This window comes from Chenopodium album, chromosome 26 (genome assembly GCF_948465745.1).
Source record: "Chenopodium album chromosome 26, dcCheAlbu1.1, whole genome shotgun sequence".
Classification (NCBI taxonomy): Eukaryota; Viridiplantae; Streptophyta; class Magnoliopsida; order Caryophyllales; family Amaranthaceae; genus Chenopodium; species Chenopodium album.
Genome location: NC_137859.1, coordinates 36,536,213 through 36,593,259, shown reverse-complemented (window position 1 = coordinate 36,593,259; position 57,047 = coordinate 36,536,213). Strand labels below are relative to the sequence as shown.

Here is a 57,047-nt window from a genome sequence, read left to right as displayed (position 1 = left end):
AGATCCTAAGGGATTCAGCTTGGGGTCATATAATTCCGTTTGAAACCACATATGATCATTATATGTTGTCATAAACGTCCGTGGTAGGCTTGATTTTACGAAATCACTTCAAGTTAAGAAATGGTAAAATGACCGTTTAATGGCTTATTGGATGGTTCCACCAACCCAATTGGACTCTTGGAGGGTATTTGGGACAATGGTAAATATCCTGGTAATTTTAATTTTCGGGCGAAAAAAGATCAAAAAATTACAAAATTGAAGGCGGTATAATCCATAGTTTTTAAGGAATTTTTTAGGGTTCGGAGCCTGGTAGCGAAAAGTGTTGAGACCATAGACAGCAAAAATATTAATTTATTAAAACCAACCTTGCACAGTATTATATGAAAATTCTTGATTGTTCCTTCTTTTTTTTATTTTTATTTTTTTTGGAAGAAATTCTTGATTGTTCCTTTACGTGAGTAATTTTATTAGTAGTATTTGATTGATTTAACACCAAATAATTTAAACATGCAGATTAACAAGGTATATTAATGAATTTATATTTAGTCAAAAAAGTAGTAAAGTCAAATTGAGGCATTTATTTATAAACATGCAGATTAACAAGTAGAAACCATATTCTAATGGATTTAACTTATACTTGTAGTTGGTATATCATATTATCAGGGGTATATTGAAGTGTAGTTCTATGATTTGCACCATAGACGGCAAAAATCTAAGTTTATTAAAACCAACCTTGCACAGTATTAAAGCTACTACAAATCAATTGCATTAAAAAACTAGTACCAAGTCACATCCATAGAGATAAGTAAAGGAACCGCACATGAGAAAATTCTACCATCACATTTAGCCAAATTAGAAGTAATATATCATCAATCAATCTATCAATCAAAGCCTTAATCTCATTAGTTGGATCCGCTATATGAACAAAATTCGATTATTCCGTGTGGAGAAGCAATATATCATCCATTACACAAAATAAGATAAAGTCTAAAGCGTTCTAAGCCTTCATATTTGTTACAACTTATGAGGATCAATAGCTTAAGACAATTTCTCACCCGAGTTGCTTGTGAAATCCATTTGAGTCTCCAACATTTCATACACAAAATTATCCATGCTTGAGTGGAAGGAGTCGGCGGCCTCTCCTCAACATGCTTACCATTCAACTTACTGTAAGAATCAAAGGAACCACAACCACATCATCACGAGTGACCTTGGTAGCATACTAGCATCACATACCTCTTCCCATTAATCTTCTATATATCAAGCAATAAAGGAATCTTTTACCTGAGTAAGTTGTTTTGAGACCATTATGTTCTAATTTTTTGTGGGTTAAACAACTTCCGTGTCCACAACAGCAAAAGTGTATTAGCTGAGTATCCTATCATGGAGCATTTCATGCCTTTAACTTGCTTCTACTGATAGACCACTACTTGACTGCAAGTTACACAAGTCTGCTTAGGCAATTCCTACTTAATACACAGCTATAAGGCAGTAGCAATATCTAATTAAATCGAGAGTAGGTAGGCGGCCTGCAAGCCACACTGCAAACTATACGCAAACAGACATCAATGTTATTGACGTCAAGAGTCTAGCATTTTACAACTTTTTTTTTATATAAAATTTTTTTTTTTTAAAAAAAAAAAAAAAAAAAAAAAAAAACACCAAGTCCCATGGAGACAGTTATATGATTTAATGATAATATCAAAGATTTTATTCATGAAAAAATGAATTCTCCCTTGAAGAAGAAAGTTGCCAGGATTGCAACTCCCAATCTACCCCATATGCATTTAACATAATTTTCAAACACATTTAGAAGATTAGCCTCAAGGAAGTAGCAAATAATAGCATAATTTACTTCGATTTCAATATCTTCAACCTCAACTTAAGCTAAATTATCGTATCCTGTGTTTTCAGAAATTTTATGCAAATTAACATCTAAATTTATATTACCACAACAAATTTCAAATTAGCAAAAACAGGAGAAACAGAGTCGTTACCCATATTATGATCCATCTTCTCAACCTGTCAATGAACTGATTCCATCATCTCTATGTGGCTGGGATATCCATTAAGGCAGAATATTCCACCAATTCAACAGCAAGCCAAAGTCAAAATCATATGTCATAGCTCCCTCACAATCACAAGAGAATCAATTTGCACAATAGTCACTTGGGACAAATAACAATCCCAAGATAAACTCTGCAATCAATAGAAGTATATAGTATCTATACGGTACCAAGGACCAACATTGATTTTAAGCCTTCAAAAGCCTACTTATAATGACTGAGGTCCTGCCACAGTGCAACCAGAAACTCTAAGACATAGATAAGGAAATAAAACAGAATTAATCAAAAAATCATTATGCACAAGAAAACACCGTACTGCAGCCTTCCATGTTTTCCATTTCTCAAAACTACTAAATTAGTTCTGCTACTACAAAGAGTTTCAATATTAGCAGGTTGCCAAAGGTGTTGCCACTAGAAAAAAGAACAAAAGCAGTCTAGGCTTTGCAAGTTGACTATTGCCATTGTCTGCAGTTTCAAGATTTGCTAACCTGACTTTCAAAAATTGAATTGCATTTGAATAGCACAAAAGCATAAAGATGAAAACTACTCTATCTTGTAACATCACAGCACTGTAACTAGTGCAAAGTTTTTCGCTATAAGTTATTACTAGTAGTAGGGAAAAGAGAGAAGTGAATGCAAGATACGTACCTAATCTTAATTATAAATCGACACCAACTTCCACCAAGAAATGTACATCACTCCATCACAGTCCATAGAACACAGTAATCATTTACTGTTAAAATATAGAACCTATTTACATAGGTAATGATCTCAAAGGTTTTGCATAAAGGGGATACATATGGGAAAAACCAAATACAAAGAATTACTAAAGTCCAAACCTTTAAGAACAAAAATCTCTACGAAAGCCATTCAATACTTCCTTTGTTCTTTTACAGTTGTCACGTGCTGAATTTTAACACCATTTACAAACTCTACTTAAACTAACTTTGTGATTTATAGTTATGTGGGGTCTTGTTATAACCATATCAATGTTTGTCTTTATAATATCAACTTTTGAAAAAAATTATTAGTTGATAGTTAGAGATATTAATCATTGAAATTGTACGTTGGCAAACGTGAAAGAAGAAACAATCAACTTAAAAAGAAAGAAGGTAGTATAAAAATGGAGATTAAAGTTAACTTCTACTCATTGCAAAGCATATGGCATTGCAAACCTTCACAATTACAATGTTCCCAACAGGTATGAAGGCCACTCAGGACAAGGAAATGATTTTGCAAGAAATATTAATAACGAAGTTAACATTGCCCTGATACCTTATGCACTGACTAACATCAAGCAGCATTCGAACCTGTAGAGCTCTTTAAGATTGGCTTTTGCATCTTCCTACATTGAGTGTCTCCACTGTAGAACCTGTAAGTTGAGCATAAACTTCATGGACTTCCTCAAATGGCAGAACAAACCTTTTCAAGAACACAGACTCAGACAAGGAAATAGCAGAACAAAGATGATAATCCATCCTTAAAAGCCCTTTCTCCTTCAAAATCTGTAAGACTCGATATCTTGGCAATAATCTCTTCTTCATGCTATAAGTGAATAAAGTAGTCTGCATTGCTAAATAATCGGGCTTGTAACCCATTTGGTCCATCAGATAGCCAAGTCTTTCCCTGATCCCTGCCTCTGAACTAGTGAAACACAAAGGATTTAGCCTGATCAATTTCATGATATCAGATTGAGTCCATCCAAAACTTTTAAACACTTGGCATTTATCCTTGATATTCTTCTCACCAAAGCAAAGCAGAATAGTGACACCATACAAGAACATTGAAGAGTCTCGGGGAATCCCTAACTTAAGTTCAACCTTAATTAAGGTATCTCGAAGCAAATCAGTTTTCACTATAAAAGAATTAGGCTGTCGAAGAATGTGTTTCTGGATTGTGTCAGTAGAAATGCCACAATACTTTTGCAATAGCTCAACATTGGGAATCAAATAATTAGCAGCCCAATTAAAGTTGATCCAATTTGATCGCTTGAGAAGTTTAACAACATTGTCATCATTACCCAAAACAGTCTTAAGAGCATGAATTGCTGGACCCAAACGGTGGCGTAATATCTTAGGATTTGTAACAATAGTTTGAACTAAATCAGACTCAGACATACCCAGGTCCTTAAGAAGCTGAATTTTAGGTTTAAGGGTTTCATGAACCCTAGAAACAAAAAACCTTGGATCACAAATAATGATTTTCTGAATATGAGATTGCTGAAACCCAAGTTGTTTGAAGAATTGAACAACAGAATCAGCTTTTTCAAAGAAATTGAAATCATTAGACTTGTTCGTCTCTCCCGCTTTCCATAATTTATTGAGCTTAGAGGAAAGGGTGAGAGATCGTTGATTGGAGAAACCCAGGTTATCAACTAAGAAATTAGCTAATGAAGAAGAACAAGAACAAGAAGAAGGAGGGTTACCTTGGTTGGTTAGAGAAGTGGATGTTGAGTACAACAATGGAAGGCGCAAGTAGAGGCTTCGGACGCCATAATAGCAGCTCCCAAGCTTCAACATTGGCACATCTTTTGCTTGGGCAGCCTCTCAAATTTTACTCCGTAGTGATTTACTGATTTTCTTCACCAAATAGGCAAATATACCATTGCACTTAAAAAAAAAATAATATTAATTAAAATTAATTTCACTTCAGGAAAAATAAGTTTAGTTTAGTAAAATTCAGTTACTCTGTATCTTAAAGAAAAATTATAATACAAAATCAGTAAAAATAATTTCAGTTCAACAAAAATAATTTCTGTTCAGCAAAATTAATTTAAGTTCAGTAAAAATAATTTAAGTTCAGCAAATATAATTTTGTTTCAGTAAAAATAATTTCAGTTTAGCAAAATTAACGTGAAGTAAACGGGGCATAATACTGTAATTTGTACTCCGCTTGATTTTTTTTTTTTTGAAAGACTGTAATTTGTATGATTACTAACTAAAAGTAAAGCTTGTTCACTTTACATTAAGAAAATACAGTAATATTTAGTAAAAATATTTCAGTTCAAAAAAATCAACAAGTTTATATAAGATATATACCTTAAAATTAGTAAAAAAAAATTCAGATCGGCAAAAATAATTTCAGTTCAGTAAAATTAATTTATGTTTAGTCAAAATAACTGAGTTTAGCTAAAATAATTTTAGTTCAGTAAAAATAAGGTGAACTGAACTAAATATGGCCTTATTTTCGATATTATTTAAGGCGAAGTAAACAAGGCCTAAAACGGGTAATCATAGACAATATAATCTATACTAATCTATACTAATCTATACTAATCTATACTAATATATTAAAAGGCGTTTATAAAAACGTTCATGCGCCACGTAGGCTCTTCCAATTTACGCCACGTCACTTCACTAACAATTCATGACGCCACGTCAACTCACAAGCACTTAATGACGCCACGTCACCTATCCAACATCGATCACAACATGACACATCATCACTAAATATAAAAAAAAATATGTAGATAAGAGGATTCGAACCCCAAACCACTTACAACAAAATTGTCTATTTAGCCATCTAAGCTAATTATCAAACATGTTATAAATATGAAAAATAAATATATATAGCAGTATAATCCACATGGTTTAATTATTTTTTTAAAAACACTTATTCATTTAAAGAAAATTAAATCATAAATTACAATGTATATTAATGATCAATTAGTTTCATGTAATAATCCGGGGCATCGCCCGGGCCCAAAATTTAGTTTACTTTTAAAATAGAACAATTATTCTTAAGAATAGAAAGGCCATATTCACTTCACCTTAAAAAAATAATATTCAGTAAAAATAATTTCAGTTCAATAAAACTAATTTCAGTTCAGTCAATATAAGTTCAATTCAGCAAAAATAATATCAGTTTAGTAAATATAATTTCAGTTCAGTGAAAATCAGTAAACTTAAAGGAAAATATAATAGAAAGTCAGTAAAAATAATTTCAGTTCAACAAATATAATTTCAGTTCAGTAAAATTATTATCAATTTAGTAAAAATAATTTCAGTTCAGCAAAAATAAGGTGAACTGAACGGGGCCTAATTAACAAAACAACTTTTTTGTAGTAATTAACAAATTTTTCTAATAACTAAGGGTCTGTTCACATTTACTAAACTGATCGAGCTGAACTGAACTGATTGGAGTTGAACTGAACTGAACTGAACTGATTGGAGCTGAACTGAACTGAACTGAGCTGAAATGAATATTTTATGAGAGAGGGAAATTAGGAGCTGAACTGAACTGAACTGATTGGAGCTGAATTGAACTGAACTGAACTGAACTGATTGGAGCTGAACTTAACTGAACTTAATTGAAATTAAGTAAATATGAACAGGCCCTAAGTACAAATTCAAACACAAAAGTTTGCCGACTACAAACACCCAAAGCTCAAACAAAATTTAGCATAATGCATCATTACCCAACGAGTAGCTCAATATAGTTTAGCCTAGAAATAGAAAATTAATACTCCCTCTGTCCATAATTTTTTGCCCCATTTGACTTTTCACGGTCTTCAAGACGCGTCTTATAATGTGTGTGTAAAAATTAGAAAAACGTAATATCAATAAACTATACAATGACACAAACAAGAATCACATGATTATATTATCACTTATACATTAACAGATATTTATGGTAAAAGTTTTTAATGTTTGACCCAAAAATAGCAATGGGGCAAAAATAAAGGAACGAATGGGGTACATATCATAGCAAACCTTCAAGGTTATAAGGCCATATTTTTGCCTTTTGAGACATGTGGTTAGGATGTTAAGGACCCGAACACCTAGTTGCAAGAATTTCTGACACAATTTTGTAGAGGACATTATTGAGACTAATTGGCCTAAAATCAACAAGAGACTCATACATATTCTATTTATTGGGAATAAAGAAACTTAAGTCAACTTGAAGGAATAAGTTTCACCACCATTATTCAGAATATTAAGAACTTTATCAATCATATATATACGCCATGTCACAATACCACATCACTATTCAATGTATATGCGCCACCTAAGCTTGCCAGTAAACTTAGAACCTCCGATATATAAAGGTAATACATTTACCATCTCAACCAACTTTAATTAATATTTAAATTTTATATAATATTACATATTTCATTCATTAATTTATTAAGTAAATTAGAGATAATATGATTTATTTTTTTTTCCGCAAGACTTGAATATAAATACATATATGAGGTATATAAAAAAAAAAAAAAGCGACAACCGAGACAATGCTTGAACTACATACTATGTACAAATAGTTGCACATGATTATTAAATTAAGGAAATACACAAACTAATAATCCAGGGCATCGCCCGGGAAACACACTAATTTTTAATATAAATGAGCACACATATCATCCGAGCTTAGGGCTCATCGTGTGCATTTGAGAAAGAGCCTCCAATACTTCATAACTACAATAAGGAGCAAGAAAAAAGTTGATCATTGAGTCCAATAGCATAGGCTTAACCTTCTCAATGACCAGATTTGGTTCTACATTGTTGGAAATCTCCAAGGTCATAACTTATAATGCCACATCATCTTTGCCTTTTGAGACATGTGTTAAGGTAATGCATGTTGTTGCATTTTTAACTCGATTATAGTCCACCTATGAATCGCATTAAAACACATCTCTAATCATAGGTGTTATTTCTTATTTTGAATTTGATGTTAGTTGCAATTTACCCAACAAAGGTAATGAATCCCCTCCTCTCTCTCTCTCTCATTTATATAATTCCCATGCTTACATTATTGTGATGCGTGATGGACCGCTACTAGGTATGAACCATACTAAGGAGCGAAAACAATATAAAGTAAACTATAACAGTATAAAAACAACAATAACATTCAAATACAAAATATTCTCTCTTTCTTCTTTCCCTCTTCCTCCATTGGAATTCTCGTTGGAATAATAACAGTAAAAAATAAAAAATAACGATATAAAATCAACAATAACAGTTTATTAATAATAACAATATAATCAGAAACAAAAACAAAAGAATTTTGGTATGGACTATATCATGTATAATGGGCCTATACTTATGCCATTACTGCATTCAAACTTTTTTATAAAAGGATTCTTTTTACTATTGCCTCTTCAAATCTCGTGTACTTATGGAATGTGTTATGGTTAATTTTCTAGCTCGTCTCATCGCACGACCCGTATGACCAAAGGGACGATGTAACAGCGAGCATGACGTGTATTCCTGAAATCTCGGTTTGACTAAGTCTTGAAGGATATTCCGCTCCAGCAGTTTGTTTCCCCTATTCTTGTGGGATCTTTCCCCAGATAATTCAAAGGCAGCAAAAAGATAATTACGAGACCAAGTCAAGCAACAGTCCCCTATTATCATGGGAGACGTTTGAAGCATCCTCAACGGCTATCTTCCCAGCCTAGTTAACCTAGCATGTTAGAGTATAAATAGTAGAATATTTGTATCAATTAGCATCAACTCACTCGTACTACTTAGCACTTAAAACTCTAAAGCTCTCACAGTATTGTAATCATCCATTTTCCATAGTGAATCGGTGGTCTTGCACCCACCCACAGTTTTTCCCGCATTTGGGTTTTCTGCGTCATCAAATACCTTGTCTTTTATCGCTTTAATTTACGTTTTTTAGAGTCTATTACTCTAGCCGTCGTACGTCCCAGCCTTAGGACGCCCTTTGGCGAAATTTGGCATTAACCGAATGTATCTGTGTAATTGTGTAAACCTTAAGCCAAGAAATAGGTTGAATAGAGTTAACAACCACGAGATGGAAACACAGAGGTCCCAATTCCCAGAAATGGTAAAGAAAAATAAAGAGCAAAAGCTTCTCTTATTCGTCTTATCACTAGCTTCACACTTTCATAGTATTACTAACAAGCTTTCGGAGAGACGGAGAGCTACCCTGATATGCACCAGTGGAGATTACCAATACAAAGCTTGCTTTTACTCCTAACACCAACATGAGTTGAGTTAATGTTACTTAATTCTCGTTAAATCAACCCAGGATCCATAACATGTGAATTCGACATTAAACTCACCTCTGGCTCAAAACAAATAAAAACTTTTCAAGTCATCCACTTCAACTATGCGTCAATAGAGACTTCAGATGCAGGAATTGCTTCGGCTCAGAAAAAGAAAACATCACACAATCGAGATTATGAGCCTTTGTGACTGTGATGAAAATCAGAACAGCTGCAGCACCAATCCCATCTTTAAGAGTGAGGCAAACAGGCAGGCCACCTTTGTAAACAGATACTTAAGTTGGTGCGCTTAGCCGATTAAAATTCAGTCTACAAGCAAACACGCTTCTGCTCCCAAGCTTATTATAGAAATTTTGCAGATAGGAACTGTAAAAGTCATGAGCTGACATTGTTATGATAGTCATTAAGCAGAAAATATGAGGATTGCTGACCTGACATCATTGTTTTGCTTAACAATAGTACTATAAAAGCATACATCTAAGCAAACAATTTTAAATTTCTATCCCCCAACAATACATCACCAACATGATCAAGAATCAAGACGTATCTCAAATTTAACTCCCCTCCCCCCTTTTTCTTAAAATAAAATAAAAATAAAAACTGTTAAAGTTTTACCACACATTCCGGCATTTGTATAGATTCATCAAAATACCAGACTTAGCAATTACCAATTTACCATAACTTTTACAACTACTTTAAAGACCATGTATTACCTCAAATCTTCAACATTAACATCAAATCACAAAGTTAGAACCGATATGCATAGGTCACGATCTCAAAAGATTTGCTTAAAGGATTTACCAATGGGAAAAACCAAATACTACATACAATGAGTTCAAGTCCAAACCTAATGGAAAAAATCACTAAATCCCCTGTTTTAACCATTAAACTTAACCTCTATTGCAAAGCAACAATGTAATGGCATTGCAATGAAACCTTCCCAATCACATTTACCTACAAGTGCTACAATCTTTTCTGGTTCATTTCAAAGGGGCATTTAAGTTCGAGAATATTGAAAATTGTTATGATGAAAATAACAATATTTACATTGCCTGATACCTTATGCACTGACTAATATCAAGCAGCATTAGAATTTGGTGACACTTTTAAGATTGGCTGATACCTCCTACATTGAGTGACCCCACCGTAGAACCTGTCATTTGAGCATAAACTTCATGGACTTCCTCAAATGGCAGAACAAACCTTTTCAAGAACACAAACTCAGAATAGACAATAATGGTAGAAAAACGATAATCCATCCTTAAAAGCCCTTTCTCCTTCAAAATCTGTAAGACTCGATATCTTGGCAATAATCTCTTCTTCATGCTATAAGTGAATAAAGTAGTCTGCATTGCTAAATAATCGGGCTTGTAACCCATTTGGTCCATCAGATAGCCAAGTCTTTCCCTGATCCCTGCCTCTGAACTAGTGAAACACAAAGGATTTAGCCTGATCAATTTCATGATATCAGATTGAGTCCATCCAAAACTTTTAAACACTTGGCATTTATCCTTGATATTCTTCTCACCAAAGCAAAGCAGAATAGTGACACCATACAAGAACATTGAAGAGTCTCGGGGAATCCCTAACTTAAGTTCAACCTTAATTAAGGTATCTCGAAGCAAATCAGTTTTCACTATAAAAGTATAAGGCTGCCGAAGAATGTGTTTCTGGATTGTGTCAGTAGAAATTCCACAATACTTTTGCAATAGTTCAACATTGGGAATCAAATAATTAGCAACGCGATGAAAGTTGAACCAACCTGATTGCTTGAGAAATGTGACAACATTGTCATCACTACCCAAAACAGTCTTCAGAGCATAAATTGCAGGACCCAAACGGTAGCGTAATATCATAGGATTTTTAACAATAGTTTGAACTATATCAGAGTCAGACATACCCAGGTCATTAAGAAGCTGAATTTTGGGTTTAAGGGTTTCATGAACCCTAGAAACTAAAATCCGGGGTTCATATCTAACGATTTTCTGAATATGAGATTGTTGAAACCCAAGTTGTTTGAAGAATTGAATAAAGGAATCAGCATTTTCAAAGAAATCGAATTCAGTAGTATCTCCCGCTTTCCATGATTTAGTGAACTTAGCGGAAATGGAGAGAGATTGTTGATTGGAGAAACACAGATTATCAACTAAGAATTTAGCTAATGAAGAAGAAGAAGAAGAAGAAGAAGAAGGAGGGTTACCTTGATTGGTTAGAGAAGTTGAAGTTGAATAAAACAATGGATGGCGCAGGAAGAAGCAGAGGCTTCGGACGCCATTGGAGCAGCTCCCAAGCTTCAACATTGGGAAATCTTTTGGTTGGACAGCCTCAAAGGGTGTGTTGTTTTTTTTGAGTAAAGTGTATATGGTATATACGAAGTATGTATATTGTATATTTAGAAAGGAAAAAAAAAAAAAAAAAAAAACATTGTAGCCTGTAGGAGTCTAGGAGATGTGGAAGAAGTTATAAAAAAAAAAAAATAAATAAAAAAAATAAAAAAAATTGGAGAAGGGAAATTTATCTAATGGACTGTTATAGGTGTAAATATATGTTAATTTTTAAATTACTCGTATCACCCAAAAATGTAATTGTTTTCGAACTAATCACGCGTTTAATTTTTTATTTAAAATTATCATCTCTTAAATTAATAAATGATCATATTACCAACCATTTCAAAAATCTAGTGGATTTTTCGTCTGTGGGCCCCACCAAACGCTTATTTTGACCCGTTTGACTGATTTTTTTTCCTCGATTTTCTCTTTGAAAACGGTCTACTAACTTCAAATCACATTTTCTTCACCAAATTCTACCAAATTTCACTACAATTGGGGTAAATAGGTAGATTTGGGAATTAGGGTTCATGGAATCAAATCGAATTGGGGTTGAAATTGGGGCTTTGAATTCAAATCGAATTGGGGCTGAAATTGGGGCTTTGAATTTACGAGCTTCCTCGGAAACAATGGAATTTCATCAGAGTTAATTTTGTGGTATGAACTCTATGAAGTGTTATAGAGGATTCGCTTATTTGGTAGGCCCTATTCGATCCTCGCAACAACAATTGAGAGGGGACTGGAGCCTAAATACCCAAAACTGATCTCCAAATCCGAATTAGGCCAAAAGATGAACCGGGTGGAACACCAAAAAAAATAGAGGATTCGCTTATTTGGAAGAATTTAGGAGGCGATTCAATAATACATTTACAATTTCCTTCTCTGCTACTCTCTCCTCTTTCAAGATTACTAATTCAAGAGCTGATACCAGTCAATTATCAAAATTGAAACATAATTCACCAATTCCCTTCATTTAGAGGTCATACAAACATTGTCCATAACACTTTCAGATTCAAACATAATAACTCTCAAAATTCAGCTAATTGTCGGACAATCATATTTCCTAATCTCTCAACTTTAAATGATTTCAAGTAATTAAACACAAAAATTAGTTTACAACATCATTCTCTGCTACTCTTTCCCATTTCAAGATTACTGATTCAAGAGCTGATACCAGTCAATTACAGCTTCAAATTAAAAACACATATACAATTCACCAATTACCTCATTTTAGAGGTCATACAAACATCTTCTATAACACTCCTGATTCAAACATAATAACTCCCTAATTGTCAGACAATCATACTTCCTAATCTCTCAACTTCAAATGAGTTCAAGTAATAAAACACAAAAATTAATATAATAATTTGAACACCAAGTCCGTCTGCATGCAAACTGATCTTTGACATAGACTTGGCTGCTTTCTCCATCTTGGCATTCTACCTCATTTCAATGTGCTTTTTTTCCTGTCTAAGAGAATCCTCCAACAGTACGACTTTCGATTTATCTTTCACCCTAACAATATCCAAAAAATTCCTTCCAATCTCTTTCCTCATCTTTGTAATACACTTTTATATCTTGATGATGCAACCCAATTGGCGCTGCCACCAATAAGAGAAAATTAACCTTAATCATGTCATTCATATGAAAGCTTTAGCTGAATGCAACATTTAAAATCCATATTAAAATAACCACTTGGAATTTAAGTTAGCATGGGTATAGATTATAACTATTACTACTTCTTTCAGAAACTGAAAGGGAAAGCAAACAAACACGTACTCTAGACAACCAAAAGGAACATATCGAGCACATTGAGCACATCTTTAGACAGCACAAACACGTATAACGATCCTATCAAGCACATGAATCACACCTTACCTCTTTTCCAGAATGTGTTGCATTCCCAAACAGATACTTCTTTGTCACATTCCTACTTTAATCTCCCACTTAAATCTTATGGGAAAAACAGAAAGCTTCAGGTTAATTATTAGAGGAATCATAGGGAAAACAGAAAGCTTCAGGTTAAACAACAATCTAATACAATAGAGAAACCCCAAATCCATCAATTTCACAAAATTAAGCTAAGCAACAAAAAATAATTAGGGGAATATGGAAAGCTTCAGGTTAAATAAGAATAAAAAATAATAAATAAATTAAATAAAAATGTCTAAAATATTACACCAATTAAAAAATACTTCTATCAACATTCGTGATCCTAGAAATTATTTCGGCATTATTAATTTCTAAATAGATTTAAATTCAAATGAATCTCTTCTCTTTTCCACACCAACATAGCATCATTTCGAATAATTTACTCTCCTAAATGGCTAATATCAAAACTAACAAAATTGATACCTTAATTTTCTCAAAAAGCAGCCTTAGAAAGGATCTTCTTGATTAGAAGCATAATTAAGCTTAGCATGCATTTCAGCCAATTGATAAACAGAAGCAAGGCTAGCATAAAACTCAATGCCACACATAATAATTGAACAACAAAAATCATGTTTATCATCTAAAAAACCAGCCTTTTTAACTATAATCTTCATCAATAACATATAATTGACCACAACATTTCACCATGGAGACATATATTGAAGATTTAATTCATAAATAAAATATTAATTCTCTCTTGAAAGAAGAAAGTTGCCAGGATTGCAACTCCCCATCTTGGGTCAATTTCCTTACTTTACCTACCAATCCTTGAACCATTGTCCTTTTGCAACCAAGTAAATGATTATGCCAACAAGAGTTACAAGACACAAGTAAATGATTGCAACTCCCCATCTACCCATATGCATTTAAAAGTAATTTTCAAACACATTTAGAGGATTAGCCTCAAGGAAGTAGCAGATAACAGTAGAATTTACTTCCTTATCAATATCTTCAACCTCAACTTTAGCTAAATTATCTTATCCAGTGTTCTCAGAAATTTTATACAAGTGAACATCTACACTCATATTACCACAACAATTTTCGAATCAGCAAAAACAGGAGAAACAGAGTTATGATCCATCTTATCAACCTGTCAATGAACTGATTCCGTCATCTTTATCTGGCCGGGATAGCCATTAAGGCAGCATATTCCACCAATTCGACAGCAAGCCATAGTCGAAATCATAAGGCATACCTCCTTCACAATCATAAGAGAATCTATTTACACAATAGTTACTTGGGACTAATACAAATCCCAAGATAAATTCTGCAATCAAAAGAACTATATAGCATCTATGTGGTACCAACATTGTTTTTAAGTCTTCAAATGCCTACTAATAATGATTGAGGTGCTGCTACGGTGCTACCAGAAACTCTAAGACATAGATAGGAAATAAAACAGAATTGGTCACAAGATCATTATGCACAAGAAGACACCGTACTGCAGCCTTCCATGTTATCCAATTGTCAAAACTACTAAATTAATTCTGCTCACAGAGTTTCAATATTAGCAAGAAGCCAAAGGTGTTGCCACTAGAAAAAAGAACAGAAGCGGTCTAGGCTTTGAAAGTTGATTATTGCCTTTCTCTGCAGTTTCAAGATTTGCTAACCTTACTTTCAAAAATTGAATTGCATTTGAATAGCAAAAAAGCATTAAGAAGAAAACTAATCATTCTTGTAACATCACAGCACTGTAACTAGTGCAAAGTTTTTCGCTATAAGTTATAATACTAGTAGAAGGGAAAAGAGAGCAGTGAATGAGAGATACGTAGCTCGTCTTAATTATAAATCAACACCAATTGACTTCCACCAAAAAATGTCCATCACAGTCCATAGAACATAGTAATCATTTACTGTTAAAATATAGAACCTATTTACATAGGTAATGATCTCAAAAGTTTTGCATAAAGGGGATACATATGGGAAAAACCAAATACAAAGAATTCCTTAAGTCCAAACCTTTAAGAACAAAAAATCTCTAAGAAAGCCATCTAATACTTCCTTTGTTCTTTTAAAGTTGACACGTGTTGAATTTTAACACCATTTACAAACTCTACATAAAATAACTTTGTGATTTATAGTTATGTGGGGTCTTGCTATAACCATCTCAATGTTTGTCTTTATAATATCAACTTTTAAAAAAATTTATTAGTTGATAGTTAGAGATATTAATCATTGAAATTGTACGTTGGCAAACATGAAAGAAGAAACAGTCAACTTAAAAAGAAAGAAGGAAGTAAAAAAATATGGAGATTAAATTAAACTTCTACTTATTGCAAAGCAACTAAAATATGGCATTGCAAACCTTTGCAATTACAATGGTTTACAACCTTTCCTGGTTCATTCCCAACAGGTATGAAGGCCACTCAGGACAAGGAAATGATATTGCAAGAATATTAATAACGAAGTTAACATTGCCTGATACCTTATGCACTGCCTAACATCAAGCAGCATTCGAACCTGTAGAGCTCTTTAAGATTGGCTTTTGCATCTTCCTACATTGAGTGTCTCCACTGTAGAACCTGTAAGTTGAGCATAAACTTCATGGACTTCCTCAAATGGCAGAACAAACCTTTTCAAGAACACAGACTCAGACAAGGAAATAGCAGAACAAAGATGATAATCCATCCTTAAAAGCCCTTTCTCCTTCAAAATCTGTAAGACTCGATGTCTTGGCAATAATCTCTTCTCCAAGCTACATATGAATAATTTAGTCTGCGTTGCTAAATAATCAGGCTTGTAACCCATTTGGTTCATCAGAAAGCCTAGTCTTTCCTTGATCCTGGCCTCTGAACTAGTGAAACACATAGGATTTCGCCGGATCAATTTCATAATATCAGATTGAGCCCATCCAAAACTCATAAATACTTTGCATTTATCCTTGAAATTCTTCTCACTACGAACATTCAGCAAATTGACGCCATACAAGAACATTGAAGAGTCTGGAGGAATCCCTAACTTAAGTTCAACCTTAATTAAGGTATCTCGAAGCAAATCAGTTTTCACTATAAAACAATTAGGCTGTCGAAGAATGTGTTTCTGGATTGTGTCACTAGAAATTCCACAATACTTTTGCAATAGCTCAACATTGGGAATCAAATAGTCAGTATAGCAGTGAAAGTTCCGACCTGATTTCTTGAGAATTCTAACGACATTCTCATCACTACCCAAAACATTCTTAAGAGCATGAATTACAGGACCCAATCTTAGGCGCAATATCCGAGGATTTCTTACAATAGTTTGAACTACATCAGACTCAGACATACCCAGGTCATTAAGAAGCTCAATTTTGGGTTTTAGGGTTTCATGAACCCTAGAAACTAAAACCCGGGGATCATAAATAATGATTTTTCGAATATGAGATTGCTGAAGCCCGATTTGTTTAAAGAATTGAATAACAGAATCAACATTTTCAATGAAATGGAATTCAGTAGTATCTCTCGCTTTCCATAATTTAGTGAACTTGGCGGAAAAGGAGAGAGATTGTTGATTGGAGAAACCCAGATTATTAACTAAGAAATTAGCTAATGAGGTACAGAATGAAGAAGAAGAAGAAGAAGAAGGAGGGTTACCTTGATTGGTTAGAGAAGTTGAAGTTGAGTAAAAAAATGGATGGCGCAGGAAGAAGCAGAGGCTTCGGACGCCATAGGAGCAGCTCCCAAGCTTCAACATTTGCTTGGTTGGGCGCAGGAAGAAGAAGAAGCCGAGAAGGGTTACCAAATTCTAGTGCACTGACAGAGTGACAGGTAGGGATGGCAATCTAGTCCAGCTCCGATCCTACTCTGCCCCGATCCGTGCTAAAATATCCGCTCCGAGTTCGAGTCCGTCAAAATAATCCGAGTCCGAGTCGGAGGAGGGTCAGAGTCGGATCCTACAAAAAATCCGAGAAAAAAATCCAACTCCGACAAATGTCCGACTTTAACGGATTATCCGACTCCGACTCCAATAGATAGTGTATTATTGTGTGGGTCATGGTGGCATTGGGTGTGGCCTGTGGGTTGTAAAGGCCCAAATAGCCCAACATCTCAAAGTATATTGAATAATGAAAAAAAAAACTCGGAGTCGGGTCGGATCGGAGTCGGAGTCGGAGGTCGGATATTGAAGTCGGAGTTGGAGTCGGATGTCGGAGTCGGATTTAACCTCCGACTTCCTGTCGGGTCGGAGTTGGATTTAGCATAATCCACTCCGAGTCCGACCCGTTGCCATCCCTACCGACAAGTTCTCTTCAACTTATTTCTTATTCCTAAATAAATTTAAATCAGATAAGATTAAAAACATTTAGATCAGACCAAATTAAAACTTTTAATTTTAATTACTTATTGTTAAATATCGTTAATTAGCGTATTACAAAAAATTATAAAATTACATATTTGAAAAGTTCATAATGAGACGAATCTAACAAGATTCTTTTGATAATGTCTTGTTTTTTTTTTTTATAGATTATTATTATTATGCGGTCAAAGTTTAGTCAAATTATTAAATCAGATCGGATTATAAAAATTCTACCAGATCAGACCTTATGAAAATCAGATCAAATCTCCCATTTTCACGTGAAGAGAATAAGTCCTTAACAAAGAAAAGAGAATAATTACTTTTTTTTTAGGGGAAAAAGAGAATAATTACTTTGTACTCCCTCAGTCCCTCCGTCCCCGAAAGAATGACCCATTCGTCCTAATTTTAGTCCCAAAAAGAATGAACCATTTGCATTAAAATCCCCACCAATTTGCAATAATATTTGTGCAAAATTAGCTTCCTATATAAAATTTTGTCTCTCTATGTACTTTTATTACTTTCTCTCTCTACGTTTTTACAAACTCCATGTAAATTTATCTTTCCAATATGCTTTTATTTCTTTTTATTTAACTTTCTTAATACCCGCGAAATCAACCCAAATGGGTCGTTCTTTCGGGGACGGAGGGAGTAGAATAATAACTAAAAAAAAAAACCTTGTCAATTACTTTCTCTGTTCTTTTTTACTTAACCTGTTTTTTTAATCACGCTTATCAATGCAAAACTTTAACAGTCAATAACTTTGATTCTCCATATTTAAAAAATATAAAAGTTATATATTATAATATTACTTATTGAGACGAATTCAAAATGATCCAATATAAATATGTTTTTCCTTACATATTATTCATAAAACACGGTCAAAGGAGGGGTGGTGAATAGTGTAAAAGTCAAAGCGGATCAAGTAAAAAAGAACGGAGGAAGTACTATTCTTTAAAAGAAATGTATGAATTAGGTTTGTACGGAGTACTATAATTAATTTGTATGATTAAGGTTTTATTATTATTATTTTTTTTAGAAAATCATGACGAATGGTGAAAATCGATTACTTGAGTTATCCCTCTCTCTCATAAATTAGAACCTCTAGCTATTTTCTAACAATAAGTGATTGTCACAACTCACAAGTTAGTTGAAATCTAGCCAGTAAAGGTATTGGAAGTACAAAAACTTTTGCATGCCCCCAGTTTACAATAACTTTATTGTACATCGAACATTTTGCGAAAAGTGACCCTTTTTTCTTACAAAAGTGACCCTTTTTTTTTTTTTTTTACAAAAGTGACCCATATTTTCACAAAAGTGACCTTTTTTTTCCACAAACGTTACCTTTTTTTCCATAAAAGTAATCTTTTTTTCACAAAATTGGCCCTTTTTTCACAAAAGTGACCTTATTTTTCCAATAAAGTGACCCTTTTTGTTCACAAAAGTGACCTTTTTTTTTCATAAAAGTGACCCTTTTTCAGAATAGAATTAAGCTACATATGCAAAACATAGTATCAAAATCAACAAAAAAAAAACACACAAAATTAACAATAGTCATGAAAAAACAGTACAATCACTCAAACAAATCAAAATAATAAAGATCGACACCACATGAACTGAAACGCTAATTGACTGAAGCTAATGATGCTGTCGAAACACGGAAGAAACCTCCAACAGATAATGGTCCAAAGGTGGTTGGTGAAGGTCTTGTCATAGATGAAAGGGTGCGTTCATGTCTCCTCAGATTTGTTTGATGCTCCTTTCCCCACTAAAGAATGAAATAAGTGTTATATTAGCAAATAACAACTTCGCATGCAAGTGAAAGACGAGATAATCGCTGGTTGAGAGGTTGAAGAGAGAGAAAATTGAAGTTCTCATAGAGAAAATTGGCAGTTGAGAAAGAAAGAAGAGAGAGAAAGAGGTTGCTGAGTAAATAAGGAAGAGAGAGAAAATTTTAGAAGTTAATGTTTGTGTTGAAATTGATTGGTTGCTGAGCCCGATTTACACTAATTTAGTGTAAATCGGATGTTTTTGAATATTTGTGTTGGAAGTATTGGCTCTCACTCTTGTTTTTTAATTCCCATACTTACATTACATAATGTATATTGCATTTCAAGTTTCTTTATAGAAGGGATTATTACTATTATCTTCTCAACTCTCGTGCAATTGAGGAATGGGTAATGAATAAATTTGTAAGGAATGAATTGTATAAACCTTAAACAAAGAAGGTTGAATAGAGTTAACAACCACGAGATGGAAAGACGGAGGTCCCAATTCCCAAACATGGTAAAGAAAACAAAAGGCAAGTTCATTTCAACTAGAAGCTTCTCTTTATTCTTCTTATCACTAGCTTCTCATACTTTCATAGCATTTTTTAGAGAAAACCCACATAGGGAAAGCTCAATTAATTAAATCAGAGGAAGCAAGCTTCAACACGCGAGTCGGGATCTCACATTGTGCCACATTCTTTGGCCAACCACCCATGGTTGAAAACTTGAAAGTGTGCCAAATGATATGCAATTTTATTCCCTCCCTCGTTTCACAAAAGAGCAATGAACATTAAAAAAAACTATTACAAAAAGCTAAGATATCATCACTGATCAAGTGGAAAGACCCTGAGCCTGTCAACCTGTCACGCAAAGCTTGAACAACGAGCAAGCAGTTCCAAGTTTTCAACATCACAACCATTGCATCTGCAGTATTTGGCTCCCAAGTATCAAGATATTGAGCTGCCAAACACGCACAAACAGCACCATGTACATCCCTCAGCACTGCATCCAAACCAGTCCACTAATGATGCATAAAACCTGCAGCAACATTCACTTTAATGCATCCTGTAGCAGGGGGACTCCACGTCTCTGGCAGAGGAACCGAAGCAGCATTCAACCTCATTGAAGCTCCACTGAACTCGTCACAAATTTCAACACAAACTTTCATAGAATAGCTCACTGTGTTCTCTGGATTGGAGGTCTCACCTTTCATGACACGTGCGTTACAAGCACTCCAAATAGCCCAGCAGAGAGTGACAATGCTAGCAGCCCAAACCTTATCAAATTCGGGTAGACACCTTTCCCACCAATCAGCAACTCAGTCTGTTCGTGATTAGACAACTTGGGCAAATCTGCTCCTACTCCAGACTTCCTTTGGGAGCTTACAGTAATACAGTATTACAGTCCCTGAGAGCGTGGATAGTAGTTTGAAAATCCCTTTGACAGATGCAACAATCCGGATCATACTCTCTGACTCGATAATGTATATTATGTCGAGTTGGAAGGGCGTTCTGCAGAGCTCTCCAGGCGAATATTTTTTACTCGGGGTAGAACTTAAAGCTGCCTAAGTCTTTTCCAGATCGAGCAAGAAGCACATGGGGCAACATTACTATTAGTAACAAGCTTTCGGAGAGCAACCCTGATAAACACCAGCAGAGATGACCAAAACAAAGCTTTCTTTTACTGCTAAGCACCAACAGAGTTAAGAGTCAGAGTTATTTAATTCTAGTTAAATCACCCCATAATCCATAACATGTAAATTGGTCATTAAACACACCTCTGGCTCAAAACAATAAAGCTTATCAAGTCATCCACTTCAACTGTGCATCTGTATCAACTTCAAATGCTTGCTTCGGCTCAGAAAAAAAGAAAATATCACACAATCGAGATTAGAGGCCTTTGTGGCTGTGATGGAAATCAGAATAGCTGCAGAACCAAATCTGTCTTTAAAACTAAGGCAAACAAGCAGGCCCACCTTCATAAAGCGATACTCAAGTTGGTGAGCTCAGCCCCAGTCCACAATAAAGCACACCTCTGCTCCCAACTTATGATAAAAATTTTGCAGATAGGAATCGTAAAAGTCTTGAGCTGACGTTGGTATGATAGTCATTAAGCACAAATTATGCGGATTGCTGACCTGACTTAAATATTTTGCTTAAACATAGTACATCTAAGAATAATTTGCACCTTCATAAAATATTACTACAGAAGCATAAATCTAAGCAAACAATTTTAAATTTCTATCCCCCAACAATACATCACTGACATGATCAAGAATCAAGATTTACAACCTTAACTACCAACCCCCCCCCCCCCCCCCCCCCCCCCCCCACATAATAAAAGAATAAAAAGTTTTTCCAGACATTCAAGAATAATTTGCACATCTACTAGATATGAATATAGATTCACCAGACATTCCAGAATCTCACAAATATGAAGATATAAAAGGAAATAATTCCAATACTTTTTTATTTAATTGCAATCAATCTATCATAGACAATCTTACAATAATGATTCAAAGACTAGCATTAGTAACACAAAGGTCCATAATAAAACTATAAAGTATCTCATATTATACAGATTGTAACATTCAAACCAGTTTAGATTTGTTGGATAGCAAGGGGTTGTAGGATAGCATGGGGTGGGGTGGAAATTCATATTACCCCCACCCCACTTTTTCACACACACACAAACACAACCTATGTGCCCCATTGACTTCCCTACCCAAGAAATTGGGAAGGACTATACTAGTCACAATAACAAATCGCGAGACGAACGATGCAACCAATAGGACCTAAATATACTTCCTCTGTTTTTTTTTTTTTTTTTTTTTTTTTTATTTGACACCTTTCTATTATCACACTTGTCAACGCATGTTTTTAACGATTAATATCTCTAATTATTAACATTGTAAAAATATAAAAAGTGGATATTAATAAAATATACATTGAAACGATTCAAACAAGATCCCAAATGAATATTTTTATCGTATCTATAAACCATAAAAGCGAGTCAAAGTGTTTTGTGTGAATAGTGTAAAAGTCAAACGGTGTAAACTTAAAAAAAACGGAGGAAATATATGGTACTATCATTCATTCGGGTTCCATTTGTTTTGGTGGGAAAATGATTTACCTTCATCACTCCATTTTCCTTTGTTTTGTCAAGGGTGGAAAACAGTTCTCCAAGTGGTGAAAAGTTAGTTCTTGGGATAAGGAAACCATTTTTCTTTATAAAGAAGGTATGCTACATTTTTTTACTCCATACTTCACTATTTTTCTCTCCTCCATTCCTCTTATCCCATTTTCTCTCCTCCATTCCTCTTATCCCATTTTCTCTCCTCCATTCCTCTTATCCCATTTTCTCTCCTCCATTCCTCTTATCCCATTTTCTCTCCTTTTATCTTTTAGGAAAACTTTTTTTACAATCATATTGTCCATTGAAAATTGGTATTTTACAAAAATGATCTTTAATTAAAAATGTTTCCCATCAAAACAGACGGAGGCATAGAGTCTTCAAAAGCCTACATGTAAAGACTACGCTACTGCAACAAGAAACTCCAAGATATAAATAGCAATTAAAACAGAGTTGGTCACAACATCATTATGTACAAGAAGTCAAGAAGACACCATACTGCAGTGCAGCCTGCCAGGTTTCCATTTCTTAGAACCAATTAATTCAGCTACTTCACAGAGTTTCAATATTGACAGGAAGTCAAAGGTGCTGCAACTAGAAAGAGAACAAAAGCAATGTAGGCTTAACAAGTTGATGAATGCCATTGTCCGCGATTTCGAGATTTGCTAAGCCAATACACAAATTATGAATTGCATTTAAATCACACAAAAGTATCTAGAAGAAAGCTACTATTTCTTGTAACATCATAGCACTGCAACAAGTGCAAAGTTTTTTGCTAAAAGGTATAATACTAGTAGGGAAAAGAGTATTAATAATAAATCAACACCAACTTCCAACTTAAGAAATACCCATCACAGTCCACATAATATGATATCAAAGAATTTTTTTTTTTGAAACCATGATATGGGAATACGAAAACATGAAACTTTAGTTCTATTCATTGCAAAAAGTAATGGCATTGCAATTAAACCTTCCCAAAGACAATGGCATACAACCTTTCCTATTACGTTAATAAAAGGTACTTTGTATTACATTTACATCAGAGTATCAGACAAGGAAATGATTTTACGAGAATAATGAAAGTTGTTTTGATGAACATAACAAAATTCACATATTATAATAATCATCTATTGTTGAAAGTTAGAACCGATATGCATAGGTCATGATCTCAAAAGATTCCTTAGAGAGGTTACCAATGAGAAAAACCAAATACAAAGAGCTCCTAAGTCCAAACCTTTAAGAAAAAATCTCTAGATCCCCCCCCCCCCTTTTCCCCAAATACATTACACTTAACTTCTACTTAATGCAGAGCAACAAAGTAATGGCATTGCAATGAAACATTCCCAATCACAATGACCTACAAGTGCTACAACCTTTTCTGGTTCATTTCAAAGGGGCATAAAAGTTTGAGAATATTGAAAATTGTTATGATGAAAATAACAGTATTAACATTGCCTGATACCTTATGCACTGACTAAGATCAAGCAGCATTAGATTGGCTTTTGCATCTTCCAACATTGACCGACTCCACTGTAGAACCTGTCAGTTGAGCATAAACTTCATGGACTTCCTCAAATGGCAGAACAAACCTTTTCAAGAACACAGACTCGGACAAGGAAATAGCAGAAGTAAGAAGATAATCCATTCTTAAAAGCCCTTTCTCCTTCAAAATCTGTAAGACTCGATGTCTTGGCAATAATCTCTTCTCCATGCTACATGTGAAGAATTTAGTCTGCATTGCTAAATAATCAGGCTTGTAAGTTGTAACCCATTTGGTTCATCAGAAAGCCTAGTCTTTCCTTGATCCTGGCCTTTGATCTAGTGAAACACATAGGATTTCGCCGGATCAATTTCATAACATCAGATTGAGTCCATCCAAAACTCATAAATACTTTGCATTTATCCTTGATATTCTTCTCACCATAGAAAAGCAGAAAATTGACACCATACAAGAACATTGAAGAGTCTGGAGGAATCCCTAACTTAAGTTCAACCTTAATTAAGGTTTCTCGAAGCAAATCAGTTTTCACTATAAAACAGTTAGGCAGCCGAAGAACCTGTTCCTGGATTGTGTCACTAGAAATGCCACAATACTTTTGCAATAGCTCAACATTGGGAATCACATAATTAGCGGCGCAATTAAAGTTGATCCAACCTGTTCGCTTGAGAAATGTAACAACATTGTCATCACTACCCAAAACAGTCTTAAGAGCATGAATTACAGGACCCAAACGGCGGCGCAATATTGAAGGATTTCTAACAATAAGTTGAACTACATCAGATTCAGACATACCCAGGTCATTAAGAAGCTGAATTTTGGGTTTAAGGGTTTGATGAACCCTAGAAACTAAAAACCGGGGTTCAAAAATAATGATTTTCAGAATATGAGATTGCTTAAACCCAAGTTGTTTAAAGAATTGAATAACAGAATTAGCATGTTCAACATTGATATCACTCACAGCTCCGTGATACTTAGCGGAAATGGAGAGAGATTGGTGATTGGAGAAACCCAAATGATTAACCAAGAAATTCGCTAATGAAGAGGAAGAACTAGGGTTACCTTTAGTGGTTGATGTTGATGAAGTTGAAATTCGACGAAAATTAGGGAGGAAGATGTAGAAGCGTCTGATGCCATTGAAGCTGCACCCAAAGTTCATCATTTGGTAAGGGCTTCCTCTGCTTCAATTATCTCTCAACTATCAACTTTATGTAAAACCACAATTGATACCGGATGTAAGGTACTCCCCGGGCCGAGAGTATATAACAATCTCTCGTGCTCCCTTTCCATGCCTATTTTCAAAAATTGATTTTGGCATATGTATTATAAGCAAGAAATTTGTGCTCTCATACCTATCATTATGAGAGTTTATAAATAACTTTTTGTGTGTCAAAAACAATTCCCTTGACCATTCAAATATCAATTATGCCCTTTAAACTGGATACATTTAGAGCATTATAATTACGAAAAAAAAAAGTATGTAGTATATAAAAAAATAAAAATCAGATTATTTCAAGTATTAAGCTACTCCCTCCATTTTTATTCAAGTGTTGCAGTTTGAATTTTACACTATTCATATGATGTACCATTTTCTCTCTCCACACTCTAGTTTTCTCTCTCCTTTCTCTAAATTCTCTCTCTAAAAAATTGAAAATCCATGGCAAGCAAGCTTCAACCATCTCCGAAAAAAAGGGTAAGTTCGAAAATTAACATAATTTATGTTGAATTTCTCTAGTTTTCTCTCTCCAATTCTATGAATATTGTTCATATTTTTTAGAGTTTACATTTTAAGTTAATTTTTGTTATTTTTGTCGAAAATTATGAAGTATTTGTTCGTTTTTTTAATTAAATAGAAAACCCAAAGAAGATACAAGTAGTTCAGATGATGAAGATCATGCGTAAGAATCGAAATTCATTGTTATAATTGAAATATTCATTGTTATATTGTTGGTTATATGAATTTTAATTTTGCACTAAAAACCCTAAATTTATTAAACAGAACTCTTTCTCAATTGTTTGGAAAGAAAAGGAAGCAAGGGGTAAAAAGTCCAATTGTAGATCAAAAAATCTTAAAGGACTTGGAAAAAGAAGTTCGAACTGAGGATGAAAACAGTACAAATGCCAAGTATGTTCGTTTTGTTACAGTAAAAATATTCATATTAATTGTACTTAAGTTCATTTTTATTATTCTTATATTCACTATATGCAATAGAAATATGATTATTGTACATTACAATTTATGACAGAGAAAATGAACAACGTTCAAATCCTTCTGAACAAACAAAAGAAATTTCTGAACAGCAAACTTTTGGAACTTGTAACACTAATATTGTAGAAATTTCGGACCCCCTCAATGAAGAAGGGTATGCAATTTCCTTAACTTTTGTTAAAATTCATTTTTGTTCACTTCTTGTTCGTTTTTACATAGTTTTTTTTTTTGATTTTATGATATAGATTTTAGTAATTGTGTATTCCAATTTATATACAGAGAAAAAGATGTTGGATAGCCTACTAAAGAAGATAGTGTTGATCAACCTTCTGTTGAAACTAGCAAACAAGTGTAATTAAACATTTTATTTAATATTTGATAAATTTCATTTATGTTTTGTTGATATTCATTTTTTAATAGATGTTGTTCAGTTTTCAAAATAGAATGTTCAATTTGCACTCCCCATTCAATTATGTATTACCTTAAACTTGTGCAATTTTAAAAATTATAAATTCATTATGTTTATTTTTTTTTTTTTTTGAAAGGGAATTCATTATGTTTATTTTGTTGTGCATATTTTAATCTTTTATGTGCACTATTTTAGACTTGTAAAGCAATAGTATATATACTAACTAGTTTATAATTGAACACAATAAAAATATACCTTCTGAACGTGGTACAAAAACATCTGAACGTAGACCAGACAATAGAACTGAAGCGTACTATTTCTGAACATGATGATAATCAAGGTTTTGAAGAATTAGAAAATTCTGCTACAAAACATGCTGAACAAGAAACAGAGTAAATAAAATATTATTAGACAATGTTCATATTAATATAAAGTTTATTCATTTTATTTGTTTTGATATTCATTCTTAGATCCACAGAATTATGCCTCAAAATCGACTTGCAGAACTTGCTATTGCTTCTGAACATGAACCTCTTTCAATCATTGTTGTTGCTAAGTAAGAAAATCTTCAATTCTGGTCTATATTCATTAATTGGTTATTTTAACAGTCTTAATCATAATTATAAGTTTATTCATTTGTTTTTTTATCAATGTTCAAAACCTGTAATACTATGTTCATTTTTGTGAAATCAGATTGATCAAATCCGGAAGCTCAGGGTGAAATATTATGCAGAAATTATTCTAAGTACCACCAATCGAGAAGGGTATAGAGTGAAGATGGCTGCAAGAAGAAGAATTGAAGAAAATTAAGGATAATGTGAATATTTTATATTGAAAAACTGTGGTTTTATTTAAGTGTGTTTGAATGTTTAGTTTCAAAGACAAATGTTATTAAATTTGAGATTGAAATTTTATGTTGAATTTGTAGCAACTGTACTGTTTACGTTAAGCTTATGTTCAAAAATGCAAGTCTAAATGTTCAATATTTTTGTTAATTTGTAAAAATTATACAGAACAATAATAATAAATTGAAAAAAAAATGAAAAAATAGATCTATATATTGAAAAGTAATTAGAATTTGTATATTATTACAATTATTTCAATAAAAAAAAGCAATAAATCTATGAATGACTTGTCTTGTCAAACATTGATAACATTTTATCATAATAAGAAACATTAGCTCAACTAGAGCACCACAAACATCTTTCTTAGAATCATCCTTCAAATCAGCATTTGAACATACACATTTCCTACTTCGCCATATGTTAGTGTTATAAATTTTTCGTACATTGCCCCTCCTTATACTAAAACCCATCTTAAAGGCATAATCATTGTACAAATCAAATGCTTGCTGCTCACTTTCAACTTCTTTCAACATTTATTCAGATACTTCGGCTTCCTTAAACACAACTGCATTTGTATTCTCTGAAATAATAAAGATAACAAAGTGTTCATAATCTGCACAATAAATGTTCATAAAATGGACAAAAAATGTTCACAATGATTATACATAGTGAATAACAGTTTTCATTGTCTGGTGATTGTACATTGCTCACTTCTGGAGAATGAATGTTCATAGTATAGAAATAGAATGTTCATATTAAATATACATATGTTCAAAATGTAAATGATAAACGTATACATCAATGTTAAATGTTCATTTTATATGTATTAAATGTTCTTTTTTAGTGTACTAAATGTTCATTTGGTACTAAATGTTCCATTTTATAGTACTACGTGTTCATTTTTTTTTCCCAAAAAAACAACAACTCAAAAAATAAAATAAAATCATAATAACAAAAAAGTTCATAACAAATGCAGCAATTCAATAATTTATCACAAATTCAGAAATTCAATCGAAATTAATCAAATTCATTGCTAATATCAGTAACTCATCAATTAAATCAATATTTATAACAAATTCAAAAATTCAATTGAGGATAGTCTAACTCATCAAATGTATCAAAAATATCAATTGAAATCCATCCAGTAAAAAATCACAAAATCAATTTCAATTTTAGCCAAATTATAACATAATTAAACTAATTAATTATAAACAACACAAAAACTAACCTCCATTGATGATTTCATGAGGAATAACAACCACCTCCATTATTAAGTAAAGAACGGAGGAGAGAGAAAATCTTGATTAAAAGAGAAGAAGAGGAGAGAGAAAATATCAAATGGAATAAAAGAAAATGGAGAGAGAAAATTGCAATCAAATTTGTAATTTGAATGAAGAAAGGAATCAAACCATGTACAAAGTAAATGAAATAAGGAAAGGGGGATATTCAGTAAAATTCTAGCAAGAAGAAGGGAAAGTGAAGAAGAAAATAACAAATTGCGTTTCATTAATAAAGACTAGCGTTTTGGCTTGTTGCATCCATCTTGGCTGCATTAGAATGCAGCCAAGAATTTGCAAAATTGAGTAACCGAAAATAAACTTGCTGCCGGATCGGATCGAAGTTGTAGTTGGAGGCCGATTATTGAAGTCAAATCGAAATTGAGTCTTGGAGTCGGATTTTGAGTCAGATTTAGCCTTCGACTTGTTGTAGATAAGGAGTCGAATTTTGCATAATCCGCCCCGTAACACTTTTTTTTTTTTTTTTTTGAGGAAACGCTCCGTAACACTTAACTTGCACACATATCAATACACAACATTGATAATCAATATTTGTAATTTTGAAATGGAGGGAGTATTCAGGGTTCCAAATTTCCAACCATTATTTAGGTCCTTTTCTTTTCACCTTAAAAAAATAATATTAAGTAAAAATAATTTCAGTGCAGTAAAAATAATTTAATTGCAGTAAAAATAATTTCAGTTCAGTAAAATTAAATTCAGTTCAGTAAAAATAAGTTCAGTTCAGTAAAAATAATTTCAGTTCAGCAAAACTAAGGTGAATCAAACAGGGCCTTAGTGTATTTTTCTCGATTTACTAGGTCAATCAAAGCAGTGCACCTAAAAAGAAGAAGAAAGTAATACTACCTCCGTTAATTATTATGTGCAACAAAGGAATATTTTATATCTCACAAATAATACGCCTTTGTTGCACATAATAATTAACGGAGGTAGTATATTTTTTTAAGGGGAAGACGAGAGTAATATTTACTACTCCCTCCAATCAGTTCAGTTCAGCTCCTAATTTCCTTCTCTCATAAAATATTCATTTTAGCTCTATTCAGTTCAACTCCTAATTTCCTTCTCTCGTAAAATATTTATATCAACTCTATTCAGTTCAGTACATGTGAACAGACCTTAAGTTCAAACAAAATTTAGCCTAATGCCCAAAATTTTAATTTAGGTAGCTTAATATAATTTACCCTAGAAATAGACAAGAGAAAAATAATACTAGTACTTACTACACATAGTAGCAAACCTCCAAGGTTATAATAGAGTTAACAGCCACAAGATGGAAAGACGGAAGTCCCAATTGCCAAACATGGTAAAGAAAAACAAAGAGCAAATTTCATTTCAACTTTAAGCTTCTGTTTTTCTTCTTATCACTAACTTCACACCTTCATAGTACGTAGTATTAATTACTAGCTTTGCTCCAAAAAAAAAAAAAAAAAAAAAAAAAATTACTAGCTTTTGGAGAGCTGCCCTGACAAGCACCAGTAGAGATGACCGATAAAATTAGTGTGACTCAATCCCGGCTAAATCACCCTAGAATCCTTAACATGTGAATTGGTCATCACATACACCTCTAGCTCAAACAAAAAAGCTTTTAAAGTCATCCTCTTCAACCGTGAACCTGTATCATCAACTTCAGATGCAGGACTTGCTTTAGCTCACAAAAAGAAAACATAACACAATCAAGAGATCATGAGCCATAGTGGCTGTGATGAAAATCAGAACAGCTACAGCACCAAATCCCATCTTTAAGAGTGAGGCAAACAGGCAGTCCACCTTCGTAAAATTATATTCAAGTTGGTGCGCATAGCCTATTAAAAACGAGTCCACAATCAAACACACCCTGCTGCCAAGCTTATGACAAAAATTTTGCAGATAGGAACAACCGAACAATTATAGTCTTTAAGACGTACAGTAAAATTCTTCCCAACAGAGAGAGAGAGGATGAAAAAAACACCATTAAAGTATTAATTACCAATTACCATAATTTGCACATCTACTGAAATTTAACATAGATTCACCATAATATTCCAGAATCTCACAAAAATGAAGATATGAAATGAACAAATTCCAACATTTTTTATTTAACTGCCATCATTGTATCATAGCGATCTTACAATACACATCACTTTAGTTCCATAATTATACTATAAGTACTTCACTATATTTTTTCCTAAAACAAAGCATACTATACAGAATGTTGCATTCAGACTAATTTAGATTTGTAAGATAGCATGGGATGGGGTGGGAATTCATATTACCCCACCCTCTACCCTCAACACAGGCACACACACATGACCTACGAGCCCCGTTGGCTTTCCTAACCAAATTATTATAAAAAATAAATAAATAAATAAATAAAATAATTTTTTTTTAAAAAAGTGATGGTCAAACTTTTGAAAAAGGTTGCAAACCCTAAAAACAAGCTTGCTATAATCTTCAACTATACATCACTAAAATGACCGAGTCAAGACAGCAAACTGATGGAAGGACAGCATTAAGCTGTAGAAAGAGAAGCTTCATAGATTGGAAAGACACCTTGCATTTCTTCACCATCCAAAAGCTTAATGAATAGGTTGCCCCCAGAAAACAATACGCCAAATTATCAACCTCCTCCTTCGTCTTAGGTTCAGCATCTTGGACAAGAGCAGCTACTTGGCCTATTTCCAACAGCCAAAAGAAATAAAATGCCTAACTCAACCAAAAGGGCTGCATCATTGTTTAAATTTCAGATACTAAAGGCATCTGATAGAGTGATCTATCAGCAAAAGCAACCCAATCCAAAGTTTTTATTATTGTCTTTGGCCTCTTTGCAATTATAAGATCAGTGCATTCATTTTAATAGTAAATAAGTTTCAGAAATCCAACACTGCCTTTATTACACCAGTTCATATGCAACTCCAAAAGGCTGGATTCGAATTCAGTATTGCAAAATTCAAACTATTAATAGTGAAATACATAAATTATCCTTTTACAGAAGAAAAAAAAAGACTAAAAAATAACTGCTTATCCAACTTTACAAATCTACAAAAATAAAAATTTAGTCACTTCAGAACCCTCAAATTCATCTTTAACAAATGTCCTATTTAACTACTAATCATATACTCTATAATCCATATGATGCTGCCAGTCTTGTGACCACCCTGTTAGAAATGTCCAGAGTAAGCCTAAATTTTCGATAAACTTAGCAAATGAATTTTACTAAAAACCTCTTACTTTAAAAAGACCCAAAAAAAAAAAGGTTTATCATGCCCTTGACTTATTAAGTGACACTTATATCTACTGCTTAGTAGTAGTAATGACCCAGTATTATACATAATAAATTTGTGCACATTATACTGGAATGTAACAACATAAAGGTGATTGAGTGTTCTTGATTCTATTGAATAATAAAACTAGTTGCATAACCTTTAAGTAAAAACATGACAAATTGTTAATACTCAGTATTTTATTTTAAGAAGCTTTCCCCCTATGACATCGTGATGGTTGTGAAACGAGTCGATAACTATTGATTACATGACAAATTGTTAATACTCAGTAATTATTATTGATTTTAAGTCTCTAAGAGCCTAGACGATAAAACATATAGAAAAAATAACAAGGGTGGTAACAAGACTCAAAACAGCATTTAATAAGAGAAGAAACCGACACTGCTGCTTACCCTGTTTTAGCAGTTTTGAATATAGATAGGCATCTACAAAAAAGCGACTCTGTATTTTAAAACAATGGTAAGAAATATTATTTGAGACAAGAAAAAAAAACAAATTAAAGCTACACATTATTTAAAAATTTATCATACATTCCATATTTAGTCCACAGTAACACAATACATCCCATTCATATCAAAATTTACAAACTTAATTAAGGCACTTAAAGATCATCACTGCAAGGGCAGAAAAATTATGCAATGATCAAACCAAAAGTTTCTGCAAAATTTACAGTCTAAATCCTATGACATAGCTATCCTACAATCATAAGAGAACCAACTGCACTATAGAACTAATCAAGATCAACACTACTAAAAAGATGAGTACTGCATTCAATAGACTATATAAGATATAATTCATATCGTACTATTGCTGACTTAAAGTATTCAAAAGCCTAAATACAAGGACTGCACTACTGCTGCCAGGAACTCAAAGATGATAGACATAATAATAAAATCAGAGATGATCGCAACATCATTATGTATATGAACAATAATTTCGTACAATAACAGGCCCATTGCAATGTTTTCAAATCCCGTAAAACTACTTAACTATTTAGGCTACTTGGACAGAGTTTCAATGTAAAGAGGACGTCAAAGACTTAGAGGTGCTGCCACTAGAAAAAGAATAGAAGCAGTATACTTATGCACCAATTAATATCAAGCAACACTAGAATTAGATAAAACCTTTAAGATTGGCTTTTGGACATTCTCACATTGAGCAACTCCACTGAAGAACCAGTCAGTTGAGCATAAACATCATGGACTTCCTCAAATGGCAGAACAAACCTTTTCAAGAACACAGCCTCAGACAAAGCAAGAGCAGAAGTAAGAAGATAATCCATCCTTAAAAGTCCTTTCTCCTTCAAAATCTGTAAGACTCGGTGTCTTGGCAATAATCTCTTCTTCATGCTACACGCGAATAATATAGGCTGCATTGCTAAATAATCAGGCTTGTAACCCAGTTGGTTCATCAGATAGCCTAGTCTTTCCTTGATCCTCGCCTCTGAACAAGTTAAACACATAGGATTTCGCCTGATCAATTCCATGATGCTAGACTGAGTCCATCCAAAACTCTTAAATACTTCGCATTTATCCTTGATTTTCTTCTCACCAAAGCAAAGCAGAAAATTAACACCATACAAGAACATTGAAGAGTCTCGAGGAATCCCTAACTGCAGTTCAACCTTAATTAAGGTATCTCGAAGCACATCAGTTTTCACTATAAAAGTATAAGGCTGCCGAAGAATGTGTGTCTGGATAGTGTCACTAGAAATACCACAATACTGTTGCAGTAGTTCAACATTGGGAATCAAACAACTAGCAGTACAGTAAAAGTTCCGATTAGATTTCTTGAGAATTCTAACAACATTCTCATCACTACCCAAAACAGTCTTAAGAGCATGAATTGCAGGACCCAAACGTTGGTGCAATATCTTAGGATTTCTTGCAATAGTTTGAATTACATCAGACTCAGACATACCCAGATCATTAAAAAGCTGAATTTTGGGTTTAAAGGTTTTATGAACCCTAGAAACTAAAAACCGGGGTTCACAAATAATGATTTTCTGAATATGAGATTGCTGAAACCCAAGTTGTTTAAAGAATTGAATAACAGAATCAACATTTTCAAAGAAATTGAATACAGTAGTATCTCCCGCTTTCCATGATTTAGTGAACTTAGTGGAAATGGAGAGAGATTGTTGATTGGAGAAACCAAGATTATCAACTAAGAAATTAGCTAATGAGGAAGAGAATGAACAAGAAGAAGAAGAAGGAGGATTACCTTGAATGGTTAGAGAAGTTGATGTTGAGTACAACAATGGATGGCGCAGAAAGAAGTTAAGGCTTCGGATGCCATAAGAGCAGCTCCCAAGCTTCAACATTTTCTTGGTTTGGCAGCCTTTCAAATTTCTAGAACGTAGAGTGCGTTTTTTTCACTTTAAATAGGGTGGTCCGAATATTTTTAGAAAAAATGCTCTCATTAATTTGAACTTTGTCTCTTCCGCCCAAATTAATCACTACTTTTGATTATTCTCCATCACTTTCAACTACAGGGGTATTAATTTATATTGCACCCAAATGACTTGCAACCGGTCAATCAGGTAAATATTTGTGAATTAGTTTTTTTTGCACGCGTGTCAATATTTAATTGGTTGGAAAAAATAGACAAAATAAAAATAAAAAACCCAACAGCCCTCCCCTTCCACCACTGCCACCTCCCCTTAGCTTTTCTCTGCCCCAACCACTAGCAGCGAAACTCAGCCACCTTACCAACACCTCAAGAACCCCTGGCCTACCTCAACGCCGGATGCACCCCAGAAACGGCCAAAAACGACCACCAGAAATGGCCACCAGAAACGCACCCCCATTTCTCCCTGAAAAAGACCACCAGAAATAGCTGAAATCGGGCGAATTTCGGGCCGAATGGTTGGTTTAAACCTTAAATCGGCCGATTTTCGACCGTTCGTGGCTAATTTCGTGGCCTCCTTGTTCGGGATTTTGGGGACTATCGCTGGTTCGCGTGGTGATCGAAGGGGAAAAGGAAGGTGGTCGGGGCAGTACCGGCAACGGGGTGGGGGAAGGGGGAATGGTCGGTGATCGGCGCTCCGGGGGGAAGGGTTGGTTAGGGGGAGGGGTTTTCAGGGGTGGGGGAAGGGAAGGGGAGGCAGGGCGGCGATTTCCGGCAGCGAGGGAGGGGTTTTCGGGGAAGGGGCCGATTTTCTGGCGGGTTGGGGGTGGGGTGTGGTGTTTTTCGGGCTGGGCATGGGTGGTTTGTGGGTTTTTTTTTAGCCAATTATAGGTTGACATGTGTCTTGTAACCTGTAATATTAGGTTGGATGACCGGTTGGGTGCAATAGAAATTAATACCCCCTAAAGTTGGGAGTGATGGGGAATAATCCAAAGTAGGGATTAATTTAGGCGGACAAAAGTTCAAATTAATGGGAGAAATTTTTAATGTCTGGTTTGAAACTTTGAATCTATCTAATTTGTCTAAATGTGTCAAGGGTTGTTTGATTCACCTTATTTTTGCGTATCTAAATTTTTCTGGTCTATTCTGATCTGATCTGGTTTGATCTATCTGATCTGAATGTCAGATTTGACTAAATTTTGTCCTTAAATATATGATAATTTATACGTGAAAAAATATATCAAATGAGGTGTTGTTAGATTCGTAATAATGTGTATTTTATTAATACGAGTTTTCATAATTTTTTTCATTACGAAAATTAAAGAAATTTAGCAATAAAAACTGCACATAAAATGATGATTTGATTCGAACTTATTTTTTCAGATCTGATCTGATATAAAGTTTTTTTTTCTAATCAGATCTGAACTAATTGTTTTCTAAATTAAGTAAAGATAAGGTGAATTAGGGCCTATTAACTTCAACTTAATTTCAGTTCAGTTAAGCTCCAATCAGTTTTGTTCAGTTCAGTTCAGCTCCTAATTTCTTTCTCTCATAAAATATTCATTTCAACTCTATTTAGTTTAGTTCAGTTCAGCTCCAATCTGATATGAACTTATTTTTTCTGAATTGAGTAAAAATAGGATGAACTAAACAAAACCTAAATCTGATTTGAATTTTTTCAATCATTATTTAATAAGCTTATCTAATTTATTCAGAATATTTCTAATCTAATCTAATCTTATTAGTGTTGATCTGGACAAATTTGTTAATAATTTGTATGAATTAGTACCTCTAGATATTTTTCGAAAATAAGTGACGTCATAATAAGACTAAGGGCCTGTTCATATTTACTTAATTTCAGTTCAGTTCAGCTCCAATCAGTTTAGTTCAATTCAGTTCAGCTCCTAATTTCTTCTCTCATAAAATATTCATTTCAGCTTAATTCAGATCAGTTCAGCTCCAATCAGTGCAGTTCAATTCAGTTCATCTCCAATCAGTTCAGTTCAGTTCAGCTCAATTCAGTAAATGTAAACAGGCCCTAATTCATTAAAAAATGGTTGACATTGGTTATAATTAATACCATATTTTACTTTCTAAAACATAAATTAACAATTTTTTTTAGAGTAGTTAGTAATCAACAAAATACCTTTTTTTTTTTTCCTTTTATAGTAATTGACAAAATCTTCTAATAATTAAGTATAAGTTCAAACACATGTTTTTTTGACTAGCCGATTACAAACCCTCTAAGTTCAAACAAAATTTAGCCTAATGCATAATTTCCCAAAATTTTGATTTTTTTTTGATTTTTTTATTTATTATTTTTTTTTGAAGCACCCAAAATTTTAATTTATGTAGCTTAATATAGTTTACCCTAGAAATAGATACGAAAATTAATACTTAGGGCTTTTTCTCATTGACTGAACTCAGCTGAACTGAACTGAACTAAGCTAAGTTGAGCTGAACTGAACTGAATTGAACTAAACTGAACTGAAATGAATAAATTATAAGAGAAGGAAATTAGGAGCTGAACTGAATTGAACTGAGCTGAGCTAAGCTGAACTGAACTAAATTGAATTTCAACATAAGAGAACAGGGCCTTAGTACAAATAATAGCAAACCTCCAAGGTTATAAGGCCACATCTTTGCCACGAGGATTGAATAGAGTTAACAGCCACATGATGGAAAGACAGAGGTCCCAATTGCCAAACATGGTGCAATTATCCTAATGAAGTTTCGTTATGCATGTAAAAATGCAGACAAGGGGCAAGGGTGTAATTACACGTAAATACATATTCTAAATTTAGAGTAGTACTATTGGGTGGTTTTTGCTACCATTGGATGATCAAAGAGTGCTATTGAATATCTAGTGGTACAATATCTACATGCTATGGTACTATATATGCATTCAGTGGTACTAACTATGGGTAGAAATAGTATCACTAAATAGACAATGGTATTACATAAGCTTTTAGTGGCACATTTAAAAATAGTCCTAGTTACCTATCTCTCTCCTCATTTCTCTCTCTTCCATGTACTTTTTAATATTTTTATATTTGTTATGCATTTACAAATACATAAAATAACTGCATTGGTACTTCGTCAACATGGTAAAGGAAAACAAAGAGCAAAGTTCATTTCAACTACTAGTATAAGCTTCTCTTTTTCTTCTTATCACTAGCTTCACACTTTCATAGTATTATTTACAAGCTTTTGGAGAGCTGCCCTGATAAGCACTAGTAGAGATGACCAATACAAGCTCACTTTTACTGCTAAGCACCAACATGAGTTAAAATTAGTGTTACTTAATTCCCTCTAAATCAACCTAGAATCTATAACATGTAAATTGGTCATCAAACACACCTCTGGCTCAAAACAAAAAGGCTTTTCAAGTCACCCATTTCAACTGTGCGTCTGTATCAACTTCAGATGCAGGACTTGCTTCGGCTCAGAAAAAGACAATATCACACATTCAAGATTATGAGCATAAAATTATACTCATGTCGGCAAAAATCAGAACAGCTGCAGCACCAAATCCCATATTAAAAAGTGAGGCAAACAGGCAGGATATCTTCATAAAATTATACTCAAGTCGGTGCGCTTAGCCAATTAAAATCAAGTCCACAATTAAGCACACCTCTGCTCCCAAGCTTATGATAGAAATTCTGCAGATAGGAACCGTAAAAGTCTTGAGCTGACATTGGCATGACAGTCATTAAGCAGAAAATATGCAGATTGCTGACCTGACATCAATGTTTTGCTTAACAATAGTACTACAGAAGCATACATCTAAGAAAACAATTCTAAATTTCTATCCCCTAACAGTACATCACTGACATGATCAAGAATCAAGACTTGCAACAAACTTAACTCCCAACACACACACACACACACACAAAATAAAAAAGCAATTAAAGTTTTGCCATACATTCCAGAATTTACATAAATTCACCAATTATCATAATTTGCACATATGATGAAAACTAATATAGATTCACCAGACATATTCCAGAATCTAACAGAAATGAAGATACAAAACAAAATGATTCCAATATTTTCTATTTATTTTCAATCAATAGATCATGGACAATCTTACAAAGCAGTTTCCACAACTAACATCAGTAACACAAAGTTCCATAATTAAACTATAGGGTACTTCATATATAAATTCATTTAAATCAAACCAATTTACAAAGAATGCTATAGAATGGGATAGTGTGGAAGTTATATTTCCCCACCCCCCTTTTTCACACACACACACATGACCTATGTGCCCCATTGACTTCCCTACAAGATACTAGGGAGGACTAATACTAGTCACAAATCACGAGACGAATGATGCAACCAATAGGACCTAATTATATATATGGTACAATCGTTCATTAAGGTTCCGTTTGTTTTGGTGGAAACCATTTTTCTTCTATAAAGAACGTATGCTACATTTTTTTTACTCCATACTTCACTAATTTTCTCTCCTCCATTCCTTCCATCCCATTTACTCTCCTTTTATTTTTTAGGAAATTTTTCACAATCATATTTTCCGTTGAAAATTGTTTTCTGTAAAAAATGTTCCCCATTAAAACAAACAGAGGCTTTAAGTCTTCAAAAGCCTACATGTAAAGACTAAGCTACTGCAACCAGAAACTCCAAGATATAAATAGCAAATAAAACAGAGTTGGTCACAACATCATTATGTACAAGAAGACACCATACTGCAGTGCAGCATGCCATGTTTCCATTTCTTAAAACTAACTAATCTAGCTACTTCACAAAGTTTCAATAATGACCTACTTCACAGAATTTCAATATTGACAGGAGATAAAGGTGCTGCCACTAGAAAGAGAACAAAAGCAGTATAGGATTCACAAGTTGATAAATGCCATTGTCCGAGCTTTGCTAAGCTGATAGACAAATTTTGAATTGGACTCAAATCACACAAAAGTATCTAGAAGAAAGCTATGTTACTCTTTCTTGTAACATCATAACACTGCAACTAGAACAAAGTTTTCGATTAAAGGTACATACTAGTAGGGAAAAGAGAACGGAAAATAAGAAATGTCAAATATGTAACTAGTATTAATAATAAACCGACACAAACTTCCACCAAGAAATACCCATCACAGTCCACATATCATGATATCAAAGAAATTGCTTATAGGGTATACATATGGGAATACCAAATACAAAGAATTTTGTAGTCCAAACCTTCAAAAAATAATCACTGAATCAAACCATGTTTTTTTAACAACTTGAAACTTTACTTCTACTCGTTGCAAAGCAACAAAGTATTGAAAGTAACAGCATTGCAATCAAACCTTCCCAATCATAATGGCCTACAACCTTTCCTAGTTCGTTTCCAAAAGGTATTACATTTACTTCAAACAAGGAAATGATTTTGCGAGAATAATGAAAGTTAATTTGATGAATATAACAAAATTGACATTGCCTAATACCTTATGGCTTATGCACTGACTATCATCAAGCAGCATTCGAATTCAGTGACACCTTTAAGATTGGCTTTTGGATCTTCCTACATTGAGCGAGTCCAATTTAGAACCTATCAGTTGGGCATAAACTTCATGGACTTCCTCAAATGGCAGAACAAACCTTTGCAAGAACACAGACTCAGAGAAGGAAACAGCAGAAGAAAGAAGATAATCCATCCTTATAAGACCTTTTTCCTTCAAAATCTGTAAAACTCGATGTCTTGGCAATAATCTCTTCTCTATGCTACACGTGAATAATATAGGCTGCACTGCTAAATAATCAGGCTTGTAACCCATTTGGTTCATCAGATAGCCTAGTCTTTCCTTGATCCTCGCCTCTGAACTAGTGAAACACATAGGATTTAGCCTGATCAATTTCATGATATCGGACTGAGTCCATCCAAAACTCTTAAATACTTCGCATTTATCCTTGATATTCTTCTCACCAAAGCGAAGCAGAAAACTGACGCCATACAAGAACATTGGAGAGTCTGGAGGAATCCCTAACTTTAGTTCAGCCTTAATTAAGGTATCTCGAAGCACATCAGTTTTCACTAAAAAACAATTAGGCTGCCGAACAATGTGTTTCTGGATCATTTCAATGGAAATGCCACAATACTTTTGCAATAATTCAACATTGGGAATAACATAATTAGCAGCGGAATTAAAGTTGTACCAATTTGGTTTCTTGAGGATTTTAACAACATTCTCATCACTACCAATTGCAGGACCCAAACGTTGGCGCAATATCACAGGATTTCTAACAATAGTTTGAATTACATCAGACTCAGACATACCCAGATCATTAAAAAGCTGAACTTTAGGTTTTAGGGTTTTATGAGCCCTAGAAACTAAAAACCGGGGTTCACAAATAATGATTTCTGAATATGAGATTGCTGAAACCCAAGTTGTTTAAAGAATTGAATAACAGAATCAACATTTTCAAAGAAATTGAATTCAGTAGTATTCCCCGCTTTATATGATTTAGTGAACTTAGCGGAAATGGAGAGAGATTGTTGATTGGAGAAACCCAGATTATCAACTAAGAATTTAGCTAATGAAGAAGAAGAAGAAGAAGAAGAAGAAGAAGAAGAAGGAGGGTTACCTTGATTGGTTAGAGAAGTTGAAGTTGAATAAAACAATGGATGGCGCAGGAAGAAGCAGAGGCTTCGGACGCCATATGAGCAGCTCCCAAGCTTCAACATTTGCACGTGTTGCCCCTCAAATTGTAATACTGTAATACGGAGTATTGGGGTAAGGTCGTAAGGGTGTGTTTATCTCGATTTATTATGCCGGTCAAAGAAGTGCACTTAAAAAAAGTTCAAAAAACAAGTAGAGTATTACGTATAAGTTCAAAATCAAATACTATACCAACAACCTAAACTTGTAATTTAAGAAGTTTAATAGAGCTTAGACTAGAAGTATATTAGAGGAAATCAATACATATCATAGCAAATCTCCAAGGTTGTAAGGCCATATATTTGCCCACATATGCTAAGTTAAGGTAATGTACTAATGCATGGCATTCTCAAATCTCAACTCGGTTAAAGTCAACCTTTGCATTGAAACACATCTCTAATTCAAATTATCATTTTAAAAGGGATTAATTACTATTCTCCTCTCAAATCTCGTGCATTTGAGAAGTGGATAATGAGAATAAATCTATACGAAATCAGTAAATTTTTAAGGAATGTACTTTGTATTATGTAAACACTTTATTTGGTAATACCTGCTAACCCTCCCTTTTTTCTATCAATAAATTTTTATAATCATCCATCTCCGCTTTAGCTTTTTATATTGGTGACTATGAACATTTATCAAGAATTCACAAGTTTTAGATAAGATTACATTTTCATAATTGTGATGATATTTAGAAAAAATCACACTCGAAATTATACTTATAAAGTTATAAGTTATAATTGCTATTATCATGTCCTATCAAATGGGATAAATTTCTTTCTCAAAAATGAAGTATTGGAAATAATCTAAAGTCTAGGAAGGTCATTTGTCTTCATGCTTTTGGGCACACTTCAATACTAGGAAGTCTCTCTAAAGCAATTGCCCAATTTAAGCACAAAGAAGGTTTAGATGAATTGACTATTAGATGGAGTACCCAGAAACAACAATGCATATCAAAGACTAGGACCTTCAAAGATTTATCAAGAATCTATAAAACTCGACCATGCTGAGAATTAACCCGGAGTCGACTTAAGCAAAGACAGAGGTTGAATAGAGTTAACAGCCACAAGATGGAAAGACGGAGGTCCCAATTGCCAAACATGGTAAAGAAAAATAAAGAGCAAAGTTCATTTCGGATATAAGCTTACTTTTCTTTTTCTTCTTAACACTAGTTTCACACTTTAATACTAATTATTAATAACAAGTTTTTGGAGAGTTTCCTTGATAAGCACTAGTAGAGATGACCAATACAAGCTCACTTTTACTGCTAAGCACCAACATGAGTTAAATTTAGTGTTAATTCCCACTAAATCACCCTAGAATCCATAACATGTGCATTGGTCATCGAACACACCTCAAGCTAGAAACAAAAAAGCTTTTCAAGTGATCCTCTTCAACTGTTAACCTGTATCATCAACTTCAGATGCAGGATTGGCTTCGGCTCACAAAAAGAAAACATAACACAATCAAGAGATCATGAGCTTTGTGGCTGTGATGAAAATCAGAACAGCTGCAGCACCAAATCCCATCTTTAAGAGTGAGGCAAACAGGCAGTCCACCTTCGTAAAACTATATTCAAGTTGGTGCGCTTAGTAGCCTATAAAAATTGAGCCCATAATCAAACACACCTCTGCTGCCAAGCTTCAGACAGAAAATTTGCAGATAGGAACAATATTAGTCTTGAGCTGACATTGGTATATGACAGTCATTAAACAGAAAATATGTAGATTGCTGACCTGACACCTATACTTTGCTAATTAATAGGAATACAACAGCATACATCCAAGTAAACAATTCAAAATTCCTGTCCCCCAACAAATACATCACTTACATTATCAAGAATCAAGACATACAATAAAAGTAACTCCCAAGAGAGAGAGGAAAAAAAACACCATTAACACTTTGTTTGGATAGAAAAAAATGGAAGGAAAAGAAGGAAAGAGAAAGGAAGGGGGCCGAACTCTCTTGTTTAGGTAAAGGATTGGGGGAAGGAAGGGAAAGGATAGGGATGGATCCATTTTCCCTCTCCCTTTAATAAACATAATCCCTCCAAAATTGGAGAGATTTGGAGGGAAATTGGAATTCACCTCCCCCCTCCCTTTCTCCCCCTTCCTCCTATTTCCCTCCCCTTCCTTATTTGTTATCCAAACAAAGCGTAAATCATTACTTACCAATTACCATTATTAGCACATCTACTGAAAATTAACATAGATTCACCATACATATTCCAGGATTTCACAAAAAATGAAGATTAAAATGAACAAATTCCAACATATTTTATTTAATTGCCATCATCGTATCATAGACCATCTTACCATATAGATTTCAAATTTACATCCACTTTAGTTCCGTAATTATTCTTTTAAGTCTTCAATATAGTTTCTCCAAAAACAATCATATTATACAGAATGTTCCATTCAGACTAATTAAGATTTGTAGGATAGCATGGGATGGGGTAGGAAATTGGGAATTCATATTACCCCACCCTAGTCCACACACACGACCTACGTACCCCATTGACTTCCCTAACCAAATTATTTAAAATAAGTGATTGGAAATTCATTTATTTTCATTCTTGTAAAATAGATGTTAGGCATCAATGCACAGTTTACAGAAACCCTTGAGTTGCTCATTGCTTGGGTGAGGTTCAAAATCTTCAGTGCCTTAACTTTGTGATCAGAAATTTATGGTATGAATTAATGCAACACAAAACTTTCCATATGTTTTGGCAAGTTTTAAAAAAAAAAATTAGCATCTTGAGTGTTTGACACTTAGGTATCTAAATTCCGAAACATAATGTCTTATAGTGTTAGTTGAAATTTGTATTGAATTAACTATTTTCCAAATTCCAAGTGAGAAGATTGATATGAACAGAGAAATGAGTCATATTAGACATTACCAAACAATGATCGACAAACTTTTGAAAAAAGGTTGCAAACCCTAAAAACAAGTTTACTATAATTTTCAACTATACATCACTAACAAAGACAGCAAACTGATGTAAGGACAGGAATAAGCTGAAGAAAGAGAAGCTTCATAGATTGGAAACACACCTTGCATTTCTTCACCCTCCAAAAGCTTAATGAATAGGTTGCCCCCAGAAAGCAATACACCAAATTATCAACCTCCTCTTTCGTCTTAGGTTTCAGCATCTTGGGCAAGAGCAGCTACTTGGCCTACTTCCAACAGCCAGGTCAAGGGAAATTGCCTAACACAACCGAAAAGGCTGCATCTATGTTTAAATTTAAGATATTAAAGGCACATATCTGATAGAGTAATCTTTCTGCATAAGCAATTCAAACCAAAGTTTTTTATTCTTGTCAATTATAAAATTTTAAGATCACTACATTCATTTTCAACAACAAATAAGTTTCAGAAATTTGGCAGTGTCTTTGTTTATATACACTAGTTCATAACTTCATAAGCAACTCCAAAAGGCTGGACTCGTTTCAAAATTCAAACTATTAATAGTTAAGTTCATGAATTATTATCTATTTACAAATTAAAATTGACTCATAAAAATTTTAATCACTTATCCAAATTTGCAAATCTGCAAAAATTTGGAATGTAGGGCCTATTCAGCTCAGCCCAGCCCAGCCCAGCCCAACTCACTTTTTTTACTTCAGAATCCCAAAAATTCAATTTTAAAGAATGTCATATTTAACTACTAATCATATACTCCATAATACATATACTCCATATGTTGTGAGTATTGTGACCACCTTGTTAGCATTGTCCAGAGTAACAAATAAAAAATTTTAATAAACTTTGCAAATGGATTTTACAAAAACCTCACTTACAAAAATAAAAATTAAAAAAAAAACAATTTATCATGTCCATGACTTCTTACAGACACTTATATCTACTGCTTAGTAGTAGTAATGACCAAGTATTATATAGAATGGATTTGAGAAGATATTATACTGGAATGTAGCAACTTAAAGGTGATTGAGTGTTTTTGATTCTATTGAATAATCAAACCAGTTGCATGACCAAATGGTAAAAAGTAAAAACCATGAACGTGTTTTATTTTGACCAAATAATAATTGTAAAATGAGTCGATAATTATTAATTACATGACAACTTATTAATACTCAGTAATTATTATTGATTTTAAGTCTTCAAGAGCTAGATGATAAAATGTATAGAAAATATAACAAGGGGGGTCACAAGAGCCACAACACCATTTAGGAAGAGAAGAGGCCAACAATGCAGCTTACCATATTTTTGTAGTTTTGAATATAAATAGGCATCTACAAGAAAGCGACTCTGTACTTTTAAGACAATGGTATAATATTATAAGAATATAAGGGACAAAAAAAAAAAACAAATTAAAGCTACACATTATTTAATAATTTCTCAAACATTTCATATCACAATACATCCCATTCATATAAAAAATTACAAAAGGCAACGAATGTTTTAAGATCATCACTCCAAGGGCAGAAAATTATGTAATGATCAAACTAAAAGTTTCTGCAAAATTCACATAGTCTAAATCCTATGACATAGCTATCCTACAATCATAAGAGAACCAAATTGCACTATAGAGTCCCTCAAGATAAACATTATTCAAAAGATGAGCACTACAATTAGTAGACTATATAATATCTAATGCATATCGTACTATTGTTGACTTAAAGTAATCAAAAACCTAAATATAATGACTGCGCTACTGCTGGCAGAAACTCAAAGATGATATATACAACAATAAAATCAGAGAAGAAAGCAACATCATTATGTACAAGAACAGGCTATACTTGTAGCTTGCAATGTTCTCAATTTCCGTAAAACTACTTAACTTGAAACTTGACAGAGTTTCAATGTAAACAGAAAGTCAAAGTGCTGCCACTAGAAAAAGAACAGAAGCAGTATAGGCCTTACCTATTGATAAAAATTACTGTCTGCAGTTTCAAAATTACTGAAGTCAATTACTCTTTCTTATAATTAAGAGTTGTAACATCAGAGCACTACAATTAGATCATTTCCAGCAGGAATGCATGGTGAATATATCACAGTTTTCTAATACCTTGCACTCTTATTTAGAAGCAACGGAATTCGATGTCTCTTTGGAATTCCTCCAACAGTGAGCGACCCTACTGTAGAACCTGTCAGCTGAGCGTAAACTTCATGAACTTCCTCAAATGGAAGAACAAACCTTTTCAAGAACACAGACTCCCTCAAGGTGCCAGCATATCCAAGAGAGTAATTCATTTGTATAAGACCTTTCTCCTTCAAAACCTGTAAGACTCTATACCTAGGCAATAACCTTTTCTCAATGCTACAAGTGAATAAACACATATGGGACAACAAGTAGTCTGGCTTAAACGCAGCTGGTTCATCAAAAAATCCAATCTTGCCTTGATCTTTGCCTCTGCCGCTGTCAAGCACATAGGATTTTGTCTGATCAATTTCATAACATCAGATTGGGTCCATCCAAAGCTTTTATATACTTCACATTTATCCTCAATATTCTTGTCACTAAAGCTAGATATCGATCGGAGGCCATACAAGAACATCACAGAGCCTCGAGGAATCCCAAATTTTTCTTTAACACGAAACAAGTTACCTTGAAACAAATCAGTCCTCACTAAATAAGGTCTAAGCTCACGACAAATTTCTTTCCGGATTTTGTCAATTGGAATGCTGCAATAATTTTGCAACAATTCAAAATTGGGAATCAAATACTTAGCAGCCAATCCGAAATAGATTCCAGTGGATCGCTTGAGAACACTAATAACATTATCATCACTACCCAGAACAATTCTAAAAGCGTGAATTGCAGGACCCAATTGTGTGTACAAAATTGATGGGTTTTTAACAATGGTTTGAACAAGATCAGACCCAGAAATACCAATGTCATTAAGAAGCTTAATTCTGGGATTTAGGGTTTTCCCAAGCCTAGAAACTAAAATCCGCGGATCATGACAAACAATTTTCCTAATATCAGATTGTTGAAACCCAAGTTGATTGAAGAATTGAATCATAGAATTAGCATTTTCAGCAATATTAGCAGTTCCTGAAACTTGCCGCAACACTTCGAGCTTAGTTAAAGTAGAGAGAGATTGTTGGGGAGAAAAACCCAGAGAATTGACCAATAAAGTGGGCAATGTAGAAGAGAGAGAAGGGTTACCTTCCTTGGTTGATGTTGAGTACAACAATGGAAGGTGCCAGAAACCAGGCAGGTAGGATTACATCCCTCGGACGCCATTGTTGATGCTACTGCAGCTGAACCCAAATTTTATCATTTTACAGTATTTTTCTACTACTGAAATTTACGGAAAGTTAATTGGTTTTATACCGACTAGTCGAGTTGTAGTATTGATTTGCTTTGAAATAACTTGACTCGGGTCGAATTTTGGGTCAATAGCAGATCGAGCTGAATTCGGGTTTTAAACGAGGAATGTGTTTTTCTTATGTTGAGCCTTGAGCGTGTGTATTTTTTTATTTTTTTTGACGGATGTTGAGTGTGTGCTTGATATAGGTACTCGTAAGTAAATCTTAAGTCGATTTGCATGTCAAGTGATTTTGGTCGAATCAAGTCACTTTTGTGTTTTTTTGTTTTGTTTTCTTTTGGTTGGTTCGAGAACAGTCCTATCGGGCTTGAACCTCTCATAGAAGTAAGAGGGAAAGGATGAGGGCTGCAAGTTTTAAGGTGCATCATGGTGCACCTACGCCTATACTTTAGAACATTTAGTTAAAAAATCTGAACAATCGCAAATTTGAATCAGTAGTAAAAACATCTGAACATCACAAATTTTGAACATTTAATTAAAAAATCTGAACCATCGCACTGCATCACACCTGTACTTTTGAACATTTAGTGAAAAAATTTGAACAATCATGAATTTTGAACATTTAGTAAAAAATTTAAACATAGCAAATTTTGAACATTTAGTGAAAAAATTTGAACAATCGCAATGCACCACACCTATACTTTTGAACATTTAGTACAAAAATATGAACAATAACAACTTTTGAACATTTAGTAGAAAATCTGAACAATCGCAAATTTTGAATTATTACGAGTCTTGTCTAACTCGTAATAATTCAATAGTTTTGTAACATTAAATGAGCATTTCTTTTTAAATATGAACATTAAAATTGCATGTTTATGTTCAGTTTTTGTGACGTGTTCATATTTTTTTTACTAAATGTTCAAAAGTATATACGTGGTACACCTATTTCTAGGTGCACCATGGCGCATATAATAATAATTGGATAAGGGCTAGGCGCTTTGGAAGACAGTTTGGTCTTTTGGTAACCATTTTTATTAGGTTGGTTTTAATCTAGAGTCAATTAAAACCAACTATTCACAGTATTAAGCCTACAACAAATCAGTTCATTGAAAAACTAATAACATCCATTGAAAGAACAGAAGGATCCGAGCATTAGAAAATTCTAACATCATGATAACCGAATTAGAATGCGCCATCTTCACCTTTGTAACAGCTTACAAGGACCAAAAGCTTAAGAAAATTTCTTATTACGCAAGTAGGCTGAGTAGTTTATAAAAGCCATTGAGTCTAGCATTTCATACACAAATATTTTACGTGCTAAGACGGAGGAGTCGGCCTCTCCTCGACATACTTATCATTTACCTCACTATAAGAACCAAAGGGAACCATGTCCACATCATCATGCATTCACAAGTAACCTTAGTAGCATCACATACATCTTTCCCACTAGTCTAATCTCATCATCCAAAGCAATAAAGGAATTTGTTACCTGAATAAGTTGTTCTGCGACTATTACCTGCTTTAATTCTTAGTAGGTTAAAAGCCTGCCTTGTTTACTACAGCAATAATATAGTACTTAGGCCTAAAGAATCCTAAATACCTTTTTTGAGGAGCTCAATAGTTATCAGCTGAGTATCCTATTATAAAGCAGTTCATGCCTTTGACCGGCTTCCTTGATAGACCGCTAATTGACTGCAAATTACACAATATATCTGTTCAAACACTGCATACTTAATACTTCGTACAGCTTACAAGGCAGTAGCAATATTTAACCGTAACAGTTCACGGATTTTCACCAAGCAAAGCTTGGTCTAGTGGTTGTGAGATGCAAACTTTGCCACTAGAGGAACTTTGGGGTGGGGATTCCCTTACCACCCCCCCCCCCCAACTTCCAAAGTGCCTAGCCCGCTAACCTGGGGCCAAGAGAACCTATGAGCATTCTCCTTACCAACCAAAAAAATAAAAGTTCACCGACTCCCCTCACAATCTTAGTCTAGGATCACCGCCCCTGCTCCCTAGCAACGGAAATTAAGTTTAGGTAATTATACCCCAACAAGCACAAAACAGACATCAAGGCTATTGATATCAAAGTCGATAGTCTAGTGTTTTACAACTTGGCTCCATAATTTTTTTTTTTTTTGAGGGGGAGCAAACTCATTTATTAAATAGCCAAAGCATCCATGATTACAAACGGATTAACATTGGGAGGCACACAATTTTCCCAAATTTGCTCAACATTAAATGGAATAAAACAAGCAAGGTGATGCGCTACTTCATTTGCTTCTCGTCTGACGTGGCTCCACTGTAAGCTGTTGTAATGATAGCCCTGTGCCATATCAAAATCGAGTCCATATCAGTGAGGTAGTTCGCCCCTTTTGATAGCCTGGTTACAGCTACTTGACAATCTGTTTCAATTATCACATTTTCACATCCAAACCTATGACCCATTCGGACTGCCAATTCGATTGCCTTTGCCTCTGCTACTTCGGGCTGCCACCACGCTTTAATCCTTCTGACCATTGCGAAAAGAACCTCACCAGTCGAGTCACGAGCCACCACGCCAAGACTAACCCAGACTTCATCTGAAAGTGATGCATCAGCATTTATTTTTGTCATTCCAGGAGAGTGGGGGGGGGGGGGGGGGGGGGGGGCACTTGGCTCCATAAATTATAAAATAAGAAGGAAAAAAAATATGTCAGAGAAAAAAAAGGTCCCATGGAGAGTTTTATCTCTAATTTCACATACAATTGGATGATTCGCCCCAAGGACATAACAAATAGCAGAGAGCTAGAAATTAACTTCCTTTTCAATATCCTCAACCTCAACTTTGGCTAAATTATCTAATCCTGTGATTGTGTTATCAGAAATTTTATGCAAGTTAACATCTACATGCATATTACCACATCAAATTTCAAATCAGAAAAAACAGGGGAATCAAAGTTGTTACCCCTCTCGTGATTCATCTTTTCGCCTCATCAATGAACTGATTCCACCATCTTTATCTGGGAAAGCCATTCAGTCAGCACATTCCACAAATTGGACAGCAAGCCATAGTCACAAACATATGGCATAGCTCCTTCACAGTCACGAGAGAACCAATTTGCACAACGGTCACTTGGGACTAATACCAATCACAAGATCAATACTGCAATCAAAAGGATTATATAGTATCTATATGGTACTGACATGGACCTTAAGCCTTCAAAAGCTTAAATGTAACCAGAAACCCTAAGACATATAACAAATAAAACAGAGTTTGTCATGTCATTATGTAATGCAAAGAAGACACCATGTTTTGCATTTCTCAAAACTAATAAACTAATTTTGCTACGTCACAGAGTTTCAATAATAACAGGAAGTCAAAGGTGCTTTCACTGGAAACAGAACAGAAGCAGTATAGGTTTCACAAGTTAACAAATGCCATTGCCAGCAACTTCAAGATTTGCTAAGCCAATACTTTTAAATTGAATCTAAATCACACAAAAGCTAGAAGTAACATAATAGCACTGCAACTAGTGCCCAGGGAAAAGAAAACAGTGTATAAGAGATACATGTAACTCATATCAATAATAAATCAACACCAACTTCCATCAAGAATCACAGTCCACAAACCATAATAATTATCTGTTATTTATACTTAGAACCCATTGCTTAGAGTTCCTAAGTCCAAACCTTAAAGAAAAAATCTCTAATCAAGCTAATAATTTAAAGCAATAAGCATACATTACACTTAACTTCTACTAATTGCAAAACAACAAAAAATGGCATTGCAATGAACCTTTCTCAAATATAGTGGTTTACAGCTTTTCCTGATTCATTTCCAACAGATATGAAGGCTACTCAGGACAAGGAAACGATATTGCAAGAAGATAGAAAGTTATTCTTATGAAGATAACAAGAGTATCATTGCCTGATGTCATATGCACTGACTAACATACAGCAGCACTAGAATTATATGACACCTTTAAGATTGGCTTTTAAATGTTACCACATTGAGAGACCCTACTGTAGAACTTGTCAGCTGAGCATAAACTTCATTGACTTCCTCAAATAGAAGAACAAGCCTTTTCAAAAACACAGACTCATTCAAGACGGCAGCACTAGGAAGAGAGTAATTCATTTGTATAAGACCTTTCTGTAGTCTGAAGATTACTGAAATCAATACTCTTTCTTATAATTAAGAGTTGTACATCAGAGCACTGCAATCAGTTCATTTCCAGCAAGAATGCGTGGTATATATATCAAAATTAAATATCACCTAATACCTTGCACTCTTATCTAGAAGCAATGGGATTCGATGTCATCTTTGGAAATCCTCTTCCAGTGAGTGACCCTACTGAAGAACCTGTCATCAGAGCGTAAACTTCATGCACTTCCTCAAATGGAAGAACAAGCCTTTTCAAGAACAGAGACTCGTTCAATTTGGCAGCACTTGAAAGAGAGTAATTCATTTGTATAAGACCTTTTTCCTTCAAAACCTGTAAGACTCTATGCCTAGGCAATAACCTCTTCTCAATGCTACAAGTGAATAAACAAATATTGGACACCAGAAAGTCGGGCTTAAAACCCAGCTGGTTCATCAAAAAATCCAATCTTGCCTTGATCTTTGCCTCAGACGCTGTCAAGCACATAGGATTTCGTCTGATCAATGTATTAACATCAGATTGAGTCCATCCAAAGCTCTTAAATATTTCACATTTATCCTCAATTCTCTTATCACTTAAGCCACTTATCAATTGGAGGCCATAATTGAACATCGAAGAGTCTCGAGAAATCCCAATTTTTTCAACCCGAGTCAAGTTCTCTTGAAACAAATCAGTCCTCATCAAATAAGGTCTAGGGTGACGACAAATTTCTTTCCGGATTTTGTCAATAGGAATGCTGCAATAATTTTGCAACAATTCAACATTGGGAATCAAATACTTAGCAGAGATTCCAAAAAAGGCTGCATTGCATCGCTTGAGAATAGTAATTACATTATCATCACTACCCAAAACAGTCCTAAAAGCATGAATTGCAGGACCAACCTGTGTGCTCAAAATTGATGGGTTTATAACAATGGTTTGAACAAGATCAGACCCAGAAATACCAAAATCATTAAGAAGCTTAATTTTGGGAATTAGGGTTTTCCCAACCCTAGCAACTAAAATCCGTGGAAATCGACAAACAATTTTCCTAATATCAGATTGTTGAAACCCAAGTTGATTTAAGAAGTTAATTACAGAAATAGCATTTCCAACAGTATCAAATTCACTCACCTTCGTCGCCCCTACAGCTTGCCGCGCCAATGCGAGCTTAGCGGAAGTAGAGTGAGATTGTTGGGGAGAAAAACCCAGAGAATTGACCAATAAAGTGGGCAATGTAGAAGAGAGAGAAGGGTTACCTTCCTTGGTTGATGTTGAGTACAACAATGGAAGGTGCCAGAAACCAGGCAGGTAGAAGTACAACCCTCGGACGCCATTGTTGATTCTTCTGCAACTGCACCCAATTTTTATCATTTGAAGAGTATTTTGTGGGAATTTGCTTTGAAATACAACTCGGGGTTGAATAATACTCCGTATGATATTGTGTGGGTCAAATGGTCAATAGCAAATGGAGTCGAATTCGGGTTTCATTGAGTTAAATTAGGATCATGTTTCTCATGTCGAGTGTTTGCTCGATATAGTATGGGTCTGTTCTCATTTATTGAACTAAATTGAACAAAATTGTTTATGAGAGAAAGAAATTAAGAACTGAACTATTGAATTGAATTTAAGCTCAAGAGAACGGGCTCTAAGTACTTGGGTGTTGAAATGCGTCTGTGTACCTTGTACATAATTGCTAGTACTCTTAGATTAGATATGTCCTTTTTTCTCTATTTTTCGAGTTTTTATTAGCAATTTTAATTCTATAATGTTTTAGGGTCTGTTTTCATACGTTGAAATTCAGTTCAGTTTAATTCAGTTCCTAATTTCCTTCTCTTATAAAATATTCAGTTCAGTTCAGTTCAATTCAATTCAGTCAATGAGAACAGACCCTTAATCTTATACCCTCTTACAATCTCTTTATTATACACTAGCTTTATTATATTTGTTAGATGTGTGATGTCTTGATAATTATACTAAGCCATATAAACACCTCTTGGGATGGGAAAGATGACTTGATAGTGATACAAAGGTAGACACATAAATAAACACCTTGTGGGATGAGATATACTTACCACTGTCAAAAACTTTCTTTTGACATCATAGATGGCTATCAAATATTAGCCTGTGCTTTCGTATGATCCTCCGTTAGATGTTCAAGTTATTGTTGTCAGTGAAATGGGAGCTTGACATGTTTGCACTACGAATGTTCTAGGGGAGAGTGTGAAGGAGGTCGTTGACGAGGTGTTTTAGAATGGCTCCCCTTCTAGTAGTTTCAGGATCAGGTCAGTCATTGGGACAATCCAAAATGAGAATGGGGCATTTCTGGAGGTGGCTCAAGGATGAAAAAATGATGATTGTTTTGCAAAGAATAAGATTCTTCTTATGGATGGCGATTAAAGACCAATGACAATAGTTTTGTTTGATCTCTTACCGATGATCCAATATGCCTTATCTCTGGAGAGGCTGAGTAAAATGTCGAGCATATACTAAGGGTCTGTTCTTATTGAATGAAATGAGCTGAATTGAACTGAACTTATTAGAGTTGAACTGAACTGAACTGAACTGAATATTTTATAAGAGAAGGAAATTAGGAGCTGAACTCAACTTATTAGAGCTGAACTAAACTGAAAATAATCGTATGAGAACAGGCCCTAAGAGTGTGTTCAATTAAATGCATTGTGGTAGAAGATGAGCCTAGCTTCTAGTCGTCTCGTGAAGCTTATATCGTTTAAACATTAGATTCTCTCGAATATTGATGAGCTATAACCCACATTAGGGGATGAATGACCTCAAGTATTTGTTGTTCTTAGCTTTGGAGATGACGCAATGAGCGTTGCTTCAATACAAATTTGACAATGTTGCTGCTTCAATACAAATTTGACAATGTTGCTTGATCAAATGAGCTTCATTTTTTCTTGTGTTGGAGCTATACAAAAACAAAAGTAACATTTCAGTCTTTGCTCAACATCTTTAATGTGTAAATAGAATATCTTTACCAATCTATTAAGCTGATTGGATTGTGTTTTACTACATAAAAATAAAAATGGCTTTGGGTCAAGCTAGACAGTGTCATGGCTTAGCCCACAAGCTTTAATTTATGATTGTTTAAGCATGCATGGATCATAGTCAAGCCCACCTCTAATGGGTCAAGCTCTATTTTGATAAATAAGGTCCAAGCATGTTTAGTTACATAGGCCTAAATGGATAGGTTGGGCTGACTCAAGTTAGGATTTTCTCTCTTTTCTCTCTCAAAACCGTAACGCCGATCCTATCCTAGTCGTCCACCTTTACTTTAGGCCAGCCTCATTCATCAACCACCATGGCTTTGTTATGATGCCGGTAAGATTTAATTTGCATCTAACAACTATATATGAGGTTTTGGGATCAAACTTATATTGTTGGGATAACCCTTCCCCACCCCCACCACTTCCCAAGGGCCTAGCCTATAAACTCGAGCGGGGTAGGCGTGTGAAAGGTTTTAGGCCTATAAAGCCTTTCTTTATACATAAGACCAATAAATCATCTATGTTAACAATCATTAACAACTCTATAAGTACAAGAGTTAGGCTAAGCCTAGGATTTATGGAATGTAAACTAGCCAACTTGATGTGCTAGCTTGGCTCAAGGGCCAAGGATGTGCTCAAATAAAACTAAAAAAACAGGGTATAGAAGACGTTGGGCTAGGCCTACACCAAAAAAAACAGTGGTCCTTGGGGGATAGGATTGGCATGCGACCAACCCTAGTGAAGGTTGGACGATATTTTAGTGTGGGTTAAGTTTAGTCGGGCTTACGGTCTGGGCTTGGTTGGCGGCGGGGTAGCCTAGCCCAACTCAAAACCATCTTTATATAAAACCATGTCAAAGCTACATAGTAATTAATTCGTAAAGAAAAGGGGAATAGGGGATGCATCAAACGATGCTTGTATTTTACTTAATACCAACGTTCCTATTTATAATTATTATGACTTTAATACCCATATTTATTTTCTAGTAATTTCTTACTCTCAACAAGGTTGCCACCAACCCACCACCTCATCTCTTGGGCAGCCATTAACCACCACCATCCTAATAATGTAAATTAGTGGCCAAGTCAAAATTTTGTCCAACTTAATCTCACTTGTCGATTTAGGGTTGTTCTTTTTGCTTGACATTATCTGAAGTAAGTTTATTAAAAATATGATTAGCACAATTTTTTTTTCTTATGGTTACATCTTAGCCTGACCTAATCAATCTTAAAAAGACATTCATATTTAATTTGAATAGTCTTAAAACTGTATTCTTAACTCTTAAAGTGCACATAAGAATATCAATAAGTTGATATGATGCATGTGTTCTGTTTAGGGTAAAAATACCCCAGGTACGTGGCCCAATCTCATAGTGACACGTGGCCCAGTAAAAAGGCGACACGTGGCCCTATGAGAGTGAGACACGTGTCCACCTGTCAGGGTAACACATGTCAGCCATATCTAAACGCCCTAATACAACATCAGAAAGAGAAAAAGGCCCTGATGACCTCAGGCCCAAATCCCGAGAAACCCTTGAAAGCCGTAAAACGGCGCCCCCCATGACACGTGGCGACCTCTGATTGCGCATCCAATCATGTCACGAGATTCTAGGGCATAAACCCTAGAGGGGCACATGTTCCCACCCCTATAAATACCCCAATCATTTATGATGGGGGAGGGGTTGATTGTGACATAACATAAATATAGAGCATTAAAGAGCTCCAACTTCTCTCTACTTTCTCTCTCTAGATTTTCCGATTTCTGATCTCTAACTTGATCGTCGGAGGCGAATATTCCGATAGACGGAATATTCGTTGTTTTGCAGGTGTCCACGTCTCGTTGCCAGGAGAACGTGACCAGTATCCGAGGAGTTCACAAAAAACCCCGAAACATTTGGCGTCGTCTGTGGGGATACTCGTTCGTTATGGCAATAGATGGTCAGACACCTAATACTGGTCCTTGCACAGGCGAGGACGGATATGTAGAAGACATACGTACTACCATACATTCAAGCAATCCTTTGACTGCCTCATTTGAAGAGGCCGAACAACCTCCTGTTACCCCAGCTACCCTAATGGCCGAGCTGACTAAGCTCCGCAAGGAGTTGGCGGCTACCCAGCGAAAGGGGGGAGGAGGCACTTCCAAGAAAGCCAACAACAAGACCAACGCAACTGATGCTGGTAACACCCCATTCCATGGTCCGCATGGAAGGTCTCCCCGAGTCCCAGGGACCAACCTCTCTAGCCTATTGGCGAAAACACAGTCGGCTGGGGGGAGGGGCAGACAACCGACAAGAGTTGAGACTGAGCCGTCACAGCGTTTCAAAGACGCAAGGAATTACATTCGGCACAGGCAAAGGGAGAGGGCCGCATATTCTGACACGACCTCTACCCCAACCATGCCGGATGAAGTCTCCAACCAATCTTTCTCCCAATACACCAACACGGCCGTTTCCAGCAGGAGTCAAGCTGCTCATACTATCACTCCCGTTCCAGTTCAGCCATCACAATATCAGCCCCCTCAAGTACTCAATGAGTTGATACACCCAACTCCCCAAGTCTTTGGGCAATATGGGCCGTATGGTCAGATGTTCGACCAAGCTCCCTACCTGGCTGGAACGTCCGCTCAGCCTCAGCCCATCGATTGGCAAATGCGTTTGTTGAATTTGGGAGATAAGCCGCCTC

At 34.7% G+C, this 57,047-nt stretch overlaps 6 protein-coding genes and 1 long non-coding RNA gene across 9 annotated transcripts; all 7 read right to left on the bottom strand.

Annotated features, from left to right (window-relative positions):
- Window positions 1-913: 913 nt before the first annotated feature.
- LOC145617156 (uncharacterized) lies at window positions 914-4,585 on the bottom strand. The gene is made up of 2 exons (XM_081671839.1): window positions 1,998-4,585; window positions 914-1,434 (listed from the first exon to the last, which is right to left on the bottom strand). The coding sequence occupies exon 1, from the start codon at window positions 4,583-4,585 to the stop codon at window positions 3,389-3,391; it is 1,197 nt and encodes a 398-aa protein (XP_081527965.1). The 3' UTR covers window positions 914-1,434; window positions 1,998-3,388.
- A 5,557-nt stretch (window positions 4,586-10,142) lies between these two features.
- LOC145617155 (transcription termination factor MTEF18, mitochondrial-like) lies at window positions 10,143-11,336 on the bottom strand. Its single transcript, XM_081671838.1, has one exon. It carries the CDS (start codon window positions 11,334-11,336, stop codon window positions 10,143-10,145), a length of 1,194 nt encoding a protein of 397 aa, XP_081527964.1.
- A 1,141-nt stretch (window positions 11,337-12,477) lies between these two features.
- LOC145617354 (uncharacterized) lies at window positions 12,478-17,026 on the bottom strand. Its single transcript, XM_081672046.1, has 2 exons — window positions 15,721-17,026; window positions 12,478-12,964 (listed from the first exon to the last, which is right to left on the bottom strand). The coding sequence occupies exon 1, from the start codon at window positions 16,965-16,967 to the stop codon at window positions 15,768-15,770; it is 1,200 nt and encodes a 399-aa protein (XP_081528172.1). The 5' UTR covers window positions 16,968-17,026; the 3' UTR covers window positions 12,478-12,964; window positions 15,721-15,767.
- A 2,870-nt stretch (window positions 17,027-19,896) lies between these two features.
- LOC145618311 (uncharacterized) lies at window positions 19,897-25,429 on the bottom strand. Of its 3 annotated transcripts, none has more exons than XM_081673088.1 (3): window positions 23,928-25,429; window positions 21,111-21,421; window positions 19,897-21,019 (listed from the first exon to the last, which is right to left on the bottom strand). In XM_081673088.1, the coding sequence occupies exon 1, from the start codon at window positions 25,123-25,125 to the stop codon at window positions 24,214-24,216; it is 912 nt and encodes a 303-aa protein (XP_081529214.1). In that variant the 5' UTR covers window positions 25,126-25,429; the 3' UTR covers window positions 19,897-21,019; window positions 21,111-21,421; window positions 23,928-24,213. The 3 variants fall into 3 exon arrangements, with proteins under 3 accessions (XP_081529214.1, XP_081529212.1, XP_081529213.1); XM_081673086.1 differs by having other exon boundaries at window positions 19,897-21,016; XM_081673087.1 differs by having other exon boundaries at window positions 19,897-21,016; window positions 21,111-21,377.
- A 7,283-nt stretch (window positions 25,430-32,712) lies between these two features.
- On the bottom strand, window positions 32,713-34,310 carry LOC145617814 (uncharacterized). Its single transcript, XM_081672566.1, has one exon. The coding sequence runs from the start codon at window positions 34,302-34,304 to the stop codon at window positions 33,108-33,110; it is 1,197 nt and encodes a 398-aa protein (XP_081528692.1). The 5' UTR covers window positions 34,305-34,310; the 3' UTR covers window positions 32,713-33,107.
- Window positions 34,311-37,460: 3,150 nt separating this feature from the next.
- Window positions 37,461-41,047, bottom strand: LOC145617995 (uncharacterized). The gene is made up of 2 exons (XR_014107828.1): window positions 39,781-41,047; window positions 37,461-37,992 (listed from the first exon to the last, which is right to left on the bottom strand). It is a non-coding gene; the product is annotated as an uncharacterized LOC145617995 (long non-coding RNA).
- A 10,458-nt stretch (window positions 41,048-51,505) lies between these two features.
- On the bottom strand, window positions 51,506-52,729 carry LOC145617154 (uncharacterized). The gene has a single exon (XM_081671837.1). The coding sequence runs from the start codon at window positions 52,727-52,729 to the stop codon at window positions 51,506-51,508; it is 1,224 nt and encodes a 407-aa protein (XP_081527963.1).
- Between the last annotated feature and the right edge of the window lie 4,318 nt (window positions 52,730-57,047).

Excerpts from the sequence above, each read along its gene's own strand:
- LOC145617156 (XM_081671839.1), bottom strand. The coding sequence starts at position 4,585 with ATGTTGAAGCTTGGGAGCTGCTATTATGGCGTCCGAAGCCTCTACTTG.
- LOC145617155 (XM_081671838.1), bottom strand. The coding sequence starts at position 11,336 with ATGTTGAAGCTTGGGAGCTGCTCCAATGGCGTCCGAAGCCTCTGCTTC.
- LOC145617354 (XM_081672046.1), bottom strand. The coding sequence starts at position 16,967 with ATGTTGAAGCTTGGGAGCTGCTCCTATGGCGTCCGAAGCCTCTGCTTC.
- LOC145618311 (XM_081673088.1), bottom strand. The coding sequence starts at position 25,125 with ATGATGAACTTTGGGTGCAGCTTCAATGGCATCAGACGCTTCTACATC.
- LOC145617814 (XM_081672566.1), bottom strand. The coding sequence starts at position 34,304 with ATGTTGAAGCTTGGGAGCTGCTCTTATGGCATCCGAAGCCTTAACTTC.
- LOC145617154 (XM_081671837.1), bottom strand. The coding sequence starts at position 52,729 with ATGATAAAAATTGGGTGCAGTTGCAGAAGAATCAACAATGGCGTCCGA.